This window comes from Trichomycterus rosablanca, chromosome 10, assembly GCF_030014385.1.
Source record: "Trichomycterus rosablanca isolate fTriRos1 chromosome 10, fTriRos1.hap1, whole genome shotgun sequence".
NCBI classification, from domain to species: domain Eukaryota; kingdom Metazoa; phylum Chordata; class Actinopteri; order Siluriformes; family Trichomycteridae; genus Trichomycterus; species Trichomycterus rosablanca.
This window is the reverse complement of record NC_085997.1, coordinates 8,887,570-8,949,069: the sequence shown is the minus strand read 5'-3', so window position 1 is coordinate 8,949,069 and position 61,500 is coordinate 8,887,570. Positions and strand designations below refer to the sequence as shown.

At 39.9% G+C, this 61,500-nt stretch overlaps 10 non-coding genes across 10 annotated transcripts; 3 read left to right on the top strand and 7 right to left on the bottom strand.

The window, feature by feature from the left end:
* Window positions 1-3,509: 3,509 nt before the first annotated feature.
* Window positions 3,510-3,591, bottom strand: trnal-aag (transfer RNA leucine (anticodon AAG)). The gene has a single exon. It is a non-coding gene; the product is annotated as a tRNA-Leu (tRNA).
* Window positions 3,592-6,128: 2,537 nt separating this feature from the next.
* On the top strand, window positions 6,129-6,201 carry trnak-uuu (transfer RNA lysine (anticodon UUU)). The gene has a single exon. It is a non-coding gene; the product is annotated as a tRNA-Lys (tRNA).
* A 6,622-nt stretch (window positions 6,202-12,823) lies between these two features.
* On the top strand, window positions 12,824-12,896 carry trnaa-agc (transfer RNA alanine (anticodon AGC)). The gene has a single exon. It is a non-coding gene; the product is annotated as a tRNA-Ala (tRNA).
* Window positions 12,897-14,881: 1,985 nt separating this feature from the next.
* Window positions 14,882-14,964, bottom strand: trnal-cag (transfer RNA leucine (anticodon CAG)). The gene has a single exon. It is a non-coding gene; the product is annotated as a tRNA-Leu (tRNA).
* Window positions 14,965-17,953: 2,989 nt separating this feature from the next.
* trnal-uag (transfer RNA leucine (anticodon UAG)) lies at window positions 17,954-18,036 on the bottom strand. The gene has a single exon. It is a non-coding gene; the product is annotated as a tRNA-Leu (tRNA).
* Window positions 18,037-20,898: 2,862 nt separating this feature from the next.
* Window positions 20,899-20,981, bottom strand: trnal-cag (transfer RNA leucine (anticodon CAG)). Its single transcript has one exon. It is a non-coding gene; the product is annotated as a tRNA-Leu (tRNA).
* A 930-nt stretch (window positions 20,982-21,911) lies between these two features.
* trnar-acg (transfer RNA arginine (anticodon ACG)) lies at window positions 21,912-21,984 on the top strand. Its single transcript has one exon. It is a non-coding gene; the product is annotated as a tRNA-Arg (tRNA).
* Window positions 21,985-36,609: 14,625 nt separating this feature from the next.
* Window positions 36,610-36,692, bottom strand: trnal-cag (transfer RNA leucine (anticodon CAG)). Its single transcript has one exon. It is a non-coding gene; the product is annotated as a tRNA-Leu (tRNA).
* A 9,082-nt stretch (window positions 36,693-45,774) lies between these two features.
* trnal-aag (transfer RNA leucine (anticodon AAG)) lies at window positions 45,775-45,856 on the bottom strand. Its single transcript has one exon. It is a non-coding gene; the product is annotated as a tRNA-Leu (tRNA).
* Window positions 45,857-55,517: 9,661 nt separating this feature from the next.
* Window positions 55,518-55,599, bottom strand: trnal-aag (transfer RNA leucine (anticodon AAG)). The gene has a single exon. It is a non-coding gene; the product is annotated as a tRNA-Leu (tRNA).
* Between the last annotated feature and the right edge of the window lie 5,901 nt (window positions 55,600-61,500).

Here is a 61,500-nt window from a genome sequence, read left to right as displayed (position 1 = left end):
AATGGACAGTGAGTCTAGAAACAAGGAGGTTGTTTTAATGTTATGTTCTAACCTGTAATAAATTGCATTTCTGAAAATGTCCACTAGGTGGAGGCAAACCCCAAATTTACAAAATTGCTCCTGATGACTATTGTTTATTGAAACACAACATTTCCATCACAGATCTGCTTCAAACTTAGGGAGATCCGCTGTCAGAACTCGGACACAGTCTCTATGTTCAAGTCTAGATTGAAAACATATTTATTTACTCAGGCTTTTGATTGGTCTTTTCAAACTAAACAAGCAAACCTAGTTATGCTGTAATAGTTAGGGGTGCTGGAGTCTAAACCTGTAAAACTCTCTGATATTTTACTCTTAACGATTTCACATTGTAACAACATCTTCTGTTGTTTTAACCCGAGGTGGCTCTGACGGAAACCTGTTCACCCTCTCGAGGTTAAAGACTGCAAGTCGAGACTGCAGTGCCAATAATGCTGCTCCTACTAGATGTGACGGTAACCTGGCGTGTTTGCACCAAAAATGTCCAGAACTTAAAACGGACTTTATCACAGACTGGACTGAACAATGAAGAACTTACATTATTTTTTTGCTAGTTACAACTTTCAGTTCAATTTTATTTTGTGTTTGTATGATTTGTGTAAATCCTATTTATTTAAAATATCCTCCAGGCCACCCAAGAAGGACGGGTCCCTGCTGAGTCTGGTTCCTATCAAGGTTTCTTCCTGAGTTTTTCCCTGCCACAGTCGCCCTCGGCTTGCTCAATAGGGGTTTTTGGTCTGTTGGTCCTGGATTTTGTAAAGTTGCTTTGAGACAATGTTCATTGTAAAAAGCGCTATATAAATAAATTTGACTTGACGTGTCTGAGATCTCTAACTCAAGCACCGTTTATGCAATCCATTTGAGTACTACTGTATTTTATAGAGTACATCCTGAGCTTTTTAGTAATGTCACATTTGTGGGTGTGTGGCAAGCAGCTCATGAACTTTCTTTTAAAAATGGCTGCCATGTCATATTTCACGTTTTATGGAAATAAGCAAAGTAAGAGATCAGTTTTGTTCAATATGAGTCGTAACTTCAGTTTATAAAGATTACAGAAATGTACAGCAATTTTAACCCTTTCTAAACAAAACATTTATCCAATGTCCTTTGTTGTGGCAAGCAGGACTAACTGCCCCCTGTTTTTAGCCTATTTCTATACAAGGAAGCAGAGAGCTGAGTAAGGCAGAAAATATTTTATTACAAATTTATGCAGGAAATTCAGGTGGTGGTGTGTTAGTGTGTGTTGTGCTGGAATGACTGGATAAGACACAGCAGCGCTGCTGGACTGAGAATAGTCCACCAACCAAAAACATCCAGCCATCAGCACCCAGTGGGAAGCGTCCTATGACCACTGATGAAGGTCTAGAAGATGACCAACTCAAACAGCAGCGATAGATGACTGATCGTTTCGGACTTTACATCTACAAGGTGGACCAACTAGGTAGGAGTGTCTAATAGAGTGGACAGTGAGTGGACACGGTATTTAAAAACTCCAGCAGCGCTGCTGTGTCAGATCCACTCATGCCAGCACAACACACACTAACACACCACCACCATGTCAGTGTCACTGCAGTGCTGAGAATGATCCACCATCCAAATAATACCTGCTCTGTGGTGGTCCTGTCAATAATTGTAGAACTTTAAAGTGCTTCTATATGGTAAGTGGAGCTGATAAAATAGACAGTGAGTGTAGAAACAAGGAGGTGGTTTTAATGTTATGGTTGATTAGTGTAAACTCACACACTGTTGTATGTGCTTGCATGACTGTAGGACGCGTTTTCAGTGCATTACCGTAATATCCATAAAATGTGTCCTTGAGATTTCAGTGCAGAAAAGTTTGTGTAGAGACTGCAGCAGCGGATACTGTGTTTGTTTAGATTTTATAGTCATACTTTATTAACAAGTTTAAGGTAAGTTTATTAAAATAAACGTTTTTTGTATATTAGCTTCTGGATATTTTCGGATGCTACGGACAAAAGTGTGTTGTACTGCTATGATGATACGACTATGTTCCAAACCCTTTTAGACTCTTCCACCACCGTTAGCGCTTCTCTCAGTTAGTTTAGCTCATTAAATATATTATCCACAATATCGCTTACTTTTACAAACCCAATTCCAAAAATGTTTAGACAGAAGAGAAAATGTCAATGTAAATATACAGCAGTTTGCTAGCATACAAACTACTAGCATACAAACATACATCGCTCCAAAATATGAATGAATGCTTCAACCAGGGTTGCCAGATTTCGCATCTCAAAGCCCGCCAAAATACATGGAAAACCGCCCAACATACTCAGGAAAAACAGCCGATAATCAGCGATTAAACAATATTAAACCAGTTAAACATGACCTACTACTGCTGATATCTCACAAATCAGTGATTATAAATTATTAATGTCATTTGAAATAATAAAAAACTAAGACTAAGAAGTCTTAAGGGTTTTTTGTGTTTTTGCTAGAACTGTTTCTACTTGAAGAACTCTTTAGTATAATTCAAGGTTCTTTGCTAACTCAATTAGATTTTTATGGATTTTTTTTTCTTGCCACATATAAATGCACATAACATTTAAGGACTGGAAAACAATCGTGCAATTGATACAGGAAAAACGGAAAAAGGTGAAAGAAAGGAATCTGTTTGTAATCTACCTGCAAAATTCTCCTCCTGAGATGTTTTTTTTAGTGTGTGTAAGCAGCAACATACTTCACCTAAAACTTGATATAATCGCCTTCAAGACAGCCAAAACAGAAATAAAAAAATTGTATATTAATTGAAGTTCTACAGGACAACATATGTTAAAGTTTGTAATTTAAGTCACATTCTTGTGGGGATTAAAGCAGGTTGCAGAGCCCGGATAGGTCAGTCGGTAGAGCATCAGACATTTAATCTGAGGGTCCAGGGTTCAAGTCCCTGTTCGAGTGAGTTGCTTCCTATTGCATTAGGTAAGCGGTAATTTCCAGCATTTAACCAGCCACAGTGAAGAAGTGTTGGAGTAGCGACTAATCTTAACCCATCAGATACACAACCGTTCTTTTGTTACAGTAAGCTTGCAAGCAGAGCAACAAGACGGTCAGTATTTAAGGGCTTCCTTTCTTACAACATTTCTTCTGCTAAACCATCATGCTGTATGCTTAATTTAAGACTTCGTGGTGCATCGGTGTGTTTGAGCTTGTTCAAAAGCTCATTGGCTTTAGAACGTATGCTGTTTTCACAGTGTCTGCGTTCCATTTTAGATATAAACACAGTTATTGGGTGAGTAAAATTTTTTCCTATTATATCATAGTTGCATGTAGTCAGAGTGATGCTAGAGATAACAGCAACAATACAAAGGTACACCAAGTTAAGGTTTGTGTGCACAGTTACATAAAAGAAGGTTATGGGTCAAAAAGGGCATGTGCCACACTTGGGATTGTGATTGAGTATACGTTGCATTGGGTGGGTAAACATGGAGCCGGCGTTGAAAAGCATGAGTTGGCAGTGGTGGGATTCAAACCCACGCCCCCGAAGGGACTGGATCCTTAATCCAGCGCCTTAGACCGCTCGGCCACGCTACCACTGTTTAAGGGGCAGATCGAAACGAGCAACTACGTATGCAATTTCTACCTGCATTTTCCAATAGAAGTCAAAGAGGTTGCAAGTGCAGTCACCACACTTGTGATGGAGCACAAGCTACACCAAACTGGTAAACATCATGAGTTGGTGATGAACTTTCTTCTTCAGACTGGTTTTTAAATGAAAGTCAAAGAGAAGGCAGGAACCCGGATAGCTCAGTCGGTAGAGCATCAAACTTTTAATCTGAGGGTCCAGGGATCAAGTCCCTGTTCGGGTGAGTTGTTTCTTACTGCATTAGGTGAGCGGTAATGTCCCGTACTACATGCTTTGTTTAGAATGATGAAGAATTTGTACTTTGTGAGATATTTCTAAGTAAAATAGCATGTACTTGATAAGCTTGAAATAATTGCACACTGCATGTGTAACATGTTCTCCACACCAACTAGTTGTTTTAAACAGACTGTAGTAAATAGAGGACCGTTTAAATCTATATTTATGTGCAGCCTAATAATGCACTGAGTTTTAGATATTAATACCCACATATTTTATGTTGAATGACATGCATCATAATTTTAGTTCTTGCTTCACAGAGCTGCTTTGTTATTGCTCTGCACTAAACAGTTGGTATATCCTGCACTATTTTGGCTCTTACATAATGCAGCATCAACCCTTAAGTCAGTCTGTCAGTGGTACAAAGTTACGATTTGGTTCAGTTCGTCCTAAAGGCTGCGATAAACGTGAGTACGTGAGCTTAAACACGTTGAACCCCCACTTTATAATGCAGCATCAATGATCTGTTAGTACATTACAATTTACAAAGGGTAAAGGCGAGTTCTTTATACGAGGAATTAGCTCAATTGGTAGAGCGCTTGCTTCGCGTGTGAGAGATAGCGGGATCGATGCCAGCATTCTCCAATGCAGAAACATTATGATCGTTTAAAGGCAACACGTAATGTAAGGCTCGTTTCGTCATTGCTCACTGAAACGCTGCGTCAAAAATGAAGTCAGTTTACGCTCTATTTTCATTCATCGTTTAGTTTAAAGACCTTTATTAATTTTTTTAAATTGACAAACATGCAATAACTTTGAAACAATCTTGAAACAAATCTTTTCACATTATTATGTATGGTAGAGGGTTAAAGATGTAAATTTGTATAAAGCATGAGCTGTAGCTGCACGCATTCAGTTTAAAACACTGATGCTCGCCTACAAAGCCAAAAATGGACCAGCCCCAAGCTACCATCGTGGTCTAATCAAACCCCGCTCTGTACCACGCAACCTCCGAGCCACTAGTCTCGCTCGACTTGAGCCCCCACCCAGGACTAAAGGAAGACAAGCATCAAGGCTCTTCTCTGTTCTAGCACCCAAGTGGTGGAATGAACTTCCTCTGTCTGTCCAAACATCTGAGTCTCTTGCTGTCTTTAAAAAACAATTAAAAACCCACCTTTTTACTAAGCACTTCAGCTGACTTGTACTTATTTACTAACATTTTTTTTCCATTTCCAAATAAACCAAAAAAAAAACCCCACTTTTAACAGGTTTCAGCAGATTTGTGTTCTTTGACTGTTGTTTACTAAAACTTGAGAAATGAAATGTTTACTATGGAAGCACTTCTGTAAATCGCTCTGGATGACAGCGTCTGCTAAATGCAGAAAATGTAAATGTAAAATGTAAAATGTTAAAAGTGGAATTTAAAACTACGCCTCCAGGGGAGACTGCGAACTAAACACAGCGCCTTAGACCACTCAACCATCCTGACCTGCTTGCAAAAGTCTAATACCAATCCCACAACACCCCCACGTGAACTAAGCTTTGGATGAACTGTTGTATCTTTTCACATTATTATGTATGGTAGAGGGTTACAGATCGCAGCACCTTAGACCGCATCCTGACTAGCTTGGGTACCGTTGACACCACATCATATATCAATAGAAAGGGAGCCCCATATGAGCACTCCAACTGACCAAATAATGATTTTGGGTGGACCATTCTTAGCACTGTAACGGCACTAGCATGTTAGGGTGTGTTTTTTCTCTGGTATGAGTGTATTAGGTACAGCCTTCTTGTTGGGTTTTTAACTGACTGGATTATTTGTTAATAACTCAAACCCTGTTTGTGCTGGTTGTAGGCTATTCAATCGACCACTAGATGTAGTGTAGTGTGTATTCGTGTTTCCTTAATTTCGTTGTGTTCTCCCTTAATGTAATTGCGTTCCACCTTAAAGAATTTGTGTTGTCTCTTAATATATTCTTGTTTTTCCTTATTGTTGTTGTGTTGTCAGCTTTTGTTTGTTTTGTAAATGTTATTGTGTTTTAACTCAGCGGGCCACCGTAATATAGATGGCATAATATGAATACAGTTAGAAAGTAAAACGATGTCGCATGCTGACCTGTGTGGAATACAACTAATGTATGTAGTACTAAGAAGTGTTTCTTAAGGGTTTTTTTTGGTGTTCTTGCTGGAACTGTTCTACAGGACAACGTATGTTAAAGTTTGTAATTCAAGTCACGTCCTTGTGAGGGTTAAAGAGACTTGCAGAGCCTGGGTAGCTCAGTCGGTAGAGCGTCAGACTTTTAATCTGAGGGTCCAGGGTTCAAGTCCCTGTTTGGGCAAGTTCTTTATTACTGCATTAGGTAAGCGGTAATGTCCCGTACAACATGGTTTAATTAGAAAGTTGAAGAATTTGTACTTTGTGAGATGTTATTAAGTGAAATACCATGTACTTGATAAGCTTGAAATAATAGCACTCTGTGTGTGTAACATGTTCTCCACACCAACTAGTTGTTTCAAACAGACTGTAGTAAATAGAGGACAGTTTAAATCTATATTTATGTGTAGCCTAATAATGCACTGAGTTTTAGATATTAATACCCACATATTTTTTGTTGCCTTAAAGACTCACTTAAATCCTGATCATAATTTTTGATGCTGCGTTTCATTAAGCGATGCCGCAACGAGTTTCATGTTACATGATACCCTTAAATAATCATAATGTATCTGCACTGGAGAATGCAGGCATCGATCCCGCTACCTCTCACATGCTAAGCGAGCGCTCTACCATTTGAGCTAATTCCCCTTACGATGCTCCCTTGTTCCCATTTTGAAGGTTGTGATATTACTTTAAACTTACCTTTTCTTTTTCATGTAATTACTGATATTTTACTGGATCTCTGCTGATATCTTGTGGGCCATATTGACTAATCAGTGAAAAATAATGTTTCCTTGTATAATAAAACCATTATGCTTATTTAGCTTTAATTAGCTTTAATTATTAAATAGTTAATAAGATAGTGATGGTGAAACTAAAAACCTGTTATTACCATCACTAAGTGTCTTTACCATCACAAGAAGTTATGTGTTGGTAATGACATGTTGAGGTAATGACAGTTTTTACTTAGGGAAAAAAGTAAACAGCTAGTATACAATGTACTTTACATACATTTAAATAATGTAAACATTTCAATTGTAAAATACTGCTGTAACAATGTAAATAGACGCTGAATACACATACTTTATGATCAGGATGAATACATGTTTAAATTTCTCACATTTTTAGAGATCAAAAACCAAGGTCCTGGCATCCATGTGGATGTTACTTTGACACGTACCACCTACCTCAGCATTGTTGCAGACCATGTACACCCTTTCATGCAAACTGTATTCTCTGATGGCTGTTGACTCTGAAGAAGTAACTTTGTATAAAGCTTGAGATGTCAGAAGTGGGATACAAACTCACGCCTCCAGGAGAGACTGCAACCTGAACACAGCGCCTTAGACCACTCGGCTATCCTGACATGCTTGCGAGGTCCTAATGCCAATTACCAACAACACCCCCACATGGCCAAAGATTTGTACAAAGTGCTGAATCTTTTCACATTGTTATGTATGTTAGAGGGTTAAAGACATAAATTTGTATAAAGCACTAGCAGTCAGAAGTGGGATTCAAACCCACGCCTCATGGGACACTGTGACCTGAACTTAGCGTTTTAGACCTCATCCTGACTAGCTTGGGTACCATCGACACCACCATTTGTACGAACTGCTTAATCTTTTCACATTATTATGTATGGTAAATGTACTGACTGTAACCCATTTGCTGCACTGTACACTTTGTCACTAGGTTGTAAATCATATATCAATAGAAAGGGAGCCCCATATGAGCACTCCAACTGACCAAATAATGTTTTTGGGTGGACCATTGTTATCACTGTAACGGCACTAGCATGTTAGGGTGTGTTTTCTCTGGTATGAGTGTATTAGGTACAGCCTTCTTTTTGGGTTTTTAACTGACTGGATTATTTATTAAGAACTCAAACCCTGTTTGTGCTTGTTGTAGGCTATTCAAACCTCCATTAGATGGAATAATATGAATACAGTTAATATTGCGTTAGAATCAAGCAATAGAACACGAGAGGGAGTGTGTTATCGTGAATAACATCACGGCTGTGATTCGGTCGCAGCCGTGATGTTATTCGCGATAACACATGACCTCAAGTGTTCTATTGCTTTTATACAACAGTTTTTACAAAATAAAGAAAGAAAATAAATCAAAGAAGCCCTGAATTTCTTAATAAATATGCTTTAATATTGACAATACCTTCCGCCAAAAAGTAGTTCCACAACGAATATAAAGTTTAACACTACGATCGGGAAAAAGGTCTGTGTCGCCTGCTTGCGCGTTTGTGTGCATGAAGCTTGTCGTTACTGGCAACGCGTCAGCGGAGTAATACAGTTGTGGTGTGAAAAGGCTGTGCTGTTATCACGAATATCAGCACGGTTAGAACGCTTCTCAACCAATCAGATTGTAAGGTCGGAACTAACTGTGGTATAAAGTAAAACGATGTCTGTTTCTATCACAGTTTCATCGCATGCTGACCTCTAGAATCCAACTGATGTATGTAGCACTAAGAAGTGTTTCTTAAGGGTTCTTTTTGTGTTCTTGGTAGAACTGTTGCTACTTGAAGAACCCTTTAGTAGAATTCAAGGTTCTTTGCTAACTCAATTTGATTTTTATGGATTTTTTTTCTCTTGCCACATATAAATGCACATTACATTTTAATGACTGGAAAACAATCGTGCAAAATTCTCCTCCAGATATGTTTTTCTTTGTGTGTAAACAGCAACAGCCTTCACCTTTAAAGCACCTTTAAAACCCCCTTTAGCCTTTTGTAAATTGTAATGTACTATCAGAGCGTTGATGCTGCATTATAAAGTGAGGGTGCAACGTGTTTAAGCTCACATACTCTTTTCTGTATTATACCTTGCTTTTAAACCATCACAGACTCTATTTATCGCAGCCTTTAGGACGATCTAAACCCAATCAAAACTGTCTTTGTACCACTGATAGACTGACTTAAGGGTTGATGCTGCATTTTAAAGGGAATGTCGTGAGTTTTAGCTGTTCATCTTTTATAAAGCAGTTTCACCAGAAGAAAAACCATTAAAAAGTCACGTACCTCTACTTTAACAAAAAGTCATTTCAGATAAAACTCCGAGACATTTCAAAATTGGAGAATTATAAGTTATTGTGTGTTTGTGTAGCCCAATTAAAATTTGGGCATAACTAATATTTTGTTTATGTTAATTTATAACTAGTAAATAAGTTGTTCTTATTTGTTCTGTAAATAATGTTCTGGTTGTTTTATGCTGTTTAAAGTAAAGTGTATGTATAGCCCTCCCTTGATTTATTTTTAAGCCAATCAGCATGAACTGTCACAGGTCGGGAAAAGAGCGGGAGAAAGTGGGTGGAAAAGAAGAAAAAAGTGTCATGTAAGCGGGTAAAACACCTGTTTAGGATTTATCTCTCTTGATGCGTTAAGACAAACGGACAGTGAGTCTTATATTAACATCTTGCAGTCGATTAGTGACATTGTTTATGCTGTATCAGCCGTGAACTTCGTCTCTTGAGTTTTCGTGCATGGACATTGAAGGCAGTACGCTTCCTCAGCAGCTGTGATGATTACAGTGGATTAAAAGCATCGGATAAACTCTGATTGTTTCATCCAAGATCAAAAGGAAAAAGACTGGTGGATTTTTTCTGTTTCATCCACAGGGCCGGCGCTAGGGGGGGGCTGAGGGGGGCATTGCCCCCCCAAATTGTGTCTTTGCCCCCCCAAATTGTGTCTTTGCCCCCCCAAGCACAATGCAAGCAACGGCTATTTTTAAAATGATCTCTGAACCAATCACAAAAATGCATTTTGTTTTACAGTGTGAAGATATTTCCTTGCTTATTCCTGATTGGCTCTTTGAGTCATATAAAAATCGGCAGACTGCCCCAAACAGTTCAGTTCGGCAGTATATGTTCTGTTAGTGTGAGCGAGAGGCAGGTATACTGGTAAACACTCTTCTGAGTTTAAACTGACTTCCACATGGTAATATTTGCTTAACTGTGGTTTTTCGTTGCTTTAATGTTACTTACCTCTTACATAGGTGTTGCTTAAATTATTTTATTAGCCGTTAGCGGTTAGGCTAACTTGGTTCTCCTAACACAGGCTTAAGTTTATTGATGTCTTTCTGTGTGCATTTTTCATTTAATAAATATACATTGTAGAAACACTTATAATGCATCGTTTTTTTATCTAAAAAAAATCAACTGACCGTGTGAGTGTCGCACCCGAGGGCTCCTCCACACCATGTCACACACCACCAGCGTTAGCTGACTGTGCTCTTTCCCCCGCGCAAGCCGTCGCGGCTCATGGTTTAAACGATTCCTCGCCATCACAGCCAGTATTAAATGCTTGGCTGTCATCATTCATGCACAAATCAAGCCTTGAATATATTTCTGGCTTCAAAAACATGACTATCAACATGCCCCCTCATTAGGTTTTACTGCCCCCCCAAGCAAAGCAGTCCAGAACCGGGGCTGTTCATCCATGTAAACAAAGAACGTGGACAGCTCCACCACAACCGACCAAATATACTTTGTGATCTGTGCTGATTGGGACTATTAGGTTGGATCAGGCCTGCAACGGTAATTTTGGGTACCCTTTTTTTAGTTAGTTATTTACCTAACTTAGGAGAGATTGATAATGTTTTGAATATTACTGATGGTAATTTGAGTGAATCTGTATTATAACATTTTTGTAAAATATATTGGGGTTTGAAATGCATATTAATGATTGTGTAAATGAGTAAATAGTTAATTTGTTTAAGTATTATTAACGTATACAAGTTTGGTATGTGAGTCAGGGATAATGTTAATACAGCTACTGTAAATGGTGTTAGTCGCAGGTTTTTTTGTGCAAGGTTAGTGCCACATATATATAGGGTAATTGAAGTAGTTTTTTCGGTTTAAATAAGAGTATAGCTTAAATATAAAATAATCGTAAGTACTGATAAGTAGTGGCCCTTTTAAATCCTTACATTACCACAAAGAAAGAGATTTCTTAAACAAATAAAAGAAGTCGGGGAGCGCTTTCCAAATACAGCCAGGGGTGCTAGGGGGCGCTATATTTGTCAATTTAAACATGTCAAAAAAGGTCTTTAAACCAAACGATTTGAGTAAAAATAGAGCATAACTGTCACTGTAGAACTTACAGACTGACCTAATGTTTGATGCAGCGTTTCAGTGAGCAACGACTTTCATATTATGTGTTGCCTTTAAGTGATCATAGTGTTTCGGCATTGGAGAATGTGGGCATCGATCCCACTAAATCTCGCATGCTAAGCGAGCGCTCTACCATTTGAGCTAATTCCCCTTACACAGATCCTTCCTTTAGGATTTGTAAATTGTAATGTACTAAACGAGTGTTGATGCTGCATTATAAAGTGAGAGTGCAACGTGTTTAAGCTCACGTACTCTTTTCTATATTATGCGTTGTTTTTAAACCATCACAGACTCAGTTTATTTAAAACGTTGATCTTAGCCTTTAGGACGAACAATGTGAGGTCTTTTATGAAGTGCATTTTTTCTTTGATTTTGTTGGACCTGTAGGAGATTGTCCTGTTCTTGTTGCAGCTCTGCTGGAGGGTTATTTTCTTGGTGTTTGTGGTGGTGGTGGTGGTGGTGGGGGGGTCTTTGTTCCCATTTTGGTTTATTTAGTAAATGATGTACTTTACATCCATTTAAATAATGTGAACATTTAAATTTTTGTCGTAAAATACTGCTGTAACAATGTAAATGGATGCTGAATAAACATACTTAAATGGATATTTAAGTATTTAAGTACATATTTAAATGGATGTAAAGTACATCATATACTAAATAAACCAAAATGGGAACAAAGACCCCACCACCACCACCACCACAAACACCAAAAAAATAACCCTCCAGCAGAGCTGCAACAATAAACAGAGCAAGATCAGAATGAATACATGATTCAGTTTCTCAGAGATCAAAAGCCTGGGTCCTGGCATCCATGTGGATGTTACTTTGGCACGTACCACCTACCTCAGCATTGTTGCAGACCATGTTCACCCTTTGATGAAAACTGTATTCCCTGATGGCTGTGTCCTCTAAAAAAGTAGATTTGTTTAAATCATGAGCTGTCAGAAGTGGGATTCGAACCCATAAACTGCTTAATCTTTAAACATTATTATGTATTGTAAATGTACTGACTGTAACCCATCTGCTGCACTGTACACTTTGTCACTAGGCTGTAAACCAAAAATCAATAGAAAGGGAGCCCCATATGAGATCTCCAACTGACCAAATAATGTTTTTGGGTGGATCATTCTTAGCACTGTAACAGCACTAGCGTGTTAGGGTGTGTTTTCTCTAGTCTGAGTGTATTAGGTACAGCCTTCTTGTTGGGTTTTTAACTGACTGGATTATTTATTAAGATTAATAATTATTCATTAAGAACTCAAACCCTGTTTGTGCTGGTTGTAGGCTATTCAATTGTCCACTAGATGACATAATATGAATACAGTTAGAAAGTAAAACGACGTCTGTTTCGAGCAAAGTTTCATCGCATGCTGACCTGTGTGGAATACAACTGATGTATGTAGCACTAAGAAGTGTTTCTTAAGGGTTCTTTTTGTGTTCTTGGTAGAACTGTTTCTACTTGAAGAACCATTTAGTATAATTTAAGGTTCTTTGCTAACTCAATTTGATTTTTATGGATTTTTTTATTTTGCCACATATAAATGCACATAACATTTTAATGAAAAGCAACGCATAATATAGAAAAGAGTACGTGAGCTTAAACATGTTGCACTCTCACTTTATAATGCAGCATTAACACTCTGTTAGTACATTACAATTTACAAAGGGTAAAGGAAAGTTTTGTGTAAGGGGAATTAGCTCAAATGGTAGAGCGCTCGCTTAGCATGCGAGAGGTAGTGGGATCGATGCCCACATTCTCCAGTACACAAACATTATGATCATTTTGCAATCTGAAAAGATGAAATTAGGGTAAAATTCGTTGCAGCATCAACCATAAGGCTAGTCTGTCCGTGTTACAATGTCAGTAACGCCCTATTTACGCTCAAACAGTTTTGTTTACATACCTTTTTTGTTTTGTTTTGACAGAAACGCATAAACTTATAATTTTTTATAATGTTTTATTATTTGATACTGTTACAATTGATACATTATAAAGTATTATACATATTTAAGTTCGGTGGCATAATTGGCTTGCTTTTAAAAACGACCACAGTGCGCCATCTACAGGCCATTCTTGGTACGTCTTGTTAAAACGTAGCCAATGTAAAACTGGTGCCCACACTTCTGTGGCTTGGGATCTACTATTTCAGTCAACAGGTCATCGGGATCTACTTTTTAAAAAGGTTGGCCTCATCATTTTTCAAGAATGCTTTAAAGCTTTTTTAAATGCGCTTCATTTGCCTGTATTGATATTCAGCATTACAGGGCAAGCGTGGGTCCAGTGTCACGAACACCGGGCTCGAGACAAAAATACACCCTGGACAGGGCGCGTCAAACCATCGCAAAGCATCACACACTAATTTATCCACTCACTCACACATACAGGTGCAATTTAGAGCAGCAATTACACCTACTGGCACGTTTTCATACCCGGAGGAAAGCCACGCATACATGGTGAGTATACACCGATCAGCCATAACATTAAAACCACCTCCTTGTTTCTACACTCACTGTCCATTTTATCAGCTCCACCATATAGAAGCACTTTGTAGTTCTACAATTACTGACTGTAATCCATCTGTTTCTCAACATGCTTTTTTATCCGCCTTTTATGCTGTTCTTCAATGGTCAGGACTCTCCTGTGTTGTGCTGGTATGAGTGGATAAGACATAACAGCGCTGCAGGTTTTTAAACACCTCACTGTCACTGCTGGACTGAGAATAGTCCACCAACCAAAAACATCCAGCCATCAGCGCCCTGTGGGAAGTGTCCTATGACCACTGATGAAGGTCTAAAAGATGACCAACTCAAACAGCAGCAATAGATAAGCAATCGTTTCTGACTGTCTCTACAAGGTGGACCAACTAGGTAAGAGTGTCTAATAGAGTGGACAGTGAGTGGACACGGTATTTAAAAACTCCAGCAGCGCTGCTGTGTCTGATCCACTCATACCAGCACAACACACACTAACACACCAACACCATGTCAGTGTCACTGCAGTGCTGAGAATGATCCACCACCTAGATAATACCTGCTCTGTAGTGGTCATGTCAATAATTGTAGAACTACAAAGTGCTTCTATATGGTGAGTGGAGCTGATAAAATAGACAGTGAGTGTAGAAACAAGGAGGTGGTTTTAATGTTATGGCTGATTAGTGTAAACTTAGGTCATACTTTATTAACAAGGTAAGTTTTTTTTTTAAAGAAAACTTTGTGTATATTAGCTTCTGGATATTTTCGGATGCTACGGACAAAACTGTGTTGTACTGCTATGATGATACGACTATGTTCCAAACACTTTTAGACTCTTCCACCACCGTTAGCGCTTCTCTCAGTTAGTTCAGCTCATTAAATATATTATCTACTGTTTCCCTTATCTTTACAAACCCAATTCCAAAAATGTTTAGACAGAAGAGAAAATGTCAATGTAAATTGACAGCAATTTGTAAAAGATGTCATTTATATTCTAGCATACAAACATACATCGCTCCAAAATATGAATGAACGCTTCAGCCAGGGTTGCCAGATTGCGCATTTAGAAGCCCGCCAAAATGCATGGAAAACCGCTCAACATACTCACGAAAAACAGCCGATAATCAGCGCTTAAACAATATTAAACCAGTTAAACATGACCTACTACTGCTGATATCTCACAAATCAGTGATTATAAATTATTAATGGCATATCTTTTACCATTATTATGTATGGTAGAGGGTTAAATATGTAAATTTGTTTAAAACATGAGCTGTCAGAAGTGGGATTCGAACCCACGCCTTCAGGGAAGACTGCGACCTGAACGCAGCGCCTTAGACCACTCGGCCATCCTGACTAGCTGGGGTACCATTGATACCACCCTCGCCCCACATGGTCTAATATTTGCTCAAACTGCTAAATCTTTTCACATTATTATGTATGGTAGAGGGTTAAAGACGTAAATTTGTGTAAAGCATGAGCTGTCACAGTGCCTTAGACTGCTAAAACCATTCTGTCTAGCTTGGACACTGTTGACGCCACTCCCACCCCACACAGACTAATATTTGTACAAACTGCTTAATCTTTTCACAAATTATTATGTCTGGTAAATTTACTGACTGTAACCCATTTGCTGCACTGTACACTTTGTCACTAGGCTGTAAACCATGTATCAATAGAAAGGGAGCCCCATATGAGCACTCCAACTGACCAAATAATGTTTTTGGCACTGTAACGGCACTAGCATGTTAGGGTGTGTTTTCTCTGGTATGAGTGTATTAGGTACAGCCTTCTTGTTGTGTTTTTAACTGACTGGATTATTTATTAAGATTATTTGTTATTCATTAAGAACTCAAACCCTGTTTGTGCTCATTGTAGGCTATTAAATCGTCCACTAGATAGCATAATATGAACACAGTTAGAAAGTAAAACGATGTCCATTACTAATAAATAAATAAATGTCTGTTATTAATAAAGCTACTTTGAATCTTGAATCTACTATCAAAGTTTCATCGCATGCTGACCTCTGTGGAATACAACTGATGTATGTAGTACTAAGAAGTGTTTCTTAAGGGTTTTTTGGTGACTTTTATTTTTGGCCAGGCAGTGTATGTTAAAGTTTGTAATTCAAGTCACATCCTTGTGGACACATCCTTGTGAGGATTGACATGTCTTGCAGAGCCAGGATAGCTCAGTAGGTAGTGCATCAGACTTTTAATCTGAGGGTCCAGTGTTCAAGTCCCTGTTCGGGAGAGTTGTTTCTTACTGTATTAGGTAAGCGGTAATGTCCTGTACTACATGGTTTGTTTAGAATGATGAAGAATTTGTACTTTGTGAGTTTTTTGTAAGTGAACTAGCATGTACTTGATAAGCTTGAAATAATAGCACACTGTATGTGTTAACATGTTCTCCACACCAACTAGTTGTACGCCCAGCTGTTTCAAACAGACTGTAGTAAATAGAGGACCGTTTAAATCTCTAATTACATTTACATTTTACATTTTCTGCATTTTCATCCAGAGCGACTTACAGAAGTGCTTCCATAGTAAACATTTCATTTCTCAAGTTTTAGTAAACAACAGTCGAAGAACACAAATCTGCTGAAACCTGTTAGAACCAGTGGGTTTTTTTTTTTTTGGAAATGGAAAAAAAATGTTAGTAAATAAGTACAAGTCAGCTTAAGTGCTTAGTAAAAAGGTGGGTTTTTAATCGTTTTTTAAAGACAGCAAGAGACTCAGATGTTCGGACGGACAGAGGAAGTTCATTCCACCACTTGGGTGCTAGAACAGAGAAGAGCCTTGATGCTTGTCTTCCTTTAGTCCTGGGTGGAGGATCAAGTCGGGCGAGACTAGTGATTCGGAGGTTGCGTGGTACAGAGCGGGGGTTTGATTAGACTGCGAAGGTAGCTTGGGGCTGGTCCATTTTTGGCTTTGTAGGCGAGCATCAGTGTTTTAAGCTGAATGCGTTCAGCTACAGGAAGCCAGTGAAGAGAACGCAGCAGTGGGGTGATGTGGCAGTGTTTGGGCTGGTTAAAAACCAGACGGGCAGCTGCATTTTGAATGAGCTGCATAGGAGTGGTAGGAGAAGCCATGGGAGGCTATGACCTTACCCAGAGAGCGGGTGTAGATAGAGAAAAGAAGTGGGCCAAGTACAGAGCCCTGAGGAACACCGGTTGAGAGAGTGCATGGGGGAGATATGGATCCCCTCCATGACACTTGGTAGGAGTGCCCTTCGAGGTAGGAGGCCATCCATTGCCATGCTGAACCTGTTACTCCAAGGCTGGAGAGAGTGCACAGGAGAATGCTGTGATTCACTGTGTCGAAGGCTGCAGAGAGGTCAAGAAGAATGAGGACCGATGACAGTTTGGCTGCTTTGGCTGCATGAAGCTTCTCAGTAACAGCTACAAGTGCTGTTTCCGTAGAATGCGCTGCCTTGAAGCCAGACTGGTACGGATCGTGGAGGTCATTCTGAGTAAGAAAGGAAGATAGTTGGTTATAGACAGCACGTTCAAGAATTTTGGATAGAAAAGAGAGGAGTGAGACAGGTCTGTAGTTGTTAATGTCTGTAGTGTCTAGTGTAGGTTTCTTAAGAAGGGGAATAACCTGAGCCTTCTTAAACGCAGCAGGGACAACACCTGATGTCAGGGAGTTGTTGATGATGAGTGTGATGAAGGGGATTAGGTCCTGTGAGATGTCTTTAAGGATGGTGGATGGTATAGGGTCGAGTGTGCATGTAGTGGGATTGTTGGATGAGAGGAGCTGTGCAACCTCATCCATGGTGAGTGGGGTGAAGCTGGTGAGTGTGTTGGTGGGTTGAGGGTCAGTTGAAAGTGGGTCAGTCGGAGAGAAGGATTGATTGATTTTGTCAATCTTGTCCTGAAAGAATGTTGCAAAGTCAGTAGCAGTAAGAGAGGCAGATGGGGGAGGAGGAAGAGGGTTCAGAAGAGAGGAAAAGATAGCATGAAGCTTACGTGGGTCAGCAGCAGATTGTTCAAGCTTGGCTTTGTAAAAAGATGTTTTTGATGCAGTCACATCGGATGAGAACCTGGACAGCAGATCGTGGTAGGAGTGGAGATCAACACCAAGCTTAGATTTTCTCCACTTTCTCTCAGCTGCCCTTAATTCTCTTCTGTTGCTGCGCAATGCATCTGAAAGCCAAGGAGCAGGGTGAGAAGGTTTTCCTCGTTTAAGGGTAAGAGGACAGAGCTGATCGAGGACAATATTAAACCAGTTAAACATGGCCTACTACTGCTGATATCTTACAAATCAGTGATTATAAATCACATTACATTCACATTATTATGTATGGTAGAGGATTAAAGATGTAAATTTGTACAAAGCATGAGATGTCAGAAGTGGGATTCGAACCCACGCCTCCAGGGAAGACTGCGACCTAAACGCAGCGCCTTAGACCGCTCGGCCATATTGACTAGCTAGAGTACCACAGATACCATCCTCGCCTCACAAGGAATAATATTTGTACAAATTCCTGAATCTTTTCACATTATTATGTATGGTAAATTTACTGACTGTAACCCATTTGCTGCACTGTACACTTTGTCACTACGCTGTAAACCATATATCAATAGAAAGGGAGCCCCATATGAGCACTCCAACTGACCAAATAATGTTTTTCGGGTGGACCATTGTTAGCACTGTAACGGCACTAGCGTGTTAAGGTGTGTTTTCTCTGGTATGAGTGTATTAGGTCCAGTTTTCTTGTTGGGTTTTTAACTGACTGGATTATTTATTAAGATTATTTATTATTTTTTAAGAACTCAAACCCTGTTGTGCACCACCCTTAGGCCAGACTTGGTACTCTGGTCCCCTTCATTGAAGTCTGTATACATCACAGAGCTCACAGTTCCATGGGAGAATTCAACAGAAGAGGCCTATGAGCGCAAGAAACTGCGCTACACAGAACTGGCAGCAGATGCTCAGCAATGAGGATGGAACGCGAAAGTCTATCCAGTTGAAGTGGGATGCAGAGGTTTTGTGGCTTCTTCCACCATCAGGCTGCTGAAAGAACTTGGCATCCATGGACAGGCTCTACGACAAACAATTAGATCAGTCTCTGAAGCGGCCGAAAGAAGCAGCCAGTGGATATGGATCAAGCGGAAGGACCATTGCTGGGCTCAAAGAGCATCGACAGCACCCGCTCACTAATTCCCCCCACACCCCATCCCATTAGAGAACCCAGGTCACAACCCTCCAGGAGGAGGATGAACAAGGTATACGATTAGTGCTAGGCTTGACTCGGGGAAGAGGACACCCCCTGCCTTGCATAGTCCTGTGGGCTGCGCCACTTAAATAACCAGGCAATTCTCATGATTGGGTATGGGACACAAGCTCAGGTTTGATCATCCTGTAGCTGTATCGAACCCACGCCTCCAGGGGAGACTGCGACCTGAACGCAGCGCCTTAGACCGCTCGGCCATCCTGACTAGCTGAGTCATCCTCAACACCACCCCCACCCCACACGGACTAATATTTTTATATACTCAGAATGTGGCTCCGCCCATCCCGCCACTCACCAACCCAACTACTGGAGGACCAACACTGGTTCTAAACCACCACCAGGTGAGAACCACCCTGAGGAAAGTCAATGCAAGCAAAGCAGCAGATCCAGATGGAGTTCCCGGCCGGGTGCTGAAAGCATGTGCCGACCAGCTTACAGTGGTGTTTACCAGCATATTCAACCTCTCACTCCAACAAGCTGCTGTCCCAACGTGTCTCAAATCCTCCACCATCGTTCCAGTACCCAAGAAATCAGCTTCATCATGCCTGAATGACTATCGTCCAGTGGCTCTAACACAACACCCATAGTCATGAAATGCTTCAAGAAGCTGGTGCTTTCACACATCAGAACAGTCATCCCATGTGGCCTGGACATGTATCAGTTTGCCTACCGACCAAATCGCTCAACAGAGGACGCCATAACAACAGCACTCAACACCGCGCTGACACATTTGGAGGAACTTGACAGCGATGTGAGGATTTTATTTGTGAACTTCAGCTCCGCATTTAACACGATCATCCCCAATAAACTGGTCAGCAAATTGGTGAACCTGGGCCTGAATTCCTCAATGTGCACATGGATTATGGATTTTCTCACTGGACGTCCACAAAAGGTCAAAATTGGCAACCACACCTCCACCACCCTCATCCTAAACACAGGAACGCCGCAGGGTTGTGTGATAAGCCCTATGCTTTTCACACTTTTTACACAGGACTGTACCACCATTCACAATTCCAACAGAATAATTACAATTTCAGATGACACAACTATAGTTGGACTGATCTCCAACAATCAGGAAATGGCTTACAGGCAGGAGGTAGCTCACTTGTCTGATTGGTGTACATTAAACAACCTGGCTCTTAACACCTCTAAGACAAAGGAGATCGTCATTGACTTTTGAAGAACAAAGGAGATAAACCACCTCCCCCTGCACATCCATGGAAACAAGGTGGAGATGGTGAAAAGCCTGAAATTCCTCAGAGTCTACGTGTCTGACCAGCTGACGTGGACCGTTAACACCTCACACCTGATTAAGAAGGCTCAACAAAGACTCTTCTTTCTCAGGAAGCTGAAAAAGGCCAAACTATGGCAGAACCTACTAGTAAACTTTTACAAGAGCACAATAGAAAGTATTCTGACCAGCAATTTCACAGAGTGGTATTCAAGCTGCACTGCCGCCGAGTGTAAGGATCTGCATCGCGTAGTGAAAACAGCTCAATGGATTTTTATTGTTCTTTCTTTTTTTTGTGATTACTACTACTGTCTTTCTTCTACTGCTGCTACTCTATTGGAGAGATGCCACTCGAAATTGCATTGTACTTGTGTATAGTGACAATAAAGATTCTATTCTATTCTTCTATTCTATGCTGCATTATAAAACGAGGGTGCAACGTCTTTGAGCTCACGTACTCTTTTCTATATTATGCGTTGTTTTTGAACCATCACAGACTCAGTTTATTTAAAACGTTGATCTTAGCCTTTAGGACGAACAATGTGAAGTGAACAAAGACCCCACCACCACCACCACAAACACCAACAAAATAACCCTCCAGCAGAGCTGCAACAATAAACAGAGCAAGATCAGGATGAATACATGATTCAGTTTCTCACATTTTCAGTGATCAAAAGCCTGGGTCCTGGCATCCATGTGGATGTTACTTTGACACGTACCATCTACCTCAGCACTGTTGCAGACCATGTTCACCCTTTGATGAAAACTGTATTCCCTGATGACTGTGTCCTCTAAAGAAGTAGATTTGTTTAAATCATGAGCTGTCAGAAGTGGGATTCGAACCCACGCCTCCAGGGGAGACTGCGACCTGAACACAGTGCCTTAGACCACTCGGCCATCCTGACCTGAATGCACATTATGAAAGACAATTTTCCTCAACACCCCCACATCGCCACAGATTTGTACGAACTGCTGAATCTTTTTACATTATTATGTATTTTAGAGGGTTAAAGACATAAGTTTGTATAAAGCACTAGCAGTCAGAAGTTCAAACCCACGCCTCAATGAGAGACTGTGACCTGAACGCAGCTCGTTAGACCGCATCCTGACTAGCTTGGGTACCATCGACACCACCCTCGCCCCACACGGACTAATATTTGTACGAACTTTTCACATTATTATGTACAGTAAATGTACTGACTGTAACCCATTTGCTGCACTGTACACTTTGTCACTAGGCTGTAAACCATATATCAATAGAAAGGGAGCCCCATATGAGCACTCCAACTGACCAAATAATGTTTTTTGGATGGACCATTGTTAGCACTGTAACGGCACTTGCATGTTAGGGTGTGTTTTCTCTGGTATGAGTGTATTAGGTACAGCCTTCTTGTTGGGTTTTTAACTGACTGGATTATTTATTAAGATTATTTATTATTTTTTAAGAACTCAAACCCTGTTGTGCTCGTTGTTTGCCTATTAGTTCCTCGTTGCCTTGTTGCTGTAGCTCAAGCAGCTTGTTCTGTTGAAACTGTGACTGTAGTCTATCAGGGAGCAGTGGCTGAGCATTGGGAAGCCATGCTTCGCACAACTCTGCGTTGTGGCTGTAGCAACCCCGGTTCGAATCCAAGTCACGGCCCTGTCTTTTTGTATGCCGTGCTTCAAAGGTTTCTATTCTCTCCTCGGGCAAGAGAACCATAGTCAAACAGGGGTTTGACTCTGCGTTGTGGCTGTAGCAACCCCGGTTCGAATCCAAGTCACGGCCCTGTCTTTTTGTATGCCGTGCTTCAAAGGTTTCTATTCTCTCCTCGGGCAAGAGAACCATAGTCAAACAGGGGCCAGTGGCGCAATGGATAATGCGTCTGACTACGGATCAGAAGATTCTAGGTTCGACTCCTGGCTGGCTCGGTTTCCTCATGCCTTTTTTTGTCTCTCTAACTCCTTGTGTATGGAGCACCAACAATGCATCCAACAATGGAGGTCTTGTCAAAGTGAAAAAGACTTGTCAGAGCGGAAAGAAGTGGCTGATGCTGTTGGAACTATGACTGCAATCTATCAGGGAGCAGCCGACATGAACCACCAGTGGCAGACTGCTGGGAAGCCGTGATCGTATAGTGGTTAGTACTCTGCGTTGTGGCTGCAGCAATCCAGGTTCGAATCCGGGTCACGGCACTGTCTTTTCATATGCCGTGCTACGAAGGTTTCTATTCTCACCTTGTTCTAACTCCTTGTGTATGGTTCTCTGTACCCCAGATCCAACAATGCAGGTCTTGTCAAGGTGACAAAGACTTGGTAGAGCGGAAAGAAGTGGCTGATGCTGGCACCAGCCGATACTGAGCTTTGCAGTTTCCCATATGGTCTAGTGGTCAGGTTTCCTGGTTTTCACCCAGGTGGCCCGGGTTTGACTCCCAGTATGGGAATTGCCTTCTATGATTGGACTTGAGCAAAACTTTGCCCATTACTTCCTCTGCGCCTTGTTGCTGTAGCTCAAGCAGCTTTTTCTGTTGGAACTATGACTGCAGTCTATCAGGGGGCAGCCGACATGAGCCACCAGTGGCAGACTGCTGGGAAGCCGTGATCGTATAGTGGTTAGTACTCTGCGTTGTGGCCGCAGCAACCCAGGTTCGAATCTGTGTCACGGCCCTGTCTTTTCGTATGCCATGCTTCGAAGGTTTCTATTCTCTCTCTTTTTTTGTCTCTCTAACTCCTTGTGTATGGCTCTCTGTACCCCAGATCCAACAATGCAGGTCTTGTCAAGGTGACAAAGACTTGGCAGAGCAGAATGAAGTGGCTGATTCTGGCGTCAGCCGGTGCTGAGCCTTGCAGTTTCCCATATGGTCTAGCGGTCAGGATTCCTGATTTTTACCCAGGTTTTCGACTTCCAGTATGGGAATTGGCCTTTATGATTGGACTCGAGCAAAACTCTGTGTATTAGTTCCTCGGCGCCTTGTTGCTGTAGCTCAAGCAGCTTACAGTTCAAATCTTAGGCCATGTGGGGGTGTTGAGGAAAATTGGCATTGGTAACGTGCAAGCAAGTCAGGATGGCCAAGCAGTCGTTCAGCTCGCAGTCTCCCCTGGAGCCGTAGGTTTGAATTCCCCTTCTGACAGCTCATGCTTTATACCTTCAAAATGGGAACAAAGATGCAAATGCACATAAGGTATTACAGTTACATATAATCACAAACACCCCACCACCACCATTAAAAAGAAAACCCTCCAGCAGCACTGCAACAAGAACAGAAGAATCTCCTACAAGTCCAACCAAATCAAAGAGAATGCACTTCATAAAAGATCTCATCCCCGAATATGGCTGCATGTTGGCACTGTCGGCTGACTGAGACTTTTTGAACTGCACTATTTTGGCCCTTACATAAAGCAGCATCAACCCTTAAGTCCGTCTGTCAGTGGTACAAAGACAGTTATGCAGCATTAACGCTCTGCTCTGTCAGTACATTACAATTTGCAAAGGGTAAAAGAGGTTCATAGTAGGGGGAATTAGCTCAAATGGTAGAGCGCTCGCTTAACATGTGAGAAGTAGCGGTATTGATGCCCGCATTCTCCAGTGCAGAAACATTATGATCATTTAAGGCATCATGTAATATGAAACTTGTTGCGTCAATGCTCACTGAAACGCAGCATCAAAATTTACAATGTTACAACGACATTTACGCTCAATTTTCACTCAAATCATTTTTACATTTTTTTAAAGATTTTTTAAAAATCATTTTTGATTTTTAAATTGCCAAACGCAATAACTTGTAATTTTTCAATTTTGAAATGTTTTTGGTTAAAGCAGCGGTACGTGACATTTTGTTGGTTTTTCATCTGGTGAACTGTTTTGTAAAAGATGAACAGCTGAAACTCACGACATCCCCTTTAAATGCAGCATCAACCCTTAAGTCAGTCTGTCAGTGGTACAAAGACAGTTATTATTTTTTTCAGTTCGTCCTAAAAGCTGGGATGAACATTTTAAATAAACTGAGTCTGTGATGGTATAAAAGCACCACATAATATAGAAAGGAGTACGTGAGATTAAACACGTTGCACTCCTACTTAATGCAGCATCAACGCTCTGTTAATCCATTAAAAGGGTAAAGGATAGATTTTGTAATAGAAAACTAAGACTAACTAGGACTAAGATTTGTACGAACCGTAATATCTTTTCACATTATTATGTATGGTAGTGGGTTAATGACATAAATTTGTATCAAGTATGTGCTGTCAGAAGTGGGATTCGAACCACTCAGCCATCCTGACTAGCCAGGAAATGATTAATACCACTCTCACCCCACACGGATTGAGATTTGTACTAACTCCTTAATCTGTAACCCATTTGCTGCACTGTACACTTTGTCACTAGGCTGTAAATCATATATCAATAGAAAGGGAGCCCCATATGAGCACTCCAACTGACCAAATAATGTTTTTGGGTGGACCATTCTTAGCACTGTAACGGCACTAGCGTGTTAGGGTGTGTTTTCTCTGGTATGAGTGTATTAGGTACAGCCTTCTTGTTGGCTTTTTAACTGACTGGATTATTTGTTACGAACTCAAACCCGGTTTGTGCTTGTTGTAGGCTATTCAATCGTCCACAAGATTGAATAATATAAATACAGTTAATATTGTATTATATAATAGAATGACTATAAAGCTGAGTCTGAGCTTAAACACTTGCACCCTGACTTTATAATGCAGCATCAACGCTCTGTTAGTACATTAGTAAAGGTGGGGTCTTCGTAAGGGGAATTAACTCAAATTGTAGAGCGCTCGCTTAGCATGCGAGAGGTAGTGGGATCGATGCCCACATTCTCCAGTGCAGAAACATTATGATCATTTGGCAGCAACTCGGAATCTGAAATGATAAAATTAAGGCGAAATTCGTTGCAGCATCAATCTTTAGGCCAGTCTGTCAGTGTTACCATGTCATTAACGCCCTATTTACTCTTAAACAGTTTTATTTACATACCTTTTTTGTTTTGTTTTGACAGAAACGCATGAACTTATAATGCTACAATATTAAAATGCATCAGAGTTTTATTTTTTAGTTTGATCTCTGCTATTGATATAACTGAAATGATATTATTGTTATCTTTTTTATTTACTTTTTGAAGTTTTTTTGAAAAAAAGACTCACAGTGATCATTACCAGGATAAAACAGGCAGTGAATGAATGAATGTATTTCATAATAAGAAACAATAAGAACATCCATCTTACCACCAGGTGGTGGAAGTGTGATTGTGTGGGGATGCTTTGACATTTGGGTGACTTCATGGGAGTCTTAATCGATTGAACCAGGAATAATAAACCACTGCCTTGATTCTCAGTGCTGAGAATCATCCACTATCTAAATAATACCTGCTCTGTGGTGGTCCTGTGGGGGTCCTGACCATTGAAGAACAGAGTGAGCAGTCTAGAGTCAGTAATTGTAGAACTACAAAGTGCTTCTATATGGTAAGTGGAGCTGATAAAATGGACAGTGAGTGTAGAAACAAGGAGGTGGTTTTAATGTTATGGTTGATTAGTGTAAACTCACACACTGTTGTATGTGCTTGCATGACTGTAGGACGAGTTGTCAGTGCATTACCGTAATATCCATAAAATGTGTTCTTGCGATTTCAGTGCAGAAAAGTTAGTGTAGAGACTGCAGCAGCGGATACTGTGTTTGTTTAGAAAATGTGGTCATACTTTTTTTAACAAGGTAAGTGTTGTGTCTTGGTACATGAACTGTAAAAGCAAGTTATTAAAATAATGCACACGACAGCAAGCTTGATCACTCTTCTTTATTCTCCGCCATACTCCTTCCTTTTCCTTTTCATCTCCTCTTTATTCCTTTCTAACAGTGCCACCAACTGGTCAAACCAAGTAACAGTATTTATGAACATGTACTTTTCAGAATGTAACTCAATACATGAATACTGTATACAGAACACAACATTTTCCCCCTTTGTAAAAAATTAAAGTATGTATCATTTAAGCATTGTCATAACATAAACTAAATATGCAGTTTTGTTTTTTTTCTAACTCAGCACTGTAAACAACATAAAACAGGAACAACACACTGTTAAACAAAACCTGGTTCTTTACCACAACTTTCTATCATTTGTATTATTACTTTGGGTTCAGGTGTTATAGTCTTTTAACCAGGCTGGTGGTCTCCGTTTCCGCTGGTTTACTCTCCGGTTGTCTACTGCAGTCCTGGGAGATGAAACAGAACTGTGCTCCTCTGTTTGTGTAGGTATTTGATTAGGTAGCATTGCTAGGTGCACTGCATCCCACGAATGTCCATCACTTAAATTGTAGCTGTGTTTTCCTTTCTTTTCCAGGATCTTAAGTGGACCTGTGAATTTCGACTGTCCTTTGTTGACATGAGTCGGTTTTCTAACTCGAACCATATCACCTTCTTTAAACAACGGTGTTTTGGCACAACGTTTAATGTCTGTATAGGTTTTCATCTTTAGTTGTCTTTCCTCAACTCTGTGTCGCAGTTCATTATCTGCACAGCCAGTTTTGCTAAGGATGTTGAGCTTGGTTCTCATTTGTCTCCCAAAGAGAAGTTGAAAAGGGGACTTGCCTGTTGTGGCATGAGGTGTAGCTCGGTAATTCTGTAGGAATTCAGTCACAAAAGCTTTCCAAGGAACCTTCTCCCTCTCAGCTGTTAGGATAGTCTCTTTCAGCACTTTATTCCAACGCTCTACTGCACCATTTCCCTCTGGATGATATATAGTTGTACGGATATGTTTAACATTTCTTTCTTGCAGGAATTGTTGAAACTGTGAAGACCGAAATTGTGGGCCATTATCCGTTACTATCTCCACTGGGTTACCTTTTTGGCTGAAAACGGACCTTAGAAAGGACAGAACAGCATTAGTCGTCACTTGTGGTGCAAAAGCTACTTCAGGCCATTTTGAATAATAATCCACTAAGGTTAAGACAAATTTGCAATCGGTTGGTCCTGTTTGGAACGGGCCAACAATGTCCATGGCTATTTTCTGCCAAGGTCCATCAGGAAATGGAACAGGTGTCAGTGGTGCAGGTGCAGTTCTCGCTGTCTTATCATTTAGTTGGCATGTCACACACATTGTAATTATGGAATTAACCATTTCGTCCATTTTAGGCCACCAGTACAGTTCTCTTAGTCTTTGTTTGGTCCTTACGATACCTTGATGGGTCTCATGAGCAAGATTTACTACGTGTCTACGCAGATGTACAGGAACGAGCACCCTGTTACTTCCTCTCATTACACAAGCGCCATGAATGGAGAGTTCATCCCTCAACTTGAAATAAGGGATCATTTCAGCTGGTAAGGTTTTTGATGTTGCAGGCCATCCAGTCTCCATGTACGTCCGTAGTGTAGTTATCTCTGGGCAGGAAGAGCTAGCAGCAGTAAAATCAGACACTGGTATGGCAGCAAGAAACATGGTGACAGCAGCCACAGTCTCTGGTTCAGTATCTACAGTCGTATCATTGTGGTGAGGTAACGGTAAGCGAGATAGGCAATCAGCAGCACGATTATCTGCGCCTCTTCTGTACATGATGTCATAATTGAAACAAAGTAGCCTAGCTGACCAGCGTGCTACACGCAAACCCGCACGTCCCATGCCTTTGGATGTCAGCAGTGTAGTTAAGGCTTGGTGATCGGTCCGCAAGGTGAACTTTGTACCCCACAAATATGTCCTCCATCGTTCTACAGTCCAAACGCATGCTAGGGCCTCTTTTTCGACCACGGAGTACTTTCTTTCAGTAGTCGTGAGAGTACGTGATGCAAAAGCAACTGTCTTTTCCATGTTATTTGGGTGTATCTGTGTTAAAACACCACCTATTCCATAGTCCGAAGCATCTGTTGATACTATGGTAGGAAGGTTTGGATCGAACAGAGCCAGTGCAGAACTCTCAGTCATCAGGTCCTTTACTTTCTGAAAACTTGCTTGTGCAGCATCAGTCCATGTGTATGTAGTGTTCTCTCGAAGAACAGCTCGCATTGATTCAACCACAGTAGCATAATTGGGTATGAATTTAGCGTACCATGCTGTCAGACCTAGAAACGACCTGAGTGTAGTTGCGTCCAACGGTGCTGGAGCATCCCGAATAGCCTTAAGATGAGTATCATCAGGTAGTAGACCTTCTTTGCAAATCACGTGACCTAAGAAACTGAGTCTTTCTCTGTGAAATGTGCATTTTTCGTCATTTATGCGTAATCCTGTGTCTGCTAACGCCTGGAGTACTCTCTGAAGGTTTAGATCATGTTCCGCAGCTGAGCGACCATACACAATTATGTCGTCAAGGTAACATTGAACACCTGGAATGTTTATCAGAACAGTAATCATAAGTTTTTGAAATGCTGATGGTGCTGAGGCTAGTCCATAGCAAACTCTTTTGTATCTAAACAGACCTTCATGGGTTATAAACGCCGTCAAGTCTCTACTATCTTCATGTAGTGGAACTTGGTGATAAGCATTTGCCAGGTCTATAGTAGAAAACATAGTGGCTCCCCTCAATAGTGAAAACAGTTCCTCAATGTGTGGAATTGGATAACTATCCATAATGACAGCTTTATTAGGCTCCCTGAGGTCCACGCACATCCTAATTCCACCAGACTTTTTCTGAGTGACCACTATTGGAGAAACCCAGGCTGACGCATCAATTCTCTCAATGATGTCAGCTTCTAGTAAGCAAGTCAATTCTTTGGATACTGCCTCTCTGACTGAAAAGGGTAGACGTCGTAGTTTTTGTTGCACGGGCGTAACATCCTGTCGTAGTTTTACTTTATGCACAAAATTCTTCGCACAGCCAAACACAGGCTTTTTGGAGACCTCGCTAACTGGTTGAACTGAAGAAAGTACTTTGTTGCCTGAAATGCAGATTTTTAGCGAAGTTATTAAATCCATACCAAGTAGGGGTGTTCCCATTCTTACAATATAGAATGTAGCAGGGACAGAACAGTCCTCATGTTTCACTTTTGTGTTGATGTGACCCAGTACAGGTAACTTATCTTGTGAGTATGTAACCAGTTGTATGTTGCTGGATAATAATGGAAGATCATCAAAGTATTTCTGGTAAATGTCCAGAGGCAGGAGTGACACAGATGATCCAGTATCAACCACCAGTTGGAGAAGCTGTGTACCCCTTTTTGTGTCTAACTCAATTGTACATGAAATCTTATTTGCAGCAGGGGCTGAATTGTTCATGTAGAGTACAGTCAGTTCTGGAACTTCTATTTCTCTAACCTGCTGTTTAGCAGATGAACGACACACCTTAGCAAAATGTCCAATTTTACCGCACAATTTACACGTTTTCTTAAGTGCAGGACACGTCGGTGAGTTAGCTAAATGATTATTTGAATCACATCTGTAACATTTACGTCCTGTCCATAAACCACTGTGAACATCAGATTTTCCTTGACTTGCTGTTCCTGCGTTTTTATGATTGCTCTTGGACGTTTGCTTAGCGTGTAATGCTTGTACTGCGTGCTCCATCGGCTGCTTAAACACGATAGCATTAGCTACAGCATTTTCCACTTGCGCAGCAATCTGTACAGTTTTTTCTAGAGTCAAATCTAATTCGAGCAACAAACGTTCACGAATGCGATGACTGCATGTTTTTTCCACAATCTGATCTCGTAACATCTCGTCTTCTTTATCTCCGAAATCACATAGAGATGTAATATCACGTAGGGCCGCTACATACTGTGCAATGGTTTCATCCGGCCGTTGCTCTCTCTGGCGAAATTTGTGCCGCTCGGCAATCACATTAACTTTTGGAATGAAATACGCTCTCAGAGCCGTAAGTGCAGTTGCATATGTCAAACCCGTATCTGGAAGAGTGTAGAAGAGCCTCTGTGCTTCGGTGCCAAGACAATGAAGTAAAGTTGCACGTTTTCGGGTGTCGGGCCAGTCATCTCCCTCCGCATTAACTACAATTAAGTAATTCTCGAACATCTTAATCCACATTGCAAAAGGTAATACGGGCTCACCCGGGCACTGAAGGAAAGGTGGAGGTAGAGGGACTGCCATCCTCGTCGCCAGTTTGTTGTGTCTTGGTACATGAACTGTAAAAGCAAGTTATTAAAATAATGCACACGACAGCAAGCTTGATCACTCTTCTTTATTCTCCGCCATACTCCTTCCTTTTCCTTTTCATCTCCTCTTTATTCCTTTCTAACAGTGCCACCAACTGGTCAAACCAAGTAACAGTATTTATGAACATGTACTTTTCAGAATGTAACTCAATACATGAATACTGTATACAGAACACAACAGTAAGTTTATTAAAATAAACGTTTTTTGTATATTAGCTTCTGGATATTTTCGGATACTACGGACAAAACTGTGTTGTACTGCTATGATGATACGACTATGTTCCAAACCCTTTTAGACTCTTCCACCACCGTTAGCGCTTCTCTCAGTTAGTTCAGCTCATTAAATATATTATCCACAGTATCGCTTACTTTTACAAACCCAGTTTCAAGGTTTAGACAGAAGGGAAAATGTCAATGTAAATAGACAGCAGTTTGTAAAAGATGTTATTTATATTCTAGCATACAAACATACATCGCTCCAAAATATGAATGAACGCTTCAACCAGGGTTGCCAGATTGCACATTTAAAAGTCCGCCAAAATGCATTGCATACATAACATGTTCTCCACACCAACTAGTTGTACGCCCGGCTGTTTCAAACAGACTGTAGTAAATAGAAGACAGTTTAAATCTATATTTATGTGCAGCCTAATGATGCACTGAGTTTTAGATATTAATACCCACATATTTTATGTTGAATTACATGCATTATAATTTCAGTTCTTGCTTCACGGAGCCGCTTTGTTATTGCACTGCACTAAACAGTTGGTATATCCTGCACTATTTTGGCCCTTACATAATGCAGCATCAACGCTCTGTTAGTACATTACAATTTACAAAGGTTAAAGGAGGGTCCTTCATCAGCGGAATTAGCTCAAATGGTAGAGCGCTCGCTTAGCATGCGAGCGGTAGCGGGATCGATGCCCGCATTCTCCAGGTTTTAAATTTATGTAGAGAAACAGATGGACTACAGTCAGTAATTGTAGAACTACAAAGTGCTTCTGTATGGTAAGTGGAGCTGATAAAATGGACAGTGAGTTTAGAAACAAAGAGGTTTTTTAAATGTTATGTTCTAACCTGTAATAAATTAGGTGGAGGTGGAGGCAAACCGCAAATTAGAAAAACAGTGGCCACATTTCATGTAAATCACGCTGACCTGTTAGAATGAGGTGCGATCTACCAGTATGCACTGTGCGAACAACTGGTAGATGGTGATCGACGTATTGGGCACACCTGATGTATAACATTATGATCATTTGGCAGCAACTCGGAATCTGAAATGATAAAATTAAGGCGAAATTCGTTGCAGCATTAATCTTTAGGCCAGTCTGTCAGTGTTACCATGTCTTTAACGCCCTATTTACTCTTAAACAGTTTTATTTACATACCTTATTTGTTTTGTTTTGACAGAAACGCATGAACTTATAATGCTACAATATTAAAATGCATCAGAGTTTTATTTTTTAGTTTGATCGCTGCTATTGATATAACTGAAATGATATTATTGTTATCTTTTTTATTTACTTTTTGAAGTTTTAAAAAAAAAAAGACTCACAGTGATCATTACCAGGATAAAACAGGCAGTGAATGAATGAATGTATTTCATAATAAGAAACAATAAGAACATCCATCTTACCACCAGGTGGTGGAAGTGTGATTGTGTGGGGATGCTTTGACATTTGGGTGACTTCATGGGAGTTTTAATCGATTGAACCAGGAATAATAAACCACTGCCTTGATTCTCAGTGCTGAGAATCATCCACTATCTAAATAATACCTGCTCTGTGGTGGTCCTGTGGGGGTCCTGACCATTGAAGAACAGAGTGAGCAGTCTAGAGTCAGTAATTGTAGAACTACAAAGTGCTTCTATATGGTAAGTGGAGCTGATAAAATGGACAGTGAGTGTAGAAACAAGGAGGTGGTTTTAATGTTATGGTTGATTAGTGTAAACTCACACACTGCTGTATGTGCTTGCATGACTGTAGGACGAGTTCTCAGTGCATTACCGTAATATCCATAAATTGTGTTCTTGCGATTTCAGTGCAGCAAAGTTTGTGTAGAGACTGCAGCAGCGGATACTGTGTTTGTTTAGAAATTGTGGTTATACGCGCTTCTCTCAGTTAGTTCAGCTCATTAAATATATTATCCACAGTATCGCTTACTTTTACAAACCCAGTTTCAAGGTTTAGACAGAAGGGAAAATGTCAATGTAAATATACAGCAGTTTGTAAAAGATGTTATTTATATTCTAGCATAAAAACATACATCGCTCCAAAATATGAATGAACGCTTCAACCAGGGTTGCCAGATTGCACATTTAAAAGTCCGCCAAAATGCATTGAAAACCGCCCAACATACTCACGAAAAACAGCCGATAATCAGCGCTTAAACAATATTAAACCAGTTAAACATGACCTACTACTGCTGATATCTCACAAATCAGTGATTATAAATTATTAATGGCATTTGAAATAATGAATGGCATTTGAAATAATAAAAAACTAAGACTAAGAAGTCTTAAGAAGTGTTTCTTTAGGGTTTTTTGTGTTCTTGCTAGAACTGTTTCTACTTGAAGAACTTTTTAGTATAATTCAAGGTTCTTTGCTATCTCAATTTGATTTTTATGGATTTTTTTTATTTTGCCACGTATAAATACACATAACATAAAATTCTCCTCCTGAGATGTTTTTCTTTGTGTGTGTAAGCAGCAACATACTTCACCTAAAACTTTATATAATCGCCTTCAAGAGAGCCGAAACAGAAATAAAAACATTTTATTTTAATTGAAGTTCTACAGGACAACGTATGTTAAAGTTTGTAATTTAAGTCACATTCTTTTTTTTTTTTTTTTTACCCCTTTTTCTCCCCTTCTAGCGCATCCAATTGTTCAATTAGCATCGTGCTTCCTCTCTGTCTATGCCGAACCCTGCCCTGACGGAGGTGATGGAAGCTAACCCGTATCCCCTCCGAAACACGAGCAGCAGCCAGATGCATCTTTGCCACCCACACATCGACGAGTTTGGCGCCACCTAGCGTTGCATGCGGAGAGACACACCCTAAGGGCACCCTCTCCCATCTCTGTAAGCGCCTCCAATCAGCCGGCAGAGAACGCAATCGCATTCTGACAGAGAGAGACCCACATCCGGTTCTTTGTCCCACCCCCCACATGAGCAACCGGCCAATCGTTGCTCATATAACCACTCAGCTTCGAACAGGTAAAGCAAGGCTGGATTCGATACCACGCTCTCAGAATCCAGCCCTGGTTGCAGCGCGTTTCTTTTTACCGCTGCGCCACCTGAGCGGCTTAAATCACATTCTTGTGAGGATTAAAACAGGTTCCAGATCCTGGATAGCTCAGTCGGTAGAGCATCAGACTTTTAATCTGAGGGTCCAGGGTTCAAGTCCCTGTTCAGGCGAGTTGCTTCTTACTGCATTAGGTAAGCGGTAATGTCCCGTACTACATGGTTTATTTAGAATGATGAAGAATTTGTACTTTGTGAGATGTTTGTAAGTAAAATAGCATGTACTTCGTCAGCTTGAAATAATAGCACACTGTATGTGTAACATGTTCTCCACACCAACTAGTTGTACGCCCAGCTGTTTCAAACAGACTGTAGTAAATAGAAGACAGTTTAAATCTATATTTATGTGCAGCCTAATGATGCACTGAGTTTTACATATTAATACCCACATATTTTATGTTGAATTACATGCATTATAATTTCAGTTCTTGCTTCACGGAGCCGCTTTGTTATTGCACTACACTAAACAGTTGGCATATCCTGCACTATTTTGGCCCTTTCATAATGCAGCATCAACGCTCTGTTAGTACATTACAATTTACAAAGGTTAAAGGAGGGTCCTTCATCAGGGGAATTAGCTCAAATGGTAGAGCGGGATCGATGCCCGCATTCTCCAGGTTTTAAATTTATGTAGAGAAACAGATGGACTACAGTCAGTAATTGTAGAACTACAAAGTGCTTCTATATGGTAAGTGGAGCTGATAAAATGGACAGTGAGTTTAGAAACAAAGAGGTTTTTTTAATGTTATGTTCTAACCTGTAATAAATTAGGTGGAGGTGGAGGCAAACCGCAAATTAGAAAAACAGTGGCCACATTTCATGTAAATCACGCTGACCTGTTAGAATGAGGTGCGATCTACCAGTATGCACTGTGCGAACAACTGGTAGATCGCGATCGACGTATTGGGCACCCCTGATGTGTTACAACTGTACTTTTGGTAACCCCTTTGGTGTCCTTCTAAGGAATTGCTCCTGATAACTTTTATTGTTTATTGAAACACAACATTTCCATCACAGATCTGCTTCAAAATTTGTAAGGTCAGTTATCAGATCTTGTATTTCTAAATTAAACTGTAATGAGTGACATTATGAGCTTTAATTAACATATCCTCCTGAGACAGAGCAATTCATTTTTGTCCCCTGTGGGAACATGTGTCCGAGATCTCTAACACAAGCACCATTGATGCAATCCATTTGAGTACTGCTGTACTTTATAGAGTACACCCTGGGCTTTTTAGTAATGTCACATTTGTGGGTGTGTGGCAGCTCATGATCTTTCTTGTAATCTTTTCCTAATAATCAAATAGTTTTAAAAGATTTAAAAATGTACAGCAATTTCATTCAATGTCCTTTGTAGTGGACAGCAGGACTTTCTACCCCCTGTTTTTAGCCTATTTCTATACAAGGAAGCAGAAGGCTAAGTAAGACAGAAGATTTTATTACAAATGTATGCAAGAGAGTCAGATTTAAGGGGTGGCTTGGTGGGTAGCACTGTCACCTCACAGCAAGAAGGTCCTGGGTTCAATCCCCAGGCAGGCTGCTCTGCGTCCTTTCTGTGTGGAGTTTGCATGTTCTTCCAGTGTCTGTGTGGGTTTCCTGGGGTTAATTGGAGACACTGAATTGCCCTATGGGTGTGTGTGTGTGTCTTCCCTGCAATAAGACACACACAGCAGCGCTTCTGGAGTTTTTAAACACTGTTACTGCTGGACTGAGAATAGTCCACCAACCAAAAACATCCAGCAAACAGCACCCTGTGGGAAGCGTCCTATGACCACTGATGAAGGTCTAGAAGATGACCAACTCAGCAATAGATGAGCGATCGTTTCTGAATTTACATCTACAAGGTGGACCAACTAGGTAGGAGTGTCTAATAGAGTGGACAGTGAGTGGACACTGTATTTAAAAACTCCAGCAGTGCTGCTGTGTCTGATCCACTTATACCAGCACAGCACACACTAACACACCACCACAGTGGTAGCCTAGTGGGTAGAGCTTTGGGCTATTACCCAGAATTGGCGGTTCAAATCCAGGCTCTGCTATGCAGCCACTGTTGGGTCCTTGAGCAAGGCCCCTGTCTGCTCCAGGGGTGCTGTACGATGGCTGACCCTGCACTCTGACCCCAGCTTCCAAACAAGCTGGGATATGCAAAGAAATAATTTCTTTGTACTATGTATATATGACAAATAAAGTATGTCTATATCTTTATATCTACCATGTCACTGCAGTGCTGAGAATCATCCACCACCTAAATAATACCTGCTCTGTGGTGCTCATGTCAATAATTGTAGAACTACAAAGTGCTCCTATATGGTAAGTGGAGCTGATAAAATAGACAGTGAGTGTAGAAACAAGGAGGTGGTTTTAATGTTATGGTTGATTAGTGTAAACTCACACACTGTTGTATGTGCTTGCATTACTGTAGGACGCGTTTTCAGTGCATTACCGTAATATCCGTAAAATGTGTTCTTGCAAAGTTTGTGTAGAGACTGCAGCAGCGGATACTGTGTTTGTTTAGAAATTGTGGTCATACTTTTTTCAACAAGGTAAGTTTATTAAAATAAATGTTTTTTGTATATTAGCTTCTGGATATTTTCGGATGCTACGGACAAAACTGTGTTGTACTGCTATGATGATACGACTGTATCCAAACCCTTTTAGACTCTTCCACCACCGTTAGCGCTTCTCTCAGTTAGTTCAGCTCATTAAATATATTATCTACTGTATCGCTTACTTTTACAAACTTAATTCCAAAAATGTTTAGACAGAAGAGAAAATGTCAATGTAAATATACAGCAGTTTGTAAAATATGTTATTTATATTCTAGCATACAAACATACATCGCTCCAAAATGTGAATAAACGCTTCAGCCAGGGTTGCCAGATTGCGCATTTCAAAGTCAGTCAAAATGGATGGAAAAACTCCCAACATACTCACGAAAAACAGCCGATAATCAGCGCTTAAACAATATTAAACCAGTTAAACATGACCTACTACTGCTGATATCTCACAAATCAGTGATTATAAATTATTAATGGCATTTGAAACAATAATAAAAAAAAGACTAACTAGGATTAAGATTTGTACGAACTTTTGTATCTTTTCACATTATTATGTATGGTAGAGGGTTAAAGATGTAAATTTGTATAAAGCAGGAATTGTCAGAAGTGGGATTCGAACCCACGCCTCCAGGGGAGACTGCGACCTGAACGCAGCGCCTTAGACCGCTCGGCCATCCTGACTATCTGGGATGTCAGTGATACCACTTTCGCCCACACCGACTAAGATTTGTGCAAATCTTTTCACATTATTATGTATGGTAGAGTGTTAAAGACGTAAATTTGTATAAAGCATGAGCTATCAGAAGTGGGATTTTAACCCACCCCTCCAGCGAATACTGCATACTGAATACAGTGCCTTAGACTGCTAAACCATTCTGTCTAACTTGGACACTGTTGACACCACTCCCGCCCCACACAAACTAATATTTGTACGAACTCCTGAATCTTTTCACATTATTATGTATGATAAATTTACTGACTCTAACCCATCTGCTGCACTGTACACTTTGTCACTAGGCTGTAAATCAAATATCAATAGAAAGGGAGCCCCATATGAGATCTCCAACTGACCAAATTATGTTTTTTGGGTGGACCATTCTTAGCACTGTAATGGCACTAGCGTGTTAGGGTGTGTTTTTTCTCTGGTATGAGTGTATTAGGTACAGCCTTCTTGTTGGGTTTTAAACTGACTGCATTATTTATTAAGAACTCAAACCCTGTTTGTGCTTGTTGTAGGCTATTCAATCGTCCACAAGATTGAATAATATGAATCCAGTTAATATTGCGTTGGAAAGTTTCATTGCATGCTGATCTGTGTGGAATACAACTGATGTACTGTATGTAGCACTAAGAAGTGGAACGCCTTTTCAGAAGAGTTGAAGCTGTTATAGCTGCAAAGGGTGGGCCGACATCATATTAAACCCTTTGGATTAAGAATGGGATTTCACTGAAGTTCATATGCATGTGAAGGCAGATGAGGAAATACTTTTGGCAATAAAACCTTTTTATATTAATTGAAGTTTTACAAAACAACGTATGTTAAAGTTTGTAATTTATGTCACGTCCTTGTGAGGATTAAAGCAGCTTGCAGAGCCTGGATAGCTCAGTCGGTAGAGCATCAGGGTCCAGGGTTCAAGTCCCTGTTCGGGCGAGTTGCTTCTTACTGCATTAGGTAAGCGGTAATGTCCCGTACTACATGGTTTATTTAGAAAGTTGAAGAATTTGTACTTTGTGAGATATTTCTAAGTGAAATATCATGTACTTGATCAGCTTGAAATAATAGCACACTATATGTGTAACATGTTCTCCACACCAACTAGTTGTACGCCCAGCTGTTGCAAACAGACTGTAGTAAATAGAGGACAGTTTAAATCTATATTTATGTGCAGCCTAATAATGCACTGAGTTTTAGATATTAATACCCACATATTTTATGTTGAATTACATGCATCATAATTTTAGTTCTTGTTTCACAGAGCTGCTTTGTTTGTAAATTTGTAATGTCTCGGATTTTTAAAACCACTTTTTTGTGTCGTTACGTGACCTTTTCATGGTTTATTAAGTGAACTGCTTGGTAAAAGATGAACAGCTGATATTCACAACATTCCCTTTTAAAATGCAGCATCAACACTTAAGTCAGTCTGTCAGTGTTACAAAGACAGTTTTTTTCAGTTCGTCCTAAAGGCTGAGATGAACATCTTAAATAAACTGAGTCTGTGATGGTTTAAAAGCAACACATAATATAGAAAAGAGTACATGAGCTGAAACACTTGAAGGCAAAACAAAATATGAACTCGTTGCGTCATTGCTCACTGAAATGCAGCATCAAAAATCAGGTCAGTCTAGGTTCGACTACTGGCTGACTTGGTTACCTCATGGCTTTTTGGTCTCTCTATGGGTATGGGAAGTGGTCATTATTGTAGCGTAAAAGAGAGATTTGCATTTAATTTTTTTTTTTTTTAATAATTAATAGCTTAATGAGGCACCACCAACATTTAGTTGTTTGGTTAGGCTAAATTGTTTCAAAAAACCTAATTCATAACATATCAGTCCCTTTCTGTTGGGGTAAGTACATAAAGCCGATTTTTCTTCTCACCGAAGTAATTAAAACCACAGCGCTAAGTTTTGAATCGTTGTAATGTTTCTTAAACTTACAAAACATAACACATACAATGCAGTGGCAGCTGCTGGTCTTTCAAAGAGGGGAAGCTTGTTGTCGGCTTACATCATAAAATTTGTCAATTTATTTATACATAAATTCTGCCCTCTGTTCCTTTTCAAGAAAATGGCCTGTGATCCTATCGTACCGAGTAGGCGTCTTTTCCAGGGACTTGACCAGTGTCCTGAAACAAATACTATGAGTGTGTATTATTTACACAGTGAACAACGGAAATGGTCAAGTAATTTCACCAAGCAAATACCAAGAAATGGGTTGCAGTTTGTCTTTCGACTTCACTCGCAAAATCCGCGATGGGACTGAAGCTCCCAGTGATTAAGTGACGTGTAGATCTCAAAATAGCTGTCAATCAAAATGGGGTTCAGCCTTTCGACTGATCCTCCAATCATCTTGCAGAAGCTCAGCGTCCAGACCCGCCCACAGCTCCATTCACCCCCAGAGACGCTCAGCGTCCGGGGGCGGGACAAAATCGTGGCATTTATCCAATGACCGGCGAGTTTCGAAGCAGTGAAAAAAACCGTTCCATGCAGCCCCATTGAAGTGAAGAGACGCTCAGCTTCTACGGGCAAATGCATTCACGCTACGGGAGTTAACAAAATCAAGTCAGTCGATTTGTGATAAGTAGCTGATTCTGAACGAACTCGTCTTCAAGATGAACGTGTTCTAACGCATTTGTAGTCAATGAAATGTTAACACAACTGTACATATTTGACCATTTAATTTTTGACATTTTAGTCTTAGAGAAATCGCCACTGATACAATGACAGTTAATAAGTAAATGGCATAACTAAGTGGTAATGATAGAAGTATAAATCTGTAGGCGAACTATAACATAAAATTAGCGTATGATTGAATGGTAGCTGGAAACCAGAGATTTAGAGCCTGATTGAAGCGTATGCTATTGTAACCCATATGAGATATGGAGCTACTAAAACCTCGTCATTTAAGAGGTGTAATTACTTGTCGTCCCCAAAAGAGGGCGCAGTGGTAGAAAAAGACTTTACCTGCGTTAGTTTTTCCCTTTTTGGCTTAAGAGATCTTGAGAGATTGCTGCAGACCAGCTGAGCAATATTCGGTACAAAATACTACATAATGGTTTCAAATATTGACTTTTAGCATATATTAGAGCTAATAAACTGTTTTTTGTTTTTTTTTACCAAAATTCCAGCTATGAACGTGAGGGAGGCGGTTTTCTGTCAAGTAATACGTTTTTGAAACTTCCGTGAGTTTGTTCTGATAGCCTAGCTAGCCACTGTAAAGGGAGAGTCCACCTTTCTTTTGAGTTCATACGCTTTTCATTAGAAATGGAAGGAATAAAAAACCAATTGGAGTTATGAGAACAGACATCCCAAGTCTCCCGGAAGTTCCGGGAGTCTCCCGCATATACATAGCGGCTCCCTGATGCCCGCAAGTCAGATAAAATCTCCCACAATCTAGAACGAGCGGCCAAGAGCGCACAAACGCAGGGACACGTATTAAATCCGGTATCTGATATACAATCTAGCGCACTAGTGTAGGGAACATTAATCAAGTGTCTAATATACTGTCTAGTGCCCTAAGTAGGGATCATGAATTCATATCTAAAATACTATCTAGTGCACTTTGTAGGGAACATAAATCCGTTCTCTAATATACAACGTAGTGCACTATGTAGGGAACATAAATCCGTTATCTGATACAACTTAGTGCACTATGTAGGGAACATAAATCCGTTATCTGATACAATTTAGTGCACTATGTAGGGAACATAAATCCGTTATCTGATATACAACTTAGTGCACTATGTAGGTGTGCATAGAAGCGGTGTGGCCTACCGTTAAGACTGTTTACAGAAGACTCCGGATATATCAGAGTTTTTGCCCAGGACCAGATAAGAACCTACTCACACTATTTACTCTACCTGGGTAAAACAGCCATAGGAAAATACCTTTAATACACACATTCAAGGACTAGAACTTAATTTTTGAATCTATACTAGGGTTGGGCGGTATGACGGTATTACGGTATACCGCGGTATTCAAAAATGGTGACGGTATTTTTTAAATGTGAAGCGCCAAATTTCTGCTTCAGGTCTACCTTGAAAACTGAGACTTTAGGACATGCGCGCACCCACAGTAAGGGAGGGGTGGGAGGGGTAGGCGGTTGGAGCTCGCTGATTGGCTGTGGGGTGCTCACTGTGTGATAACACAGAGAGACGAGTGAAGAGCCACACTGGCTAGCGTTAGCTGTGAGCTAACAAGCAGAAACTGAATAACGGCTCGTCTTTTAATTTTTCAAAATCAACATTTTTTATCAGTTCAACCGGAAATGAACACAAGCGCGTGCATGCGTGGACATGTACTTATTTACTAAATATATCTTCAGTGTAAATCGAGCACAAGTGTTGAGAAAAAGGAGCAAACAGTAATAATAACGTTACGCCCAATCCGCTGTTCTGACTCTTGTCTGCCATAGATTTTCCTGCCTTAGTTAGTCCAGCCTTCCTGAAAATGGCTTCTGCGTACAAATTGAAGAGAAATGGTGACAGGTTGCATCCTTGTCTGACGCCCTGCTCTACTTTGAACCATTCCGTGTCGCTGTGTTCTGTTCAGACTGTTGCTTCTTGGTCGGTATAAAGGTTCCTAATGAGGCTGATCAGATGGCTCGGCACACCCATATCCTTCATGGTAATCCAAAGTTTCTGGTGATCAACACAGTCAAAGGCTTTACTGTAATCAATGAAGCAAAAATAAATCTCCTTGTTGTATTCTTTGGCCTTTTCCATTATCCACCTAATGTTAGCAATCACATCTCTTGTACCTTTGCTCCTCCTGAATCCTGCTTGTTCCTCCGGCAGCTCTCTGTCAAAGTAAGGCTGCAACCGTCTTTGTAAGATCTTCAGTAGTATTTTGCTGGCATGATGTATGAGCGCAATAGTACGATAGTTTCCACAGTCAGTAACATCTCCCTTCTTCGGAATAGGAATAAACACTGATCTTGTCCAGTCCTTGGGCCATTTACCAGTTGTCCATATCTGTTGACACAGGCATGTGATTACATCAACTGCTGCTTCAGAAGACTTTTAAAATTATGTAGAGAAACAGATGGACTACAGTCAGTAATTGTAGAACTACAAAGTGCTTCAATATGGTAAGTGGAGCTGATAAAATGGACAGTGAGTTTAGAAACAAAGAGGTTGTTTTAATGTTATGTTCTAACCCAGGGGTGGGGAACCTTCTACCCACTGAGGGCCAGATTAATAATTACATATATGGTCACGGGCTACAGACTACAATGACGCAACATAGAGCCAAATTAATATAGGCTTTATAAATACATGATGCTGATGGTATGTAGTGTTTATATTTGATCTCAGACTTACCTTATCATAATTTCAATGTGACGGTTGTGAATGTTTGGTCTTGACCAGCTGTGGAATATCTGGGGGCAATGATGTCGTTGCAACACGCAACTGGTATGTGGCAACATAACTCGTATTTGTTATGTCTGTTGTATCGTCTAAAGTTTAATTAATTGCATAAAGCCCAGACAATAAAATCTAGGAAATATATGGCGGGTCACATTTGATTGACCGCAAATTTACAAAAACAGTGGCCACATTTCATGTCAATCACGTTGACCTGTTAGAATGAGGGGCGATCTACCAGTATGCACTGTGCGATCGACTGGTAGATCGTGATCGACGTATTGGGCACCCCTGATGTAAAACAACTGTACTTTTGGTAACCCCTTTGGAGTCTTTCCAAGAAATTGCTCTTGAAAACTTTTATTGTTTATTGAAACACAACATTTCCATCACAGATCTGCTTCAAACTTCGGGAGATCCGCTGTCAGAACTCGGACACAGTCTCTATGTTCAAGTCTAGATTGAAAACATATTTATTTACTCAGGCTTTTGATTGGTCTTTTCAAACTAAACAAGCAAACCTAGTTATGCTGTAATAGTTAGGGGTGCTGCAGCAGCGGATACTGTGTTTGTTTAGATTTTATGGTCATACTTCATTAACAAGTTTAAGGTAAGTTTATTAAAATAAAAGTTTTTTGTATATTAGCTTCTGGATATTTTCGGATGCTACGGACAAAACTGTGTTGTACTGCTATGATGATACGACTATGTTCCAAACCCTTTTAGACTCTTCCACCACCGTTAGCGCTTCTCTCAGTTAGTTTAGCTCATTAAATATATTATCCACAGTATCGCTTACTTTTACAAACCCAATTCCAAAAATGTTTAGACAGAAGAGAAAATGTCAATGTAAATAGACAGCAGTTTGTAAAAGATGTTATTTATATTCTAGCATACAAACATACATCGCTCCAAAATATGAATGAACGCTTCAGCCAGGGTTGCCAGATTGCGCATTTTAAAGTCCGTCAAAATGCATGGAAAACCGCCCAACATACTCACGAAAAACAGCCGATAATCAGCGCTTAAACAATATTAAACCAGTTAAACATGATCTACTACTGCTGATATCTCACAAATCAGTGATTATAAATTATTAATGGCATTTGAAATAATAAAAAACTAAGACTAAGAAGTCTTTAGGGTTTTTTGTGTTTTTGCTAGAACTGTTTCTACTTGAAGAACTCTGTAGTATAATTCAAGGTTCTTTGCTAACTCAATTAGATTTTTATGGATTTTTTTCTCTTGCCACATATAAATGCACATAACATTTAAGGACTGGAAAACAATCGTGCAATTGATACAGGAAAAAAGGAAAAAGGTGAAAGAAAGGAATCTGTTTGTAATCTACCTGCAAAATTCTCCTCCTGTTTTTTTTTGTGTGTGTAAGCAGCAACATACTTCACCTAAAACTTGATATAATCGCCTTCAAGAGAGCCGAAACAGAAATAAAAATATTTTATATTACAGTTTTTCTCGATTGTTTACACACAAATTCTGGTACTTGAGACACAATGACCACAACATGTAACTCATGCACCAACTTCCTAAACCTCTGCTAAACTACAAGCACAATTCCTGCTTTACACTTAAATTGCAGTTCTAAAACACACTTTTTTCAAAACACTACACACAATTTTCATGAAGAAAATCTCTTGTTTTCACAAGGAACATTCTGTTATTCCTAACTCTAAAGTTAACTGCCCTACTATGCACACTGACTCATCACATGGGCAAACACCTGTCACACAGGTTAACAATCAGAAATCAGAGCTTTAGTATAAAAGGGCAACAGGTGAGCTCTTCTGTTTTGGAGCAATGGATGCCAACATTGGAAACAGAGGCAGAGCCAGAGGAGTAAAAGTAAGAGGAGGACGAGGACGAGGAAGGCCAGTGACAGTAATCTCTGATTAGATCCGAGCCACTTTGGTTGACCATGTGGTCAACCATGGTCTAACAATGAGGGAGGCTGGGCAAAGAGTACAGCCAAATTTGAGCAGGTACACTGTAGCATCCATCATCCGGACTTTCAGAAATGAGAACAGGTAAGAAATCTACTCTCACTACAAAACTGCAGTACTGCATATCAATACAGTACTCAATGAGTACAGTAGTGCAGTATTGCATGTGGACTGTTCTGTAGGACTGTAAAAATAAAGTATGTTTCAATTATTTGGGAATAATACAGTATTTACAGTATTTTACTATTTTTATTGCAGAACTGAAAGATTACCAACACAAGGTGGATGGGAACGTCTTCTGTCTCCTGAACAGGAAACTGAAATCATGAACATGGTCCTAGAAAATAACGCCATAACATTATGGCAAATACAAAGAAAAATAATAGAAAACAATTAGATATTTCAAAACGCTGGACTGTGTGTTTTTTTTTACTGTAACTGTATACAGTAAATTTTTATGTTCTTTTGTATGTAGACCACTGTATGTGCAACTTTGTGTTGGTTGGGATGTACACTGTGTACATTGTTTTTGTGGGAAAAATAAAATACATTTGTTACCGTGTATTTGTGTGTTCTGAGTATAAAAACAATATTCCAAAATATTTTACAACACACGTATGTATGTACTGTCAGTAGTAAGTGTAACACTAAACAAAAAAGGCCCAAGTCATTATGATGAATGGAGAAGAAGTGTTTTCCATTCATCATAGTGTTTTACATTGAGCACATCAGTGTTCAACTGGTTCTTATAAATGGCTATTCATATGATGGTTTGTGTGTGTCATCTGAAAACAAAATACCATTTTGAGAAGAGAAAACATTGTTTTGAATGTAAAGTTTCATCTTGCAGGAGAATTGAGGGGTTTTGCCCATTGTGTGTGTGTTTTTTGATTTGTGTGTAGAGTTTTGAGTATGAGGCAAGCTTTCAGAAAATGTGTGTAAACAATCGAGAAAAACTGTAATTGAAGTTCTACAGGACAACGTATGTTAAAGTTTGTAATTTAAGTCACATGCTTGTGGGGATTAAAGCAGGTTGCAGAGCCTGGATAGCTTAGTCGGTAGAGCATCAGACTTTTAATCTGAGGGTCCAGGGTTCAAGTCCCTGTTCGAGTGAGTTGCTTCTTACTGCATTAGGTAAGCGGTAATTTCCAGCATTTAACCAGCCACAGCGAAGAACTGTTGGAATAGCTACTAATCTTAACCCATCAGATACACGACCGTTCTTTTGTTACAGTAAGCTTGCAAGCAGAGCAACAAGACGGTCAGTATTTAAGGGCTTCCTTTCTTACAACATTTCTTCTGCTAAACCATCGTGCTGTATGCTTAATTTAAGACTCTGTGGTGCATCGGTGTGTTTGAGCTTGTTTAAAAGCTCATTGGCTTTAGAACGTATGCTGTTTTCACAGTGTCTGCGTTCCATTGTAGGTATAAACACAGATATTGGGTGAGTACAAGTTTTTTTTTTTTATTATGCTTCTTATTATATCATAGTTGCATGTAGTCGGAGTGATGCTAGAGATAACAGCAACGATACAAAGGTACACTAAGTTAAGGTTTGTGTGCACAGTGCGGTCGAACTGTTTCATGTTACATAAAAAAAAAAGTTAAGAAAGGTTGCGGGTCGAAAAGGGCCAATCGCGTGTGCCACTCTTGGGATTGTGATTGAGTATACGTTGCATTGGGTGGGTAAACATGGAGCCGGCATTGAAAAGCCTGGGTTGGCAGCGGTGGGATTCGAACCCACGCCTCTGAAGAGACTGGAGCCTTAATCCAGCGCCTTAGACCGCTCGGCCACGCTACCACTGGTTAAGGGGCAGATCGAAACGAGCAACTACGTATGCAATTTCTACTAAAATATTTCTATGAATATATTTATCTATATTTATATTTATCACAGGGCCAGTGATAGCTCAGTGGTTAAGGTACTGGACTAGTAAACAGAAGGTTGCCGGTTCAAGCCCCGCCACCACCAAGTTGCTACTGTTGGGTCCCTGAGCAAGGCCCTTAACCCTCAATTGCTCATTGTGTAAATTGCTTTGGATAAAAGCGTCTGCTAGAAAATTTAAATTTATGTGTAGCCTAATAATGCGCTGAGTTTTAGATATTAATACCCACATATTTTTTGTTGCCTTAAAGACTTTGAAGCTGCGATTAAGCGAGGCCGCAACGAGTTTACATTACATGATACCCTTAAATAATCACGATGTATCTGCACTGGAGAACGCAGGCATCGATCCCGCTACCTCTCACATGCTAAGCGAGCGCTCTACCATTTGAGCTAATTCCCCTTACGATGCTCCCTTGTTCCCATTTTGAAGGTTGTGATATTACTTTAAACTTACCTTTTCTTTTTCATGTAATTACTGATATTTTACTGGATCTCTGCTGATATCTTGTGGGCCATATTGACTAATCAGTGAAAATTAATGTTTCCTTGTATAATAAAACCATTATGCTTATTTAGCTTTAATTAGCTTTAATTATTAAAGAGTTAATAAGATAGTGATGGTGAAACTAAAAACCTGTAATTACCATCACTAAGTGTTTTTACCATCACAACAAGTTATGTGTTGGTAATGACATGTTGAGGTAATGACAGTTTTTACTTAGGGAAAAAAGTAAACAGCTACATTTAAATAATGTGAACATTTCAATTGTAAAATACTGCTGTAACAATGTAAATGGACGCTGAATAAACATACTTTATGATCAGAATGAATACATGTTTAAATTTCTCACATTTTCAGATATCAAAGCCTGGGTCCTGGCATCCATGTGGATGTTACTTTGACACGTACCACCTACCTCAGCATTGTTGCAGACCATGTCCACCCTTTCATGAAAACTGTATTTGCTGATGGCTGTGGCCTTTAATGAAGTAAATTTGTATAAAGTACGAGCTGTCAGAAGTGGGATTCAAACCCACACCTCTAGGGTAAACTGCGACCTGGGATCTAATGCCAATTTCTCACAACACCCCATGTGCATCAGGGTTCAAGTCCCTGTTCGGGTGAGTTGTTTCTTACTGCATTAGATAAAGCGGTAATGTCTCGTACTACATGGTTTATTTAGAAAGTTAAAGAATTTGTATTTTGTGAGATGTTTCTAAGTGAAATAGCATGTACTTGATCAGCTTGAAATAATAGCACACTGTATGTGCAACATGTTCTCCTCACCAACTAGTTTACATTTACATTTTCAGCATTTAGCAGACGCTTTTATCCAAAGCGACTTACACAATAAGCGGAACACGATGAGCAATTGAGGGTTAAGGGCCTTGCTCAGGGACCCAACAGTGGCAACTTGGTGGTGGTGGGGCTTGAACCGGCAACCTTCTGTTTACTAGTCCAGTACCTTAACCACTGAGCTATCACTGTCCTAGTTGTAAGCCCAGCTGTTTTAAACAGACTGTAGTAATTGCACTACATTAAACAATTGGTATATCCTGCACTATTGTGGTCCTTACATAATGCAGCATCAACACTCTGTTAGAACATTACAATTTACAAAGGGTCCTTCGTAAGGGGAATTAGCTTATATGGTAGAGCGCTTGCTTAGCATGCGAGAGGTAGCGGAATCTATGCCCGCATTCTCCAGTGTACAAACATTGGGATAATTTAATGGCATCATGTAATACGAAAGTCAATGCCTCATTGCTCACTGAAGCTATATTTTTTCAGATTGTTATGTATGGTAGAGGGTTAAAGATGTAAATTTGTGTATAGCATGTGCTGTCAGAGGTGGTATTTGAACCCACGCCTCCAGGGGAGACTGTGACATGAACGCAACACCTTAGACCGCATCCTGACTAGCTTGGGTACCGTTGACACCACACCATATATCAATAGAAAGGGAGCCCCATATGAGCACTCCAACTGACCAAATAATGATTTTGGACCATTTGTGAACCATTATTAGCACTGTAACGCCACTAGCATGTTAGGGTGTGTTTTCTCTGGTATGAGTGTATTAGGTACAGCCTTCTTGTTGGGGTTTTAACTGACTGGATTATGTGTTAAGAACTCAAACCCTGTTTGTGCTGGTTGTAAGGCTATTCAATCGATCACTAGATGGCATAATATGAATACAGTTAGAAAGTAAAACGATGTCGCATGCTGACCTGTGTGGAATACAACTAATGTATGTAGTACTAAGAAGTGTTTCTTAAGGGTTTTTTTGGTGTTCTTGCTGGAACTGTTCTACAGGACAACATATGTTAAAGTTTGTAATTCAAGTCACATCCTTGTGAGGATTAAAGCAGCTTGCAGAGCCTGGATAGCTCAGTCGGTAGAGCATCAGACTTTTAATCTAAAAGTTGTTTATTACTGCATTAGGTAAGCGGTAATGTCCTGTACTACAACCCCTGGCAAAAATTATGGAATCACCACTCTTGGAAGATGTTCTGTCAATTGTTTAATTTTGTAGAAAAAAAAAAAATCACAGACATGCCACAAAACTATCATTTTTCAAAATGTCAACCTTCTGGCATTAAGAAACAATAAAAAAAAGAAACAAATATAATAGTTGTGGTCAGTCATAATTGCTTTTTTTAGATCAAGTAGAGGAAAAAAATATGGAATCAATCAAATCTGAGGAAAAAATTATGGAATCACTCTGTAATTTGCAGTTTAAAAACAAAACATCTGCAGCAGATTAGATTTGCTAATTATTCTTCAGTTTAAAAAGAGTGCTTACACCTCGGAGAGCTGTTGCACAAAGCAGATTGTCATGAATCATGGTTCCAACACAAGATATGTCAGTTGAAACAAATGAGAGGATTATAAAACTCCTTCAAGAAGATAAATCATTGTGGAATGTCGCAAAAGATGTTGGTTGTTCCCAGTAAGCTGTGTTTAAAATCTGGACCAAGTACAAACAAAATGGGAAGGTTGTAAAAGGGAAGCACTGGTAGACCAAGTAAGACATCAAAGCATCAAGACAGAAAACTTAAAGCAATATGTCTTGAAAACAGAAAATGCACAACAAAACAAATGAGAAACAAGTGGCCGGAAAGTGGAGTCAATGTCTGTGACTGAACTGTAAGAAATCACCTAAAAGAAATGGGATTTACATACAGAAAAGCCAAACAAAAGCCATCATTAACACCTAAAAAGAAAAGAACAAGGTTAAAGTAGGCTAAAGAAAAGCAATCGTGGACTGTGGGTGACTGGATAAAAGTGATCTTCAGTGATGAATCGCGAATCTGCATTGGGCAAGGTGATGATGCTGGAACTTTTGTTTGGTGTCTGTCCAATGACATTTATGAAGATAACTGCCTAAAGAAAACATGTTAATTTCCACAGCTGTTGATGATATGGGCCTGCATGTCGGGTAAAGGCACAGGGGAGATGGTCTTCAATAAATGCCAAAGTCCACATTGAAATTTTGGACGCTTTTCTTATTCCATCAGTTGAAAGGATGTTTGGTGATGATGACTTCATTTTTCAAGATGATAATGCATCTTGCCATAGGGCAAAGGACGTGAAAACTTTCCTTCAAGAAAACATATAATGTCAATGGCATGGCCTGCAAATAGTCCGGATCTCAATCCATTTGAAAATCTCTGGTGGAAATTGAAGAAAATGGTCAATGACAAGGTTCCAACCTGCAAAGCTGATCTGGCAACAGCAATAAGAGACAGTTGAAGGCAGATTGATGAAGAATACTGTTTGTCATTAGTTAACTCCATGCCTCAGAGAGTTTAAACCATTATAAAAGCCAGAGGTGGTGCAACAAAGTAATAATGGTGCAGTGTTTTCTAATGATTCCATAATTTTTTCCTCAGATTTGAGTGATTCCATATTTTTTTCCTCTACTTGATCTAAAAAAAAGCAATTGTGACTGACCACAACCATTATATTTGTTTCTTTTTTTATTGTTTCTTAATGCCAGAGGGTTGACAGTTTGAGAAATGATAGTTTTGTGGCATGTCTGTGATTTATTTTTTTTCTACAAAATTAAACAATTGAAAGAACATCTTCCAAGAGTGGTGATTCCATAATTTTTGCCAGGGGTTGTACATGCTGTATTCACAAAGTTGAAGAATTTGTACTTTGTGAGATGTTATTAAGTGAAATATCATGCACTTGATAAGCTTGAAATAATAGCACACTGTGTGTGTAACATGTTCTCCACACCAACTAGTTGTTTCAAACAGACTGTAGTAAATAGAGGACAGTTTAAATCTATATTTATGTGTAGCCTAATAATGCACTGAGTTTTAGATATTAATACCCACATATTTTTTGTTGCCTTAAAGACTCACTTAAATCCTGATCTAATTTTTGATGCCGCGTTTCATTAAGCAATGCTGCAACGAGTTTCATATTACGTTACCCTTAAATAATGCACCTTTGTTCCCATTTTGAAGGTTGTGATATTGCTTTAAGCTTAACTTTTCTTTTTCATGTAATTACTGATATTTTACTGGATCTCTGCTGATATCTTGTGGGCCATATTGACTAATCAGTGAAAATTAATGCGCTGCCTTGTATAATAAAACCATTATGCTTATTTAGCTTTAATTAGCTTTAATTATTAAACAGTTAATAAGATAGTGATGGTGAAACTAATAACCTGTTTTTACCATCACTAAGTGTCTTTACCATCACAACAAGTTATGTGTTGGTAATGACATGCTGAGGTAATGACAGTTTTTACTTAGGGATGCACTGTGCGATCGACTGGTAGATCGTGATCGACGTATTGGGCACCCCTGATGTAAAACAACTGTACTTTTGGTAACCCCTTTTGGAGTCTTTCCAAGAAATTGCTCCTGATAACTTTTATTGTTTACTGAAACACAACATTTCCATCACAGATCTGTTTCAAACTTAGGGAGATCCGCTGTCAGAACTCGGACACAGTCTCTATGTTTAAGTCTAGATTGAAAACATGTTTATTTACTCAGGCTTTTGATTGGTCTTTTCAAACTAAACAAGCAAACCTAGTTATGCTGTAATAGTTAGGGGTGCTGGAGTCTAAACCTGTAAAACTCTCTGATATTTTACTCTTAACGATTTCACATTGTAACAACATCTTCTGTTGTTTTAACCCGATGAGGCTCTGACGGAAACCTGTTCACCCTCTCGAGGTTAAAGACTGCAAGTCGAGACTGCAGTGCCAACAATGCTGCTCCTACTAGATGTGACAGTGACCTGGCGTGTTTGCACCAAAAATGTCCAGAACGTACAACAGACTTTATCACAGACTGGACTGAACAATGAAGAACTCACATAATTTTTTTGCTAGTTACAACTTTCAGTTCAATTTAATTTTGTGTTTGTATGATTTGTGTAAATCCTTTTTATTTAAAGTATCCTCCAGGCCACCCAAGAAGGATGGGTCCCTGCTGAGTCTGGTTCCTCTCAAGGTTTCTTCCCGAGTCTTTCCTTGCCACTCTCGCCCTTCGGCCTGGATTCTGTAAAGTTGCTTTGAGACAATGTTCATTGGAAAAAGCGCCATATAAATAAATCTGACTTGACATGTGTCCGAGATCTCTAACTCAAGCACCGTTTATGCAATCCATTTGAGTACTACTGTATTTTATAGGGTACATCCTGAGCTTTTTATTAATGTCACATTTGTAGGTGTGCGGCAAGCAGCCCATGAACTTTCTTTTAAAAATGGCTGCCATGTCATATTTTACATTTCATGGAAATAAGCAAAGTAAGAGATCAGTTTCGTTCAATATGAGTCGTAACTTCAGTTTATAAAGATTACAGAAATGTACAGCAATTTTAACCCTTTCTAAACAAAACATTTATCCAATGTCCTTTGTTGTGGCCAGCAGGACTTACTACACCCGGTTTTTAGCCTATTTCTATACAAGGAAGCAGAGAGCTGAGTAAGGCAGAAAATATTTTATTACAAATTTATGCAGGAAATTCAGGTGGTGGTGTGTTAGTGTGTGTTGTGCTGGAATGACTGGATAAGACACAGCAGCGCTGCTGGACTGAGAATAGTCCACCAACCAAAAACATCCAGCCATCAGCACCCAGTGGGAAGCGTCCTATGACCACTGATGAAGGTCTAGAAGATGACAAACTCAAACAGCAGCGATAGATGAGTGGTCGTTTCGGACTTTACATCTACAAGGTGGACCAACTAGGTAGGAGTGTCTAATAGAGTGGACAGTGAGTGGACACGGTATTTAAAAACTCCAGCAGCGCTGCTGTGTCAGATCCACTCATGCCAGCACAACACACACTAACACACCACCACCATGTCAGTGTCACTGCAGTGCTGAGAATGATCCACCATCCAAATAATACCTGCTCTGTGGTGGTCCTGTCAATAATTGTAGAACTTCAAAGTGCTCCTATATGGTAAGTGGAGCTGATAAAATAGACAGTGAGTGTAGAAACAAGGAGGTGGTTTTAATGTTATGGTTGATTAGTGTAAACTCACACTGTTGTATGTGCTTGCATGACTGTAGGACGAGTTTTCAGTGCATTACCGTAATATCCATAAAATGTGTCCTTGCGATTTCAGTGCAGAAACGTTTGTGTAGAGACTGCAGCAGCGGATACTGTGTTTGTTTAGATTTTATGGTCATACTTTATTAACAAGTTTAAGGTAAGTTTATTAAAATAAACGTTTTTTGTATATTAGCTTCTGGATATTTTCGGATGCTACGGACAAAACTGTGTTGTACTGCTATGATGATACGACTATGTTCCAAACCCTTTTAGACTCTTCCACCACCGTTAGCGCTTCTCTCAGTTAGTTTAGCTCATTAAATATATTATCCACAGTATCGCTTACTTTTACAAACCCAATTCCAAAAATGTTTAGACAGAAGAGAAAATGTCAATGTAAATATACAGCAGTTTGTAAAAGATGTTATTTATATTCTAGCATACAAACATACAGGGGTTGGACAAAATAACTGAAACACCTGGTTTTAGACCACAATAATTTATTAGTATGGTGTAGGGCCTCCTTTTGCGGCCAATACAGCGTCAATTCGTCTTGGAAATGACATATACAAGTCCTGCACAGTGGTCAGAGGGATTTTAAGCCATTCTTCTTGCAGGATAGTGGCCAGGTCACTACGTGATGCTGGTGGAGGAAAACGTTTCCTGACTCGCTTCTCCAAAACACCCAAAAGTGGCTCAATAATATTTAGATCTGGTGACTGTGCAGGCCATGGGAGATGTTCAGCTTCACTTTCATGTTCATCAAACCAATCTTTCACCAGTCTTGCTGTGTGTATTGGTGCATTGTCATCCTGATACACGGCACCGCCATTGGATGCACATGGTCCTCCAGAATGGTTCGGTAGTCCTTGGCAGTGACGCGCCCATCTAGCACAAGTATTGGGCCAAGGGAATGCCATGATATGGCAGCCCAAACCATCACTGATCCACCCCCATGCTTCACTCTGGGCATGCAACAGTCTGGGTGACAGTCTGGGTGGTACGCTTCTTTGGGGCTTCTCCACACCGTAACTCTCCCGGATGTGGGGAAAACAGTAAAGGTGGACTCATCAGAGAACAATACATGTTTCACATTGTCCACAGCCCAAGATTTGCGCTCCTTGCACCATTGAAACCGACGTTTGGCATCGGCACGAGTGACCAAAGGTTTGGCTATAGCAGCCCGGCCGTGTATATTGACCCTGTGGAGCTCCCGACGGACAGTTCTGGTGGAAACAGGAGAGTTGAGGTGCACGTTTAAATCTGCCGTGATTTGGGCAGCCGTGGTTTTATGTTTTTTGGATACAATCCGGGTTAGCACCCGAACATCCCTTTCAGACAGCTTCCTCTTGCATCCACAGTTAATCCTGTTGGATGTGGTTTGTCCTTCTTGGTGGTATGCTGACATTACCCTGGATACCGTGGCTCTTGATACATCACAAAGACTTGCTGTCTTGGTCACAGATGCGTCAGCAAGACGTGCACCAACAATTTGTCCTCTTTTGAACTCTGGTATGTCACCCATAATGTTGTGTGCATTGCAATATTTTGAGCAAAACTGTGCTCTTACCCTGCTAATTGAACCTTCACACTCTGCTCTTACTGGTGCAATGTGCAATTAATGAAGATTGGCCACCAGACTGGTCCAATTTAGCCATGAAACCTCCCACACTAAAATGACAGGTGTTTCAGTTATTTTATCCAACCCCTGTACATCGCTCCAAAATATGAATGAACGCTTCAGCCAGGGTTGCCAGATTGCGCATTTAAAAGTCCGTCAAAATGCATGGAAAACCGCCCAACATACTCACGAAAAACAGCCGATAATCAGCGATTAAACAATATTAAACCAGTTAAACATGATCTACTACTGCTGATATCTCACAAATCAGTGATTATAAATTATTAATGTCATTTGAAATAATAGAAAAAACTAAGACTAAGAAGTCTTAAGGGTTTTTTGTGTTTTTGCTAGAACTGTTTCTACTTGAAGAACTCTTTAGTATAATTCAAGGTTCTTTGCTAACTCAATTTGATTTTTATGGATTTTTTTCTCTTGCCACATATAAATGCACATAACATTTAAAGACTGGAAAACAATCGTGCAATTGATACAGGAAAAAAAGGAAAAAGGTGAAAGAAAGGAATCTGTTTGTGATCTACCTGCAAAATTCTCTTTCTGAGATGTTTTTTTTTGTGTGTGTAAGCAGCAACATACTTCACCTAAAACTTTATATAATCACCTTCAAGAGAGCCGAAACAGAAATAAAAACATTTTATATTAATTGAAGTTCTACAGGACAACATATGTTAAAGTTTGTAATTTAAGTCACATGCTTGTGGGGATTAAAGCAGGTTGCAGATCCTGGATAGCTCAGTCGGTAGAGCATCAGACTTTTAATCTGAGGGTTCAGGGTTCAAGTCCCTGTTCGAGTGAGTTGCTTCCTACTGCATTAGGTAAGCGGTAATTTCCAGCATTTAACCAGCCACAGCGAAGAACTGTTGGAGTAGCGACTAATCTTAACCCATCAGATACACGACCATTCTTTTGTTACAGTAAGCTTGCAAGCAGAGCAACAAGACGGTCAGTATTTAAGGGCTTACTTTCTTACAACATTTCTTCTGCTAAACCATCGTGCTGTATGCTTAATTTAAGACTCTGTGGTGCATCGGTGTGTTTGAGCTTGTTTAAAAGCTCATTGGCTTTAGAACGTATGCTGTTTTCACAGTGTCTGCGTTCCATTTTAGGTATAAACACAGTTATTGGGTGAGTAAAATTTTTTTTTTTCATTATGCTTCCTATTATATCATAGTTGCATGTAGTCGGAGTGATGCTAGAGATAACAGCAACGATACAAAGGTACACCAAGTTAAGGTTTGTGTGCACAGTGCGGTCGAACTGTTTCATGTTACATAAAAAAAAAAAGTTAAGAAAGGTTGTGGGTCGAAAAGGGCCAATCGCGTGTGCCACACTTGGGATTGTGATTGAGTATACGTTGCATTGGGTGGGTAAACATGGAGCCGGCATTGAAAAGCCTGAGTTGGCAGCGGTGGGATTCGAACCCACGCCTCTGAAGAGACTGGAGCCTTAATCCAGCGCCTTAGACCGCTCGGCCACGCTACCACTGGGTAAGGTGCTGATCGAAACGAGCAACTACGTATGCAATTTCTCCTGCATTTTCCAATAGAAGTCAAAGAGGTTGCAAGTGCAGTCGCCACACTTGTGATAGCTCAGTCGGTAGAGCATCAGACTTTTAATCTGAGGGTCCAGGGTTCAAGTCCCTGTTCGGGCAAGTTGTTTCTTACTGCATTAGGTGAGCGGTAATGTCCCGTACTACGTGGTTTGTTTAGAATGATGAAGAATTTGTACTTTGTGAGATATTTCTAAGTAAAATAGCATGTACTTGATAAGCTTGAAATAATTGCACACTGCATGTGTAACATGTTCTCCATACCAACTAGTTGTTTTAAACAGACTGTAGTAAATAGAGGACAGTTTAAATCTATATTTATGTGCAGCCTAATAATGCACTGAGTTTTAGATATTAATACCCACATATTTTATGTTGAATGACATGCATCATAATTTTAGTTCTTGCTTCACAGAGCTGCTTTGTTATTGCACTGCACTAAAAAGTTGGTATATCCTGCACTATTTTGGCCCCTACATAATGCAGCATCAACCCTTAAGTCAGTCTGTCAGTGGTACAAAGTTACGATTTGGTTCAGTTCGTCCTAAAGGCTGCGATAAACGCGAGTACGTGAGCTTAAACACGTTGAACCCCCACTTTATAATGCAGCATCAATGATCTGTTAGTACATTACAATTTACAAAGGTGAGTTAAAGGCGAGTTCTTTATACGGGGAATTAGCTCAATTGGTAGAGTGCTTGCTTCGCGTGCGAGAGGTAGTGGGATCAATGCCCGCATTCTCCAATGCAGAAACATTATGATCGTTTAAAGGCAACACGTAACATCAGACTCCTTTCGTCATTGCTCACTGAAACGCTGCGTCAAAAATGAGGTCAGTTTTCGCTCTATTTTCATTCATCGTTTAGTTTAAAGACCTTTATTAATTTTTTTTAATTGACAAACATGCAATAACTTTGAAACAATCTTGAAACAAATCTTTTCACATTATTATGTATGGTAGAGGGTTAAAGATGTAAATTTGTATAAAGCATGAGCTGTAGCTGCACGCATTCAGTTTAAAACACTGATGCTCGCCTACAAAGCCAAAAATGGACCAGCCCCAAGCTACCATCGTGGTCTAATCAAACCCCGCTCTGTACCACGCAACCTCCGAGCCACTAGTCTCGCTCGACTTGAGCCCCCACCCAGGACTAAAGGAAGACAAGCATCAAGGCTCTTCTCTGTTCTAGCACCCAAGTGGTGGAATGAACTTCCTCTGTCTGTCCGAACATCTGAGTCTCTTGCTGTCTTTAAAAAACGATTAAAAACCCACCTTTTTACTAAGCACTTAAGCTGACTTGTACTTATTTACTAACATTTTTTTTTCCATTTCCAAAAAACAAACAAAAAAAAAAACACTTCTAACAGGTTTCAGCAGATTTGTGTTCTTTGACTGTTGTTTACTAAAACTTGAGAAATAAAATGTTTACTATGGAAGCACTTCTGTAAGTCGCTCTGGATGAGAGCGTCTGCTAAATGCAGAAAATTTAAATGTAAAATGTTAGAAGTGGAATTCAAACCTACGCCTCCAGGAGAGACTGCGAACTAAACACAGCGCCTTAGACCACTCAACCATCCTGACCTGCTTGCGTATGGTCTAATACCAATCCCACAACACCCCCACGTGAACTAAGCTTTGGAGGAACTGTTGTATCTTTTCACATTATTATGTATGGTAGAGGGTTACAGATCGCAGCACCTTAGACCGCATCCTGACTAGCTTGGGTACCGTTGACACCACATCATATATCAATAGAAAGGGAGCCCCATATGAGCACTCCAACTGACCAAATAATGTTTTTGGGTGGACCATTCTTAGCACTGTAACGGCACTAGCATGTTAGGGTGTGTTTTCTCTGGTATGAGTGTATTAGGTACAGCCTTCTTGTTGGGTTTTTACCTGACTGGATTATTTGTTAATAACTCAAACCCTGTTTGTGCTGGTTGTAGGCTATTCAATCGACCACTAGATGTAGTGTAGTGTGTATTCGTGTTTCCTTAATTTCGTTGTGTTCTCCCTTAATGTAATTGCGTTCCACCTTAAAGAATTTGTGTTGTCTCTTAATATATTCGCGTTTTTCCTTATTGTTGTTGTGTTGTCAGCTTTTGTTTGTTTTGTAAATGTTATTGTGTTTTAACTCAGCGGGCCACCGTAATATAGATGGCATAATATGAATACAGTTAGAAAGTAAAACGATGTCGCATGCTGACCTGTGTGGAATACAACTAATGTATGTAGTACTAAGAAGTGTTTCTTAAGGGTTTTTTTTGGTGTTCTTGCTGGAACTGTTCTACAGGACAACGTATGTTAAAATTTGTAATTCAAGTCACGTCCTTGTGAGGGTTAAAGCAACTTGCAGAGCCAGGGTAGCTCAGTCGGTAGAGCGTCAGAGTTTTAATCTGAGGGTCCAGGGTTCAAGTCCCTGTTTGGTCGAGTTGTTTCTTACTGCATTAGGTAAGCGGAAATGTCCCGTACTACATGGTTTCATTAGAAAGTTGAAGAATTTGTACTTTGTGAGATGTTATTAAGTGAGTTACCATGTACTTGATAAGCTTGAAATAATAGCGCTCTGTGTGTGTAACATGTTCTCCACACCAACTAGTTGTTTCAAACAGACTGTAGTAAATAGAGGACAGTTTAAATCTATATTTATGTGTAGCCTAATAATGCACTGAGTTTTAGATATTAATACCCACATATTTTTTGTTGCCTTAAAGACTCACTTAAATCCTGATCATAATTTTTGATGCTGCGTTTCATTAAGCGATGCCGCAACGAGTTTCATATTACATGATACCCTTAAATAATCATAATGTATCTGCACTGGAGAATGCCGGCATCGATCCCGCTACCTCTCACATGCTAAGCGAGCGCTCTACCATTTGAGCTAATTCCCCTTACGATGCTCCCTTGTTCCCATTTTGAAGGTTGTGATATTACTTTAAGCTTAACTTTTCTTTTTCATGTAATTACTGATATTTTGCTGGATCTCTGCTGATATCTTGTGGGCCATATTGACTAATCAGTGAAAATTAATGTTTCCTTGTATAATAAAACCATTATGCTTATTTAGCTTTAATAAGCTTTAATTATTAAAGAGTTAATAAGATAGTGATGGTGAAACTAAAAACCTGTAATTACCATCACTAAGTGTCTTTACCATCACAAGAAGTTATGTGTTGGTAATGACATGTTTTACTTAGGGAAAAAAGTAAACAGCTAGTATACAATGTACTTTACATACATTTAAATAATGTGAACATTTCAATTGTAAAATACTGCTGTAACAATGTAAATAGACGCTGAATAAACATACTTTATGATCAGGATGAATACATGTTTAAATTTCTCACATTTTTAGAGATCAAAAACCAAGGTCCTGGCATCCATGTGGATGTTACTTTGACATGTACCACCTACCTCAGCATTGTTGCAGACCACGTACACCCTTTCATGCAAACTGTATTCCCTGATGGCTGTTGACTCTAAAGAAGTAACTTTGTATAAAGCTTGAGATTTCAGAAGTGGGATACGAACCCACGCCTCCAGGGGAGACTGCGACCTGAACGCAGCGCCTTAGACCGCTCGGCCATCCTGACATGCTTGCGAGGTCCTTATGCCAATTACCAACAACACCCCCACATGGCCAAAGATTTGTACAAAGTGCTGAATCTTTTCACATTGTTATGTATGTTAGAGGGTTAAAGACATAAATTTGTATAAAGCACTAGCAGTCAGAAGTGGGATTCAAACCCACACCTCATGGGACACTGTGACCTGAACTTAGCGTTTTAGACCTCATCCTGACTAGCTTGGGTACCATCGACACCACCATTTGTACGAACTGCTTAATCTTTTCACATTATTATGTATGGTAAATTTACTGATTGTAACCCATTTGCTGCACTGTACACTTTGTCACTAGGTTGTAAATCATATATCAATAGAAAGGGAGCCCCATATGAGCACTCCAACTGACCAAATAATGTTTTTGGGTGGACCATTGTTAGCACTGTAACGGCACTAGCATGTTAGGGTGTGTTTTCTCTGGTATGAGTGTATTAGGTACAGCCTTCTTGTTGGGTTTTTAACTGACTGGATTATTTATTAAGAACTCAAACCCTGTTTGTGCTTGTTGTAGGCTATTCAATCCTCCATTAGATGGAATAATATGAATACAGTTAATATTGCATTAGAATCAAGCAATAGAACACGAGAGGGAGTGTGTTATCGTGAATAACATCACGGCTGTGATTCGGTCGCAGCCGTGATGTTATTCGCGATAACACATGACCTCAAGTGTTCTATTGCTTTTATACAACAGTTTTTACAAAATAAAGAAAGAAAATAAATCAAAGAAGCCCTGAATTTCATAATAAATATGCTTTAATATTGACAATACCTTCTGCCAAAAAGTAGTTCCACAACGAATATAAAGTTTAACACTACGATCGGGAAAAAGGTCTGTGTCGCCTGCGTGCGCGTTTGTGTGCATGAAGCTTGTCGTTACTGGCAACGTGTCAGCGGAGTAATACAGTTGTGGTGTGAAAAGGCTGTGCTGTTATCACGAATATCAGCACGGTTAGAACGCTTCTCAACCAATCAGATTGTAAGGTCGGAACTAACTGTGGTATAAAGTAAAACGATGTCTGTTTCTATCACAGTTTCATCGCATGCTGACCTCTAGAATACAACTGATGTATGTAGCACTAAGAAGTGTTTCTTAAGGGTTCTTTTTGTGTTCTTGGTAGAACTGTTGCTACTTGAAGAACCCTTTAGTAGAATTCAAGGTTCTTTGCTAACTCAATTTGATTTTTATGGATTTTTTTATTTTGCCACATATAAATGCACATAACATTTTAATGAAAAGCAACGCATAATATAGAAAAGAGTACGTGAGCTTAAACATGTTGCACTCTCACTTTATAATGCAGCATTAACACTCTGTTAGTACATTACAATTTACAAAGGGTAAAGGAAAGTTTTGTGTAAGGGGAATTAGCTCAAATGGTAGAGCGCTAGCTTAGCATGCGAGAGGTAGTGGGATCGATGCCCACATTCTCCAGTGCACAAACATTATGATCATTTTGCAATCTGAAAAGATGAAATTACGGTAAAATTCGTTGCAGCATTAACCATAAGGCTAGTCTGTCCGTGTTACAATGTCAGTAACGCCCTATTTACGCTCAAACAGTTTTGTTTACATACCTTTTTTGTTTTGTTTTGACAGAAACGCATAAACTTATAATTTTTTATAATGTTTTATTATTTGATACTGTTACAATTGATACATTATAAAGTATTGTACATATTTAAGTTCGGTGGCATAATTGGCTTGCTTTTAAAAACGACTACAGTGCGCCATCTACAGGCCATTCTTGGTACGTCTTGTTAAACCGTAGCCAATGTAAAACTGGTGCCCACACTTCTGTGGCTTGGGATCTACTATTTCAGTCAACAGGTCATCTGGATCTACTTTTTAAAAAGGTTGGCCTGATCATTTTTCAAGAATGCTTTAAAGCTTTTTTAAATGCGCTTCATTTGCCTGTATTGATATTCAGCATTACAGGGCAAGCGTGGGTCCAGTGTCACGAACACTGGGCTCAAGACAAAAATACACCCTGGACAGGGCGCGTCAAACCATCGCAAAGCATCACACACTAATTTATCCACTCACTCACACATACAGGTGCAATTTAGAGCAGCAATTACACCTACTGGCACGTTTTCATACCCGGAGGAAAGCCACGTATACATGGTGAGTATACACCGATCAGCCATAACATTAAAACCACTTCCTTGTTTCTACACTCACTGTCTATTTTATCAGCTC